This window comes from Eubalaena glacialis, chromosome 2 (genome assembly GCF_028564815.1).
Source record: "Eubalaena glacialis isolate mEubGla1 chromosome 2, mEubGla1.1.hap2.+ XY, whole genome shotgun sequence".
Classification (NCBI taxonomy): domain Eukaryota; kingdom Metazoa; phylum Chordata; class Mammalia; order Artiodactyla; family Balaenidae; genus Eubalaena; species Eubalaena glacialis.
Window position 1 is genome coordinate 22,309,463 of NC_083717.1, and position 72,089 is coordinate 22,381,551.

The window sequence follows — 72,089 nt, forward strand, 5'->3', positions numbered from 1 at the left end:
ATTCTCCACAACAAGAGAAGCCACTGCAGTGAGAAGCCTGCACACTGCAAGGAAGAGTAGCCCCAGCTCACCACAACCAGAGAAAGCCTGCGCACAGCAACGAAGACCCAACACAGCCAAAAATAAATAAATAAATAAATAAATTTTTTTTAAAAAATAGAAAAAAGAAAAATAATGGAGAAAATGAATGAAACCAAAAGCTGGTTCTCTGATAAATTCAATAAAAATAATCAACTTCTATGTGGGAAACACAGAGAGAATAGACAAATTATCAGTATCAGGAGTGAGAGTGGTGACATCACAGCAAAATCTATAACACAAAAAAGATAATGATGAAATATTATAAAAATTCCATGTAATAAGTTTGATAATATAGATGAAATGAAAAAATTCCTTGAAAGCCTTAAACTATAAAAGCTCAATCAAGAAGAAACAAACATCCACAGTAGCCCCATGTGTATTAAAGGAGTTAATTTGTAGTTTAAAACCATTCCAAAAAAAAAAAAAATGCAGACTCAGATAATTTCACTTGTGAGTTCTACTGAATTTTTAGGAAAAAATAATACCAGTTCTACATGACTACTCATTTAATGAAGCCAGCATTACTCTGATACCAAAACCAGATAAATACATGACAAGAAAAGAAATTACAGGCCAATATTTTTCATAAACCTAGATGCAAAAATTGTAAACAAAATCATAACATATCTAATCCAACACTATATAAAAATGATAATATATCATGACAAATTGGGAGCATATCCCAAAAATACAAGTTTGATATAACACTCAAAAATCTATCAATGTATTCACCATATTAGCAGATTATGAAACAAAACCCATTTTCTCAAGAAGTCAGAAAAAAAATTTGATAAAATCCAATGTCTATTGTTGATAAAAACTCTCAGCAAACTAGGAATAGTGGCAAATATCCTCAAACTAATATAGAGTGTCTAAGAAAATATATACACTTAACAATATACTTTACGGTAAAAGACTGAATGTACTTACACTAACATTAAGAACAAGTCACTCTCACCACTTCTAGTTCTATTCAGTGCAAACTAGAAAATAAATTAAAAATATCCAGTTTAAAAAAGAAAAATTGAAACTCTCTGTAGATGATATGGTCATCTATGTAGAAAAGTTCTGCAGAATCACAAAAAGTCATAAAAACAAATAAATGTGTTTATCACAATTGCAAGATACAAGGTAAATATGTAAAATTAATTGTATTTCTACATACTAGCAACAAACATTTGGGAATCAAAATAAAAAATACTACTTAAAAGAGTGTTAAAAAATATGACACTCTTTGGAATAAATTTCATGAGGACATATAAGCCCTGTGCACTAAAATCTAAAAACCATGCTGAAAAATAATAAACATGACTTCAGTAAATAGAGAGACAGACGACTGTATTCACAGATCAGAAATTTTAATATGTTAATATATCGATTTTCTCTAAATTGATCTAAGGTTTCAATACAATGATACTCATAATCTCAGTAAATTTTTGTAGAATATTCAACAAATAAATAATAAAATTCACATGGTAATGAAAATAGCCTAGAATAGCCAATACAAATGTGAAAAACAGTAACAATGTTGGAGGAAATATATTACCTGACTTCAGGCCTTATTATGAAGCTACAGTAATCAAGAGCGTGTGGGATTGGTAAAGAGTAATAAACAGATCAGTGGAAAAGAGTAGAGCCTCTAGAAACACATCCACACATATACAGTCAATTTGAAAAAGGTGCAAATACAGTTCAGTGGTGAAAGGATAATATTTTCAACAACTAAAAAGGATAAGTTGGACTTTATCAAAATTAGAATATCTGTGTTTTGAATGTCATTCTTAAAGAAATAGAAAGATTAATTATAGACTAGGAGAAAATACTTGCAAATCATAAGTGATAAAGATCTTGTAACAAGAATATATAGAAATCTCTCAAACCTCAATAATAAGACCACCAACAATTCAATTAAGAAATGTAAAAAGTCTTGTATAGACACTGCACCACCTAAGATGTTCAACTTGTAGGTCTTTGAGGAAATGCAAATTAAAACCACAATGAGATAACACTGCACACCTATTAGAAAGGCTAAAATTAAAACTGTGATTATACTAAATGTTAGTGAGGATTTGGAGGAACTAGGACTCTTATACATTACTGGTAGGAAGCAAAATGATACAATACTCTGGAAAATAGTCTGGCAGTGCCTTAAAATGTTAAACATACACCTACCATATGATTAGATCATTCTTCTCCTAGCCATTTACCCAAGAGAAATGAAAGCATATTCCATAAAAATGACTTTCACAGAATGTGCGTAGCAGCTTTATTTGAAATAGGCTAACACTGGAAATAATACAAGTGTCCATCAACAAGTCAATGGTGAAACAAACTGGTATAGCGATAAATGTCTTAAATGTCTACTTAGCTGTAGATATTAATTATTAGTATGCACATGAAGCAACATGGATAACACTCAAAATAATGCTGAGTGAAAGAACCCCTTCTCCCCAGAAGTACATGCTTTTTTATTTCATTATATACAATTTTAGAAAATGCAAACCTATCTATAGTTACAAAAAGCAGATCAATGGTTGGATGAGGACTGGGAGAAGTGGAGGAAAAGGATTACAAAGGGGCATGAAGAAACTGTGAGAGTGATGGATATGTTAATTAACTTCATTATATTGATGGTTTCAAAGATGTTTTCATATGTGTGATGTTATAATTTACAATAAGACATATATACTTGGTCTCTGTCCCTGTTTCTGGCACAGAGCTCCTAAAACCCTTGGAATTTCCTGAGTGTTGAGAGTGATAAAGTTGTCTTTTGTTATGTTAACAAGGTGACTTTTGGAAAGCACCTAAGGATGGAGAATGTGATTAGAGCCTAATTCATGCCTGCAAGGAGCCAATCAATCTAGGCAGATAGAACTAAAATGTACAAGACACTTAGAGAAAATTAAGGGCCAACTGTGTGACAAGAATGATTTGTAGAGACTTTCCAAAAGGGTAGAGAATCCAGACCATAGAAAAGGCAAACAGATAAAATAAGAGATGATTTATTAGTTGAAATATGAATTGAATTAGGTTTGAAATTTGAATAGTATCTATACAAATAGGGGTTGAGAGAAAATAGTGTAGAAAAGTTAGAAATGAGGAGGAGGAGGAGAAGGAGGAGGAGGACAGAGACAGAGAAAACTGAACAGACCCTTCTGGTTAAAATTAAGTTTGACTATTGGGGAATGACAGACAATATTCTGGATAGGGAGCTTGAGACATGTTTTAAGTCAAACAGTAGCAATTGGATTTTATCTGGTAGGTGAAGTCCTTCCAAATCCTTACAGAAGATGTCTAGCTGTAGTGAACAGAATATCCTAGAGAGATGAAAGGGTGGAGATCAGATTAGCTCAGTGGCTACAACAGGAATCTAGGAAGGAAAGCATTAATACAGTCCTGGTCTTTAGTGGAAGAACTGCAGATTCCCCCAAAAGACCATGGAAACTCTGGTGATAAAGCAAAGCTAAGTTTATTGCTGACTCTGATATGAGACCACTCCCTTGATAGGATTCTTAGTCACTTCTTAGAGGAGGGAAAGAAAAGGGAGGCTGTTAATGAGGTTTTGGTTGAGGAGGTCATCTGAAAAAGGGGTATTTATCAGTAGTTGGGGAGTTGCTGATAGGGCTTGAATACAGTTTATGACATAATTAGTGTGGGATTGACAGACAAAGCCCAGTGAGGGCTAAAGTAGCCTTTGATGATCTTAGTTGAAAAAATGTATTGGCCTGAGGGCTCCTCAAAGTCCTCTATTATTTGGATAAATGGATTTGGGGGAGATTTCTGAAACAAAGTTATTTGCACCTCTTCATCTACCTGGGTAAGAGTTTCCTGAAATAAGAAAGGCATATTAATACATGTGTTGGATAGTGTATTATGTTAATGTTCACAGTAAAATACATAATTACAAATGGTTTTGACTCTCAGTGGTGGCCAACGGTTAAATAAAGGAAAGGATTAAGAAACGATAAGATTTGGCAGCCAATTATATATAGGGTACAAAAAATGAAAGAACAATTTAGGATGATCTGAGGGTTGATATTTTGAAAACACTGATTGAATTGTGACGTTAAAATCATAATTTAGAGGTAAAAGTGTTCACAATAAGCATTGCGGACAGATGCTGTTGACAAATATTTAGTTTAGGTAATTATTAAACATTCATAATTCAATGTATGTTCACTAATATAATTATAATACATTATAGTCACCTCAAATCATTTTGGAAACGAAGCAGGTATCTACGATGAAATAAAAATAAATGATTGTGATGCATTAAAATTCAAGTTAATTATATTGGTTATATGTTCATTGTAAGTGCTTGTATCCATAATTACAAAGCAAAATCTCTCTTTTTTGAAAGCCTGGGTGACACTTTTTCTATACTAATTCATAAGACTTCTGTTTTGTATTAAATTAACTACATGCATGACTTACTCCTGTAGATTTTGTACTCCTTGTGGGTGCCAAAAAGAAACTGCAGTGGACAGAATTAAACAGGAAGAGCTTATTCAAGACTATGGCAATAAGGGATGGAGTCTGAATGCAAGTCCGCAGAAACAAAAGGCAGGAGGATTTTTAAGCACTGGTGAAAGCGTAAAGCATGTACTAGAGACTGGTGGGGGGAAGTTGCTCTATGTGATTAGGCCATTTGTGTTTGCTAGTTGTCACTTATCAATGTTAGGCTCCTACCCTCCCAAAGAGACTGGGAAATAGGGGTATGGTCTCCTTTGATGATGACATTTCCAAAAGATGGTTCCCATGTCCTTGAGAAGGGCATTTCTGGGTTATAAAAGTGAAAGAGGCTGGGAGAAGATTTACATCTCAAAAGGACAGAGAAGGAATTTACAACTATAAGTTTTCTAAAGGAAATGCTCTAAGAAAAAGGAGGTCAGGGGCCTATAGATAGGAAGAAATCTGTCTCAAGTTTAGTCAAGCTGGGGGAACATTAAGGACCTCTTGATCAAGGGCTGAAACATTTGTATCCACTTATCTCTCTTTACAAAGATAAATGCCTTGCACATACTTAGTGCACAGTAAGCATTTAATAGAACCACAAAATGTTAAAGATGGAAAAGAGCTTATGACACATCCAATCCAATCTCCTCATTATATACATTTTATATTATATATATTATATATATAGCATAATATACATATAATATATAAATATACTTACATGAATTAAAAATTACTATAAATAAATTATACATATACTACAAAAAAAAAAGATGTGATCATTTCTAAGCAATGCCGTTATGCTAAGAAAAGTCTGTTTCAGATATTTAAGAGTATTTTAAAAAATCAGAACATAGGCTTTGATCCTACTGGTTTTTCCTTAGATCCTGAAAGACTCAGTAGTTGCTAAAAGTATAAATCAGCTTGAAAGATAAACATCTTGAAGAGTCTGGCTCATCCCAGTGCTATCCCCAAGCTTACTGCACTTTATAACACAAAAATTCTTTCTTCTTTCTTAAATTCTGTCTTCTTTCAGAAAAGATATTTTCAGTCGGTTACGTCTAAGATAAATCAATCTTTCCCTTTTAAGAACGGGGACATTGCAACAAGTTCTTTGAAAAAAGGAATATATAATATCCCTGGTTCCTTTTTCCAAATGGTACAACTTCCCCCAATCCGTGAATTCTAACCATTAAAATGTCTTGCCCTATGAACCTAACAATTGTGTGTTAAAAATTATTTCCAAATCTATACAAACCCTTCCGACCTATTCCGTTTATCAAGTATTTTTTAATGTGAAAAGATAAGTCAACATTATTTAAAAGACCAAATTTATGGCAGCCTTAAAAAAATTCTCCACCCTTATGATTTACATAAAAAATGACTCATGCAAACTAACTCAAGTTTGCAATATTTGTAACACAAAGATTCTGTCAAAAAAACAGTTGGAAATAACATGCTTTTGCAATGTAATTGTTACTATTCACTAAAGCAGAAAAGGGAAATGTAGAGAGCTAAAAGGCTGACAGCCTAGTCATTTAAAACTACAGGTTGTCTCAGGAATGACAATGGTTTTGAAATTCAGCTCAACCCATGCCGAGAAGTTGCTAGCTCTAGATATTGGAGAATATTTAACACTTTAGTTGAATAAGTTTTTCCTCTTTCTTTTTCTCCTCAGAACATTTCAACTAACCAAGGAATTCTTAGCCTTTTTATTTTAAACTATACGAAATATTCAAATGGGCACTGGTCTTCTCTGCAGAGAGCTTCTGGAATCTGAATTTTTAATGAGGACATTTGTTTAAATGTGTATGATCAACAGAGCTGGAAAGATCACCAACGGTTTGGGTTTTTTTGCTAGGAAAAAAGGAAAAACAGAAAAACACAGGCTAGGTTTGCTGTGTGTGACTCTTAATAGATCCACATATTTGCTTAAATTTTTTTTTTAATTCTTAAAACAATTTCAGTCCCAAATTGGAAGCACCCTCATTGGTGTGTCTGACCTGAGTGATTCTTGTGCTCTGAGTGTTCTCTGTATGCACTGCTTGTTCCTGAAAAGTACTCTCTCCTAGACCAAGCTTTAATCAGGCTCCACTGAGCCGTTTCTCCAGGAGGCCTCGACCTTGGCCTGCAACCTGCTAGGCCAGAATAGCTCAGTTACAGCAGGAATTACATTAAGGCACTTTAGGGAGAATCTCCCACCCTTGATATCTGATCACTTTTGTTATGTCACCTACACATCGGCACTTGCCATCTACCTCTACAAGGATTAAATTATGAGCCATTGCAGCTGCTGACAAACACCCCCTGAAAACAGTTCAGGGGGGAGATCAGGAATAAGGCTTTCTGTGCTCTGGGAAAAACCGGCAGAACAAGTCTTCAGATACTTAGATATTTTCAGGAGAAGATTTTATTAGCCCAATTCTCGCATCTGCTCATATCTAGAAAAGCACTAAAATCCTTCATGGTGATGTCTGCTCCTCATGACTAGCAGTAACCTTCATGAGACTAGCAGAAACCTCTGCAAAAAATATGTGCTTGATTGTATGTACTCCCCCTTCACCAAAATCACATATATACTGACCTTCCCCCCTACCTCTTTGGAGCAGTTTTTCAGAGCTATCTGACATGCTGTCTCCTGGGCTATAGTCCTCATTTTGCCCCATCTAAAACTTAACTCACAACTCTCACGTTGTGCTTTTATTTTTTCTCAGTTGATAGTTATGTGAGCAAATGTACCCCAGGTGATGTCTGATCACCCTGATGAGCCTTCAGCAAGAAACCTATTAGATCAGTTCAGCAAGAATTCCCCTGCCCTTGATGTCTCCTCTTAGTAATTTCCCATCCACTGATCCCCTCGCTCTGCTTCTTTGCTATAAATCCCCACTTGTTCTTGTACTTGAAGTTGAGCCCAGTTCTATAGTGAAGTCTCTTTTCCCCTACTGCAGTACTTCCTGAATGAAACCTGGTTTTGCCACTCTAACCACAGTCTGTCTGGTTTTCTCTAACACCCCCACTGGCCCCATTACCTTGAGTGAAGCTGGCTCCTTTGATGCCCTGATTTATCTTGCAGCTGCCACACGGATCTTCACAAACCAGAAGGTCTTAGTGGTTGGCCGCCAGCCCTCAGCACCTCAATTTCTGACTTTGTGGTCTTCTGATTGCACACAAGGGGAAGATCAATGTAGGATAGTGCCCTCTTTGTTTAACCTCCTCTTTCTGTGGCTCTTTTTCTTTTCTAAATTTGAGCTCACAGCTACTCAATGACCAGAGAGATAATGCCTACCAACCACCACCCTCCCCAATAATTTATATTAGCCTGAATAATTTATATTAGCCTGAATTGTATTTTAGACATCATCCAATCCACCTATCCAATCTACCACCATTTTACAAATGAGGAAACTGAGGCTCAAGACTCTGTATTTCTACTTAATGGCAAACTTAGTATTAGAGACCAACTCCTTCTAACTTCAATTCATGGTGCTTTCTAGTAGAAGACACTGCCTCATAAAATTGACATTTTCTAATGATTTATACTCTTTTTTGTTGTTGTTGTTGATATTTTATCTATTGCCAGTGTACTGAACTGCCTTCAACAACATCACATTTCTCATGCCTGGTATTCCTTTCTCAGAGATGCTAAAATAGGAGTTATGTTATCAGACACTTGTGAGCTTAAGACCCGCTCTCCCACTTACATGTGACCTCTCACCCACTCCATTTGAAATATGTAAGAGAGAGATGGAAGATATTAATGGAATAGTATTTAATTATCATCACAAGTTATAAATGTGATATTGTAATATCCCTGCATGAGTTATAGAAATCTTTGAATTAATTGCTTTGTATTTTTAACTTCAGATCTCATCAAAAATACTTATAACACAGAATTTTTTAAAAACCCACCAATCTATATATTTTGGAGATGAGAGAGACCCTGAGCAGTACAATTGGCTCCTTTGCTGATTGCTCCTAGGAAAATCAACCTCGGGTGATTGGATTTGCTAGTGTTGGAATTTGAAGCTAAAAGAACAGGACACTGACAATTTCTGTAACACAAAAAAATGGCTCAGCATACTACTTATCAGATCAAAGACAATGCAAGTGGATTTTATCCTTGTTTTTTATACATACAATAGTTTTATACAGAACTGAATTTTGATCCATGACTAAGATGGGGTATTTTTGCATTTTGTAGTGACAGATTGTGTTATATGACGAAACTTTTGTTACCACTTTTTTTTTTCAGGAAAACCTGTCTTTAAATAACATTCAAAATGATTCGCATTGTTTTACAGATAACAAATGAGTAACTACTACCCTATGGAATTTATTTGAAAAGGAGATTTTTTCTCTTATTGCAAGGGCTCTTATTCCTTTTTATTCCCTTTTTATTTTTTATTTTTTTTTGTATACATCTTCTTGCCTTCAGCTAGGAATCCTCCTTTGAAATACCATGGAAACAAGCAAATATGCCTCATTAAACTTTCCTTGCAGGAGAAAAATTGAAAGAATTTTTAAATTGTAGAGTAGATAAAAATAAAACACATTTCCTTTAGGAATGATTAGACTGTGCTTTCAAATTCTTTAAGGAAAGGTATCAGAGTTGGCAGAAAAAAAATAAAAGGACCAGGTGCTTTTATATTTGTGACAATTTAAAGAAAAAACTGATAGCTTATTGTATTTCTTGAATGAATACTGAAAATAAATATTCTCAATTATATTTCATATTTAGTACTAAGTAACAGTTCAGATATATTGTGAAAGTACTATTTCTGATAATGCATACACATAATTACGAGTGACATTAGAGAACTTCTCAATTAACAAGCCATATTTGCAAAATGCCTTTGGTTAAGGAGCAGGAATTAAGAGAAATAAAGCCTTATTTAATTTTGTTCTACAGTAACCCATGAGTTAGACGATGGACATGTTTTTTCGACAGATGAGACCAGAACCAGGTAGGGTCTTAAGCTGTTTCATAATGTAAGTGAAGCTTCTAGTGAGTCAGGGGCTATTGAATTCTCTGGTCTTTTAATGGCCAAGTAATAAAGAAAATCGTTTTTTGTCTTAAAGACATTTTTAGCTTCCCCCTCAAAACTGAAGCTAAAATTGACAAATTTATTTCATATGAAGGGTTGATACTATCATCACATAGCTTGGACCTTGGGAGTTGATGAAAAAGTAAGCTTTCAGTAGTGTTCCCTTTATCCTTCCCTATCAGAATAAGTCTAATGAATGGATCTCAGAATGCACAAACATCACAGTAAGAATCTCCTCCTCTTTATTCTGCCAACTTTTATTGTGTATTCTTAACTAAGGCAGCAACTATTAGGAACATGTCCTGAATTAAACATCCCCTTTTTGAAAAAACTGAATGATGTTTTTAAAAGCACAATGGGAAGTGAAAGGAGTTATTGATTTTTGTTGAGTTAGTATTTTGTACACTGAAATCCACTTTAACAGCAGAAATCAATATATAACTCTTTCAAATCACTGTTTTGGAATTGTTACTTTTTTGTTGTTGTTGTTATTTTTGTCTTTTCTAAACCATGGATGTAATTCATTCAGTAACATGTTAACTTCCTATCCATCTGGATTGAAAGGTTTCTAGGTTAGTGATGTATTAATTGAGGTACCTAAAGGGTATCCTGAAACCTCCAACATATTAAGCAAACACAGTGCTTTGAGGTATAACATGACAGGCCCAAAATATGATTTGTGCACAGCAATGAATCTTCTAAATCTAGACAACATTGCTATGCTTCAGCAATTGGTGGTTATTTCCTGGCAACTGGGGATCTGAGTTTTATTCTATTTCTTCTAAAAAGAGCATGAGGGAGGGGGGAGCCATTATTCGACTTCACCGAATTTAGGTATCAGATGACAATGGTCCCAGTCCACATAGATTGCATCTGAGTCTCAATAACCTAAACTTCAACCTAGATTATTTCAAATAAGGTAATTGAAGGTGACTGATAATGCCTGGAATAAATAAGTCATTCCAATAATATTCAGATTTTTTCTTTCTCTTATCTAGTTTTCTTGTTTGCCTTGTCTACTCATAGACTCTATTCACGTGGGCTCTGAAATCCCTTTGCTTGGTTAGAGTGTTATAATGTTATAATAATGATATTAGATAGATTACATATATCATTAAATATGATGAATATTTTTTCTTCACTGATGATCAAATCCATGTTGCTTTTTTTTCTTTTTTGTTTAAAATTCAGCAACAGATTTCACTTCTTTTCAAGTCTTGATAACAGAAGAAAAAAATTTACTGACTCTGCTTGTTACTTATTTTAAACTTGTTGCACATTTTCATCCTCAATTTTGCAGTCTAATGTCCACGAGAGAACAACAGTATTTTTAAAATTATTGTGTTGACATTGCAAATCTATAAGTTTTACCTTATGCATTTACTTACTTTCTTTCTTTTTTTCTTTCTGACATCTGTAAATTTAACAAGAGGAAGAGACATTAGCAGTCTGCCAGGATTCCAAAAGAGGAAAAAACATCTTCACACCTATGTGTGTATATCAAGGAAATGTGACTTTATGTGGGGTTACTTGATCTAAAAGTAGGAAGGTGGGCAGTTAGGTGGTGAATAACATTGCTTCTATACTAATTTTGACATAACATTATTTGCATAATTATCATCAGTTTTACAGAATTGTTCAGTTTCTTTCATTGGTCTTTCACTTTCCATATTTGTTCACTGAAACACATGCACATGCTGCTTGGGGAGTTTAGTCCATTCCTATTATCAATATTTTACTGAGTTTATAAAAGAATCAATCTCTTTAATCCATTTTGATTCTGGATCTCAAGTAGTAGAATGACTTCCATAGGAAAAGAAGCATGAGGAACTAAGAAAGCTCAGAGAGAGCAAACAGGGGTCAGGAAAGGATTTACGAAGAAGGTGGTGCCCTAGCTAAGGGTAGAAGGAATTAGCCAAGCAAATAGGGAGAGACAGACTGCGGGGAGAATGAAGGAGTATATTAAGTAGAGGGAAACCGACTGGTACAAGGCAAAAAGGCATGAAAGATTACAACCTGGGAGAGGATAGAGGTTGGGGATTGATTATAGATGCAGTAGCAGGATTGACAGGGAAGATTGGAAAAGCAATTATAAGGAGTTTAGATTCACGGTACAGCCTCTTCCTAGAAGTCCTATTCACTGCTTATCTGTCTGTCATATATTCACTCATATTTTAGCAATGGACTACACGGTCATGTCTTCTGCAGTCGTCTGGAGTTAAAATCCATCCTCTGAGTTCCTGTATTTTTGGGTTCATACTTCCAGTTTAATATAATGGAAAAAAAATTTCACCCAGAATATATTGAGTCTAACCTGTTATTGATTAAATGACTTGCCCTTGAGATCTTTTCATGTCTGTATGTCTAGAACTACTTCACTCTTTAAAGCTCCTGCATAGCTTTCCATAATGTGGGTACATTTACACAAAACTTCATTTACTTTGCATTTTTGCAAATGTTTATTTGAGACTTAATACTTTTTATTTTCCTTGCATCTCCTTAGTAATTAGTTAGGTTTAAAATTATTTGGGGCATATTTATTACCTCGTCTGGTTTTTTACTTTTATATATATTTACCCTATTTTGTATTGTCAACATGTTTATTAATGTATATATCTTTTACATATAATTAACCAATATAAATTTATTAATTTATATATTTACAATATTTTACCTCTGTTTTATACGTTGTAAATATTTTCTCCCATCTTGTTCCGTGTATTTTAACTCTTTTATGGCATATTTTGTTTCAAAGTTGTTTATATTTTGATACTATCAAGAGCATGAGATTGATTAGGGATGACTAGGAATGAAAAAACTGTATTTTTTCTTATGGATTTCAAGTTGTGGATATCCTATATTTTATTCATGATGATTTCATAGTTCTATTTTTCTTCTTTAGTTTTACATTTACGTCTAACTGAAATTTATCTAAAATAAACCATGAAATTAGATCTTTATCTCCCATCCATGGTCAACTGTCTTAATACCCTTTATTGACTAGGCATTCTTCCTTAGTAATTTGTAATGCCATCATTTTCATATTCCAAATTGCCATATATGACTGTATCTACCTGTGGATTACTTATTTTGGTCCAGTTGTATACTTGTCCATTTCTGCACAAATATTACATACTTCTATTACTATTAGTTTCATGATACATTTTCATATCTGATAGAGCAAGCATCACTGTACAGTTTCTCTTCTGCAAAATCTTCTTGGTTAGTTTTCTTAATGTTACATATAAATTTTTGAGTCAGCTTTAACTCCATAAACTTTCTCTCTTCCCATGTATTCAGATATTTCATACCCTGTAGTCATATTATATAGGCATTTTTAATAAAGATCATGCACATTTCTTGATATGCTTATCCTTATGTATTTTATAATTTTGTTACTACTATTATATTTCTAATTGATTTTCTGGAACATAAAGAGCTATTGGTTATTTTATAGTGATCTGATATCCACTCACCTTATGGAATTCTCTTTGCAAATACTTTGATAGTGAATTTTCTATATGTATACAGTCACAGAAATGCCAGTTTTATGTCTAACATCACCATTTAAAATCTCATTTTCATGCTTTATAACACTTTGAATAACTGTATGTATTATAGACAGTAACTATGGTGAAAACAGGCATCCTTTTCTTGTACCTGACTAGAATGTGAAAGTTATAGTTTCTGTTAAGAATCCTGTTTCCATAGGTTTCTGGTAAGTACGTTTTGTTGTTGAATTTTTTGCTCCTCTCATTCTGCTGTATAGCTGAGGGAAAATATTTACACCCCTTAACCATTCTTCCTTAAATTAATGGGTACTTATTGGATGCTGGGGAAAAAGGCCAGTTCCAGAGACTGAGGCTGATTTCTTTTATGGCTACTGTAGAAAGTTCAGGATGGTTTATAGTATATTAAAAGATGGAAACTTCTGACTATTTTCAGCACCTGATGCCATTAATACCTCCCTCTTTATAATCTGAAGTCCATTTAAGAGAGATGAGTTAATGGTTCAAAAGATAGTGAACAGCCAGTATATTTTTAGACACTTTAACAGAAACTATGCTAAATGGGTTTTATTATATAGTGTAAAAAGGAAATAGGAAGGCCTCTATAATTGAAAAAAGAATCATTGAATTGTTTTTACTTCCAAATTCCAACTAGATACACATTTATATAGCTCACTAAATGTAACATGGCCATAAATTTGAATTTTTTTCCACCATTCAAGCTATCATTTGAATTCTAATCATTTTCTCCACAAACATGTTATCTGATGTTCTTGAGTTGGATTCATTTTTGACAAATAATAAGAAAAATAATTGTGTATTTTACATCTAGTGTTAGAAGGGAAGAGGGAATGCATGCGGATCATTCCACTGCATGGAGAAATTCAGCTCTGCAGAAACTCTTTCTTTGGTTCCTGCAATGGTAGGAAGAAAGCCCAGAAAAGACTAATGCTAAAAGAGGGACAAAACTAACAATAGCAAAGGAAGGGCTTATGTAAGAAAAAGAAAAAAAAATACTTTCAGAATTTCATTTAATGGCTTGAGTTGCTAGAGAATAAAATATCCAATTTTTGTGACACATGGCACAATGAAAACCCAGACTCCAGAGAAGCTGGAGCACACATTTTAGCTCATGGGCACCAGGAACTGGAGTAAGTGACCACCCCTGGTCAGGGGCCAGCACTCTGTTGAGAGAACATGCTCTGAGTCAAATTGCTTAAGAACTTATTTTTCGAAACCAACTTGTAAGTTAATAATATTTTAGATGAAGTTTGACTTTAGAATTCTCCCAGGAAAATGAAGTGCGTGACTGGAAACAAAAGAAACCTGGTTTCTTAACTCCAAGAAACTATAAGTATTGTGTTTTCTACTCCAAGCATAAGTCTGACTGCTAAGAAAATAATTCAAAAAAATGACTTTTTGTCGTTGTTGTCTTGGCCCAACATGACAAATTAACACGACAAAATACTCTAGCAGAAAGGGCATGGAGTTTTGATCTCATTTTCATGTAAGTCTGGCATAACAACTTGGATATTTTGTAATTACCTTTACTTCTGCCTTCAGTTTTTCTAAACTACAACATCCCTTAGGATGGCTACTATGAAAAGAAAAAAAACAGAAAATAACACCCCACTTACATCAATGGACAGATAATACAGACAAAATCAACAAACCAACAGTGGTCTTAAATGACACAATAGACCAGTTAGACTTAATAGACATCTACAGAACATTCCATCCAAAAACAGCGGAATACACATTATTTTCAAGTGCACATAGAACTTTCTCCAGGATAGATCACATGCTAGGCCACAAAACAAGTGCTAACAAAATAAAGAAAATAGAAATTATATCAAGCATTTTTTCCAACCACCATAGTATGAAACTAGAAATCAATTGCAGAAAGAAAAATGGGAAGAACAAAAACACGTGGAGACTAAACAATATGCTACTAAAACACCAATGGGTCAATGAAGAAATCAAAGAGGAAATCAGAAAATACCTTGAGACAAATGAAAATAGTAAAACATCTTTCCAAAGTCTATCGAATGCAGCAAAAGCAGTTCTAAGAGGGAAGTGTGTAGTGATACAGGCTACCTCAAGAAACAAGAAAAACCTCAAACAAACAACCTAACCTACCAACCAAAAGAATTAGAAAAAGAAGAACAAAAAAGCCCAAAGTCAGCAGAAAGAAGAAAATAATAAAGATCAGAGAGGAAATTTAAAAATTGAGGGAAAAAAATAGAAAAGGTCAATGAAAATAAGAGCTAGTTTTTTAAAAAGATAAACAAAATTGATAAACTTTTAGTCAGGCTCATCAAGAAGAAAAGTGAGAGGACCCAAATAAACAATATGGAGGTTCCTCAAAAAACTAAATATAGAACTACCGTATGATGCAGCAATTACACTCCTGGATATATATATATATATATATATATATATATATATATATATATATATATATATATATATATATATATATATGAAAATAGGAAAAAAACTAATTCGATACATGCATCCCAATGTTTATAGAAGCACTATTTATTACAGCCAAGATATGGAAGCAACCCAAGTGTCCATCAACAGATGAATGGATAAAGAAGATGCAGTATATAAATATATACACAGTGGAATATTACTCAACCATAAAAAATGAAATTCTGCCATTTCCAACAATGTGGATGAACTTACAGAGTATTATGATTAGTGAAATAAGTCAGACAGAGAAAGACAAATATTGTTTGTTATTACTTATATGTGAAATGTATAAGATAAAACAAATAAATGTATGAAACAAAATAGACTCACAGATGTAGAAAAACAAACTAGGTTCCAGTGTGGCAAGGGAAAGAGGGAGGGGCAAGTTAGAGGTATGGGATAAAGAGATACAAACTACTATATAAAATGGATAAGGAACAAGGATAGATTGTACAGTACAGGGAAATATAGCTATTATTTGTAATAACTTTAAATGGACTATAATCTATAAAAATATTGAATCACTATGCTGTACACCTGAAACTAATATAATACTGTAAATCAACTATAATTTAATAAATTAAATAAACAAACAAGTAAACAAGCAGAAAATAACAAGTGTTGGTGAGGATTTGGAAAAACTGGAATGTTTGCACACTGCTCACAGGACCATAAAATGATATAGCTGATATGTATAAAACAGGATGGCGGTTCCTCAAAAAATTAAACATAAAATTACCGTATGATCCAGCAATTCCGCTTATGAGTATATATTCAAAATAATTAAAAACAAGGTCTCAAAGAGATATTTGCACACTCATGTTCATAATGGCATTATTCACAATAGCTAAAATGTGGAAGCAACACAAGTATCTATTGATGGATGACTGGATAAACAAAACACATTATAAACATACAGTGGAATATTATGCAGCCTTTAAAGGAAAGGAAATTCTGCAGTATGCTACATGGATGAATCTTGAGGACATTATACTAGCTGAAATAAGCCAGTCATAAAAGGACAAATACTGTATGTTTTCATTTATATGAGGTACTTGCAGTAGTCAAATTCACAGAGACAGAAAGTAGAATCATGGTTGTCAAGGGTTGGGGGGAGGAGGAATGGGAAGTTATTGCTTAATAAGTATAGAGTTTCAGTTTTACAAGATGAAAATAGTTATGGAGATGGATGGTGATGATGGTTGCACAAAATTCAGAATGTATTTAATACCACTGAACTGTGCATGTAAAAATGGTAAATTTTGTTACATTTATTATACCACAATAAAAGAAATCTAAAAAATTTTTACACTGTAGTGTGATTGACACTAAGATCAAGTGATTGGTGTTTGGAGAGCATATAAGTAGGACATTTTAGTCAAAAAGGAGGGGTAGGATGGGGTTGATCATAGGCCTTGGAGAATTCCAGAGAGAGGAGCTGATGTCCTACACCCCACTGCAGGCTATGTCTGAGAAGGTGTCCCTTTTCTGTGTTTCTATGAAATACTATGTAACAACTGTTATTGTAGACTTCTGGAGGATGGTCAGTCAGAGAAGAATATTCTTCTAACCTTTATTTCATTGAGCAGAGATGTCTGCAACTTCAGAGAATAATGAGGTCACATCACATGTGACTTGCTTCATAGCCTTCATTGGGGGGGGGGGTTCCTTCGAGAAAAGGAATAGCTGGAAGAAATCTTAGTGATCATTTAGTCTAACTCCCTCACTTTCCAGAGGAAGGAATGAGCTCAGGAAAGTTAAATAACTTAACTAAGGTCACATGAACTATCTGAGTTCTGGATGTGTAAGGCCAATCCTGTAGGCCTAGCCCTATACAGATTACATAGATATGACATATACAGCCCACTGACAGGCAGCAGGATGTTGCTTTTCATCACAAGCTCTTCTTGCAGATTATATCTGAGAGCAAATCTCGATGATATATGCGACTCTGCCATTGATATATCTGGGAATTATCAAATTAATGGTCAAGTCGAAAGTAAAATGTTGGTCTTGGCGGGGTAATGTTAAATAAGTGTAAGAGTTAAGTTAGTGTGGTGAAAAATAAGGGTTCTCTCTGAATGTGACTTAGGACATTGATAGTGCACACGAAAACAAATTCTTCTACTCACTAGGCCATAGGTAGCCTCCTAATCTATCACTGATTGATACGTTCTGCTCTGTGATTTCATAGAAGTAGATTTCATCTACTTCTCAAATGTTACTGACATCAAAGTAAGCCCCTACATTTCACAAGGGACCTCTACAAAAACTATCCTGTTTCACTCACATATGAGCAAATATTCTATTCTTCTGGAAGAGTCAAGTCATTTAAAACTCTTAAATAGATTCTTCCATAAAAATCAGAATTGCAGCTTTGGGATACACGAGTCTTTGATGTTATTACTCATGTAGGGAATGCATTTTTCATAAAATATCATAGAATGGAGTTGGTTTTCATCTATCCCTGGAATAACAGACAGCATATGAGTTATAGCTGTTATAACAACAACACATGTATTAATATGAGTGTATGGTATACTACAATATGCTTGGTCAAAATTTAACCACCTATTCTTTAAAAGCCTGATCCAAGCAAATGTGAAGTAGGAATAAGGTAGAAAATAGAATAAGAGAGAAAATAAATCTACCAAGAACATTGTTTCTGGATGGTTCTATCGGTTATTAAATATAGGAAAAAAAATAGTATTTCCCTTTATCATATCATGTTTCATCTTTTCCTTAATCCTCCATGTAATTTCTATAGCTTGTACATCCTGTTACTGCTGTATTCAGAGAGAGAGCATACTTGAATAAACTAGGCTTGAGGATTAAAGAAAGACATTGGTAAAAGCCCAGGGAAAAATTTGGACAGAGCATACAAATAGGATGAATGGAAGGGGTTTGGTAGGGGGAGTGGGGAGAACAAGGAGGGAATAAGAAGAGGTGGGAACAGAGAAGAGAGAGAGAGAGAAAAGTGAATATGCAGTTGGTGATATTTATCTTCTGCCACGCAATCCCCAGTGTAGGTCTTAGAAGTGGGGAGAATCTTAATTACCAGAAACCAAGATGTATGGAGAAGGCTGAATGAATAAGCCAGGATTTCTGGCAACAGTGGAGTGGTTCCTTCCCCACTATAAACACACAGAAATGATGGATAAATTATGACCACGCTGATTTTAAATACAAAGCCAAGATACAAGGAAAGGCAAAGACAAGAGCAAAGAGGGAACTCAGATGTAATGTAATGAGCCTGAATTGAAGCTTTGAAAGTCTGGTGGTATATAAGGTTTAGATACAGGTTGAAGGAGCTGGTGACTGGGGTGTTGGCACAAAGTCCTTAAGGACTCTTCAGTAGATAAAGAGTTGTATCTAAGCATTTCATAAAGCTGAATTGTCAAAGGTTCGACTTGGCCATGAAAAGCAAGTTAGAAAATATCTCCCATTTGCCTAGAGAAGCAGTAACAAAAGCTTCATATCTGTTGTTGGATTTGCAAAAATAAAAATGAACAAATAATCATACAAAATGATTTCACATGAATTGAAACCCCCACCTATGGGGGATGCAATTATAATATCTTTGTGATATTTACATTGGCATGAGAATCCCAAATCAACAGTTAATATACCATCAAGTCTGAAAAAATGTCATATGGAAAGCCCTATCAGAAGTAATAAGGGTTCAGTAAGCTTGCTAGGTAAAGATCAGCCTACACAAGTCAATAGTGTTCTAATATAGCAGAACAACCAATTTAAACATGGAATTTAAGAAACCCCCTTACCAATCACAACAAAAAACCCTAAAGCATGAATCTAACCTAAATGTTCCAGATGTTTATGGAAAAAGCCCAAAACGTTATGTTCAAGGATGGAAAGATTCTACATCAAAAATATGATGATTCTTCCCAAATTCATAAGTATGATGCAATATCAATGAATATTGAATAGTTTTACTTTTTTAGAACTGGACAAATTGGTTAAAATGTTTGTGAAAAACTGGCCCATAAAAAAGTAAGGATAATTATGAGTTACCAGACATACAATTTATTGTAAAGCTATGCTATTTAAAACAGCTCCATGTTACTCCGGGGACAGACATATAGACTAGTGGGACAAAACAGTGAGCTCAGAAACAGATCCAACCATTTAAGCTACCTTCAGTGTTTACTGCATTAGACATAAATCTTACTTGCATTCTCAGAATCCCTTGACGTTTCTCTTCTTTCTCTCCTGATTAGCCAGTTGGCACCTTCTTCCCATCAGTTTTCCTTTTTTGAACTGGGATAAGACACTCTCCTGTGGAGTATGAAATATATCTTCCTGAAAAGTGGCTGAGGGGTTGGAGATGTAACCCAGATATACAGGGGAGTTAGCGTCCTGTGCTTGTGAGCATTGGCCAATGGACCAATAAGAGAAGCGAAGCAGACAGGCAGATATATCTCCTCACCATCCTCTCTCCTATAGACAATTCTAAGGTAATCCATGGTCAGCTTTGCCAGAGGAGCCTGGAGGTAGCTGTGTGTCTTAGAAGTTCATTTGGAGCACCATTTTTAACTGGAATGGCAATGCATTATATGGCCTTGCTTCTCATCTTTTCTTACCTCACTTTCATTTTTTCCTCACCCTCATCACCTAGGCTTGCATTTTGCAAATAAAGAGTTAGCCCCTAATCCTGGCCGAGTTTGCTTTCTAGAGAACCTTGGCTAAGAAGTTATTACAATAGTATTACAATACAGCATTTCAAGAATAGACAATTCAATAAATGTGTTTTTGAGGGAAAGTAGATCCTTATTTGACATCAAACAGAAAAATGTTCTAAATGGTTTAGAGACATAATTATGAAAAGCAAGCGTTTAAAGTATGAAGAATAAAATACAGGAAAATATCTTTTATTAAATCAGATTAAGGAATATATCTCAAATAAGCCACAAAAGGCAAAGCTTAAAGGAAAATACAGACACATTTGAATCTATTAAAATTATATATGTAAATATAGATAGGTAGAGAGATGGATAGCTAAAAATCTTTGATAAAAGATATTAGACAAAGGATTGCTATTACATGAGATAGAGAAATTCTCTAAATCAAACAAAAAATAAGTGCCCATCTAGCATGTTAGCATTGGAAACAGTGAGAAGAGGCCAGATTCTGATGTGTCCTTAAGGGTGGTTTGTGGCGTAAAACAAAGAGAAAAGTCAAAGATGACTGTGAGATTTTTGGCTTGAATCACTAAAAAGATGTAGTTAATGGCAATTGATTCAGAAGGCTCTCCGTGAAGCAAATGTGTGGGAGATCAAGATGGCAGGTTTGGACATGTCAAGGCACAGAATGCTTATTAAACATCTAAGAGGAGATGTCACATATCCTTTTGGATATATGAGTTGCAACTATGTGAAGAGTGTGAGCTGTATCTATCCATCTGACAGCTGTTAAATGACTGATATTTAGAAGCATGGGAGGGATGAGCTCATCAAACGTTTGAGTGTTTACAGAGTGGAAAAGAGGGACAAGGAAAAGGACTGACCATTATGATACTCCAACACCAAGAGGCTGGGAATAAGAGGAAAAAAGAGCTAAAGAGACTGAGGAGAAATGGACAGTTTGGTAGGCGGAACAAAGAGAATGGTGTCCTGGAAGCTAAATTACAAAGCTGTATACAGGAGGAAGTGATCGGCTATGTCAAATGCTGCTGATTTTTATTAAGGAAAAGGAAGAGTGAGAAACAATTCCTGGGCCCAGTAGTGTGGAAATCATTGATGATCTTGACAAGGACATTTTCAGTGTAGTGATTGGCATGAAATCCTGACTAGAGTGGATTTAAGAGTCAGAGAAGGAAAACTGCAGATATAACGAATAGACAACTCTTTCAGGAATTCTGCATCAAATGGGTAGCAAGAAATTGGAGGAAGTAGATGAAGATAAACATGGAGTCAAGAGAAAAAAAATTTTAATATGAGGAAATAATAGTATGGTTGCAAGTATTAGAATTCGAAAGAGAGTTTTTTTAATGTGGTTTACTTTTTATGTGATGAGACATACAGATGAACAATTTTTCTTTTTTTTAAATATGCATATCCAATTTTTCCAGGACTCTTTGTTGAAAAGACTCTCCTTACTCCACTAAATTGCTGTATCCCTTTGCCAAAAATAAATTGAATCCATCTGTAGGTATATTTCTGGATTCGATTCTGTTTCCTTGATCTATTTATCAATCTTTATGTCTAGAGCAGAGAATAACTCTTAATGTTAGATAGTGTCCTCTTTTCCAAAGTTGCTTCAGCTACTTTACGTTCTTTGCATTTGCATTTGAATATTAGAATAAGATTGTCAATTTGCATTTTTATTGGGATTGCATTGAATTTGTAGATCAATTTGGGGGGAATTGATATCTAAATAGTATTGAACCTTTGAATCAATGACATCTTATATTGCTCAATTTACTTATATCTTCTTTAATTTCCTGCAGCAATGTTTTGTAATTTTCAGTGTATTGGTATTGCTTATCTTTTGCCAAATTTTTATCAAAATACTTCATATTCTTAATGCTAACAAAGTGGTTTTTGATGCAATATGAATTTTATTTTTAAAACGAATTCCTACCACTTGAAAAAAAACGCATAGATTTGTTTTTTAATGCAAAGGGAGGCCTACATCCTTTTCAAATAGATTTTAAGAAGTGCATTAGTCATTTAAAAATTTTTTTGTGATAAGAATACTTAACATGAGATCTACTCTTACAAGTGATAATATTTTTCAATTCAATTTCCAATTGTTCATTACTAGTATATAGTAATACAATTAGGTTTTGTATATTGGTCTTGAATCCTGCATATGTTCTAAACCCACTAATTAGTTCTAGTACTATTTTTCTAAGAGATTACATAGGATATTCTACACAATCATGTCTTTGAAAAAAACCTTTCCAATCTTAATACCTTTAATTTCTTCTTCTTGCCTTACTGCACATGCTAGAAACTTACTACAATGTTGAAAGAAGTGGTGAATGTAGGAATCTTTACCTTGATCCTCATGCTACGAGTAAGGCATTCAGTCTTCGGCCATTAAGTATGTTCTTGGCTATAGATTTCTTTAAAGTATCTTTTATTGGGTTAAGTAATTCCTGTCTATTCCCAGTTTGCTGATATTTCATTAGGCATTAATGTTGGATTTTATCAAATGCAGTAAACTGCCCCCTTTGAGAGGCTCATATGCTTTTTTATCTTTTTTAGTCTCTTAATTATATTGATTATTTTAATGTTAAATAAACCTTGTACTTCTGGGATAAACTACACTTATTCATAATGTATTATTTTTTACATATTCTTGGATTCTATTTGCTAAAATTATGATAAGAATTTTTCTATTTTCCCTAGGGATAAGGGCCTGAAGTTTTCTTTTCTTATAATGTCTTTGTCTCATTTTGGTCTCAGAGTAATATGGAACTCATCAAGTGAGTGGGGAAGGATTCTCTCCTCAATTTTCTGGAAGAATTTGTGTAGAACAGACATTATTTCTTCCTTATACGTTTATTAGAATTTACCACTGATGCCCTCTGGGCTTGGAGATTTTGCTGTGGGAAGGCTTTAAAAAACAAATTCAATTCCTTATACAATAAGAGAAGGGCTAATCAGGTTAGCTACTTTTTCCTTCAGTGAATAGTTCACATCTTTCAAAGAATTTGTTTATTTTATCTAATTTTTGGAGTTTATTGGCAAAAGCTGTTCATAATATTCCTCATTATTCTCTTAATCTCTGTAGAAACTTTTGACATCTCACCTAATTCCTAATATTAATAATCTGTATTTTCACCTTTATTGTCTTGATTCGTCTGGCAAGAGGTTCATCATTTCTACTTTTTCAGAGAATCAACTTTTTGTTTCATTTATCTTTTCTATTGTTTTCTAATTTCCATTTCATTGACTTCTCCTCTGATCTTCATTATTTCTGTTCTGGTCTTTTGGGGGTTCATTCGCCATATTGTTTTTTCTTCTAATTTTAAGGTGGAAATTGAGGTCATTAATTTGAGACCTTTCCTTTTTTTCTAATACAGGATTTTTAAGGTGATACGTTTCCCTCTAAGCACTTCTGTAGCTGCATTCCACAAATTTTATGTTTTGCTTTCATTTTCCCTTAGTTTAAAATAATTTCTAATTTGCTTTTGAATTTTTTCTTTGATCTAGGAGTTACTTAGAAATGTGTTATTTAGTTATTTGTTATTTGGGGATTTTCCAAATATTTTCTCTAAGTTATTTCTAATTTATTTGTACTGTAGTCATAGAACATACATTTTATGACTTGAGTCTTCTTAAGTTTGAGATTTGTGTTATGGTCCAGAAAATGGTTGATCAGTATAAATTTTCCTTGTGCCCTTGAAAAAAGTGTGTATTGTGATGTTGTAAGTTGAAGTCTTCTATGCATGTCAGTTAGGTTGAGTTGATTGACAGTGTTATTCAAGTCTTCTATATCCTTACTGATTTATTGTTGGCTCGTTCTATAAATTACTGAAAGAAGAGTTCAAATTTATCTATTTCCCCTTGGTGCTCTATAATTTTTTTTTCTTCATGGGATTTTAAGCTTTATTATCAAGTTCATGCAAGTTTAGGATTATTATTTCTCCTTGGTGAATTAAAACTTCTATCACTATCAAATGATCCTCTTTTTTTCCTTTTTTAATATTCTTTGCTCTGAAGTCTAATACTATAGTCACTTCTACTTTCTTTGGAACAGGGTGAGCTTAGTATATCTTTTTCTATCCTGCCCTTTTAACCTATTCCTGTCTTTAATTTTAAAATGAATTTCTTATAGACAGAATCTATTTGGGTCTGGCCTTTAAAAAAATTAATCTAATCTCTCAATATCTGGCTTTAATTGGGATATTCAGACTATTTACATTTAATGTGATTGTTCATATAGTTGGGTTAAATGTTCCATCTTGCTCTTTGACTTCTATTTTTGCCATCTGTCCTTTGTTCCTTTTTTTCTTTTTTTTGGTTTCTTTTCTATCATTCGAGTATTTTTAGTAAATTTTAAAATCTCCTTTGTTATCTTATTAGCTACAACTCTTCCTTTTGTGTTATATTAGTAGTTGCTATAGGGTACATAGTAAGCATCTTTAACTTATGAAAGTCCACTCACAGTGATAGTGTATTACTTCACATATAGTAAAGAACACTTCAGACACATTTTTCTCTGTACTTAACCTCTGTTCTATTCTTATCCTATATTTTACTTGTACACATTTTTAAACTCCACAGCACATTGTTATTGTTTCTGTTTTAAACAATTTTTTCTTTAAAACATTTACTTAATAAGAAAAAGAACATTATTCATATTTACCTTTGAATTTACCATTCTGGTTCTTTACATTCCTTTATGTGGATTATGTTTCCCTCTGGTATAATTTTCCTCCTGCCTAAAGGAATTCCTTTACTATTTCTTGTAATGCAAGAGCTGGTAATTAATTTTTTCAACTTTTCTATGTATGAGAAAGTTTATATTTCATTTTCATTTCCAAAAAAAATTCCTGCTGGATATAGAATTCTAGACTATTTCTTTTAGTACTTTAAAGATGTTGTTCTACTGTTTTCCTATTTGCATTATTTCCAAGGAGAAGTCTGCTGTCATCTTTTTCTTTGTTTTTTGTACATAGTGTGTACATTTTCTCTTGCTGCTTTTAGGTTTTTCTTTTTACCACTGGCTATAAGTTATTTGATCATGTTGTGTCCTGTGGTCTTCTTTAAGTTTCAAGAGATTGAGGTTTGTTGAGCTTTTGGATCCATGATCTTCTATTTTTCTTTCTTTTCTTTTTGTCCATTTTACTTTTCATTTTAAGTAAACTTATTATTTCAAATACATAGTAAGAATTAAATACAGTAAATCTATTTCAATATTTTCTTCCTTCAGGTACTCAATCCCTCTAACAGTCTGCTGTATGTTTGGCTTCTTTTATACAAAATGATTCCCCTGAATAATAATTAATCCTTCAGCCCTACCCTTTTTATCTCTCCTCGTACAAAAGCTTATAATATTCTCAACAAATATTTCCCAGAACAGAGAAAGTGACTCTTACGACTAATGTCATTTCATGCCAACTTTTGTTGTTAGGTGAAGATAGTTTTATATTTTAGGCCTGTTAGCAACATTTGTAAATGAGCATGGGACTCCTAAACACAAAATGACAACCATGATGCATAGGAAAATCCTAAGAATAGGATCATCCGGCAGAAAACATAGCTGATAGATGATATATCCATGGACAGAAAAGCTTCCATAACTTATGTGAATACCTAGGTCGACATGTAAGACTGGCCCTATATAACATAACCGAATTACTCAAAAGTCTTCATTTATCAGGACATATTTCTAAAAGCAAGGAAGTGAAAACTCTTTGGATATTACCTGTTTAAGTCTTTGTGGGCTTTGTGTGTCTGTGTGTGTGTGTGACTGGATGTTGGAATAGAATAGGGTATAAGAATGCCCAGCTGAGAGACCTTCAAGATTGCGGAGGACTAAGACGAGATCACATTCCTCCCCACAAACACATCAAAAATACTTCTATAAGTGGACCAACTCCTGCAGAACACCTACCGAACGCTGGCAGAAGACCTCAGACTTCCCAAAAGGCAAGAAACTCCCCACATACCTGGACATGTGGCTGACACGACCTTGGTGCTCCAGCTGGGTGTCAGGCCTGTGCCTCTAGGGTAGGAGAGCAGAGTTCAGGACACTGGACCACCAGAGACCTCGCAGCTCCACATAATATCAAATGGCGAAAGCTCTCCCAGAGATCTCCATCTCAACACTAAAACCCAGATCCACTCAACAACCAGCAAGCTACAATGCTGAATACCCTACACCTACCAACTAGCAAAGCAGGAACACAACCCCACCCATTAGCAGAGGGGCTGCCTAAAATTATAATAAGGTCACACACACCCCAAAACACACCACCAGATGCGGTCCTGCACACCAGAAAAACAAGATGCAGCCTCATCCACCAGAACACAGGCACAAGTCCCCTCCACCAGGAAGCCTACACAAACCACTGAACCAAACTCACCCACTGGGGGCAGACACCAAAAACAACGGGAACTACGAATTTGCAGCCTGCGAAAAGAAGACCCCAAACACAGTAAGCTAAGCAAGATTAGAAGACAGAGAAACACACAGGAGATGAAGGAGCAAGGTAAAAACCCACCAGACCAAACAAATGAAGAGGAAATAGGCAGTCTACCTGAAAAAGAATTCAGAGTAATGATAGTAAAGATGATCCAAAATCTTGGAAAAACCATGGAGAAAATAAAAGAAACGTTTAACAAGGACCTAGAGAACTAAAGAGCAAACAAACAGTGATGAACAACACAATAAATGAAATTAAAAATTCTCTAGAAGGAATCAATAGCAGAATAACTGAGGCAGAAGAATGGATAAGAGACCAGGGAAATAAAATCATGGAAATAACTACTGCAGAGCAGGATAAAGAAAAAAGAATGAAAAGAATTGAGGACAGTCTTAGAGACCTCTGGGACAACATTAAACGCACCACCATTCGAATTACAGGGGTCCTAGAAGAAGAAGAGAAAAAGAAGGGAACTGAGAGAATACTTGAAGAGATTATAGTTGAAAACTTCCCTAATATGGGAAAGGAAATAGTCAATCAAGTCCAGGAAGCGCAGAGAGTCCCATACAGGACAAATCCAAGGAGAAACACGCCAAGACACATATTAATCAAACTATCAAAAATTAAATACAGAGAAAAAGTATTAAAAGCAGCAAGGGAAAAACAACAAATAACATACAAGGGAACCCCCATACGGTTAACAGCAGATCTTTCAGCAGAAACTCTGCAAGCCAGAAGGGACTGGCAGGACATATTTAAAGTGATGAAAGGGAAAAACCTACAACCAAGATTACTCTACCCATCAAGGATCTCATTCAGATTCAACGGAGAAATTAAAACCTTTACAGACAAGCAAAAGCTAAGAGAATTTAGCACCACCAAACCAGCTCTACAACAAACGCCAAAGGAACTTCACTAGGCAAGAAACACAAGAGAAGGAAAAGACCTACAATAACAAGCTCAAAACAATTAGGAAAATGGTAATAGGAACGAACGTACCTATCGATAATTACCTTACATGTAAATGGATTAAATGCTCCCACCAAAAGACACAGACTGGTTGAATGCATACAAAAACAAGACCTATATATATGCCGTCTAAAAGAGACCCACTACAGACCTAGGGACACATACAGAATGAAAGTGAGGGGATAGAAAAAGATATTCCATGCAAATGGAAGTCAAAACAAAGCTGGCATAGCAATTCTCATATCAGACAAAATAGACTTTAAAATAAAGACCATTACAAGAGGCAAAGAAGGACACTATATAATGATCAAGGGATCGATCCAAGAAGAAGGTATAACAATTGTAAATATTTATGCACCCAACATAGGAGCACCTCAATACACAAGGCAAATGCTAACAGCCATAAAAGGGGAAATTGACAGTAATGCAATCATAGTAGGGGACTTTAACACCCCAGTTTCACCAATGGGCAGATCATCCAAAATGAAAATAAATAAGGAAACACAAGCTTTACATGATACATTAAAAAAGATGGACTTAATTGATATTTATAGGACATTCCATCCAAAAACAATAGAATACACTTTCTTCTCAAGTGCTCATAGAACATTCTCCAGGATAGATCATATCTTGGGTCACAAATCAAGCCTTGGTAAATTTAAGAAAATTGAAGGCGTATCAAGCATCTTTTCTGATAACAATGCTATGAGACTAGATATCAATTACAAGAAAGAATCTGTAAAAAATACAAACACATGGAGGCTAAACAATACACTACTAAATAACCAAGAGATCACTTAAGAAATCAAAGAGGAAATTAAAAATACCTAGAAACAAATGACAATGAAACACGATGACCCAAAACCTATGGGATGCAGGAAAAGTAGTTCTAAGAGGGAAGTTTATAGCAACAGAATCCTACCTCAAGAAACAAGAAACATCTCAAATAAACAAACTAACCATACACCTAAAGCAATTAGAGAAAGAAGAACAAAAAACCCCAAAGTTAGTAGAAGGAAAGAAATCATAAAGATCAGATCAGATATAAATGAGAAAGAAATGAAGGAAACGATAGCAAAGATCAATAAAACTAAAAGCTGGTTCTTTGACAAGGTAAAAAAAATTGATAAACCATTAGCCAGACTCATCAGGAAAAAAAGGGAGAAGACTCAAATCAATAAAATTAGAAATGAAAAAGGAGAAGTAACAACTGACACTGCAGAAATACAAAGGATCATGAGAGATTACTACAAGCAATTATATGTCAATAAAATGGACAACCTGGAAGAAATGGACAAATTCTTAGAAAAGCACAACCTTCCAAGACTGAACCAGGAAGAAATAGAAAATATAAACGGACCAATCACAAGCATTGAAATTGAATCTGTGATTAAATATCTTCCAAGAAATAAAAGCCCAGGACCAGATAGCTTCACAGGTGAATTCTATCAAACATTTAGACAAGAGCTAACACCTATCCTTCTCAAACTCTTCCAAAATTTGGCAGAGGGAGGAACACTCCCAAACTCATTCTACGAGGCCACCATCACCCTGATACCAAAACCAGACAAAGATGTCACAAAGAAAGAAAATTACAGGCGAATATCACTGATGAACATAGATGCAAAAATTCTCAACAAAATACTAGCAAACAGAATCCAAGAGCACATTAAAAGGATCATACACCATGATCAAGTGGGGTTTATCCCACGAATGCAAGGATTCTTCAATATATGCAAATCAAACAAGGTAATAAACCATATTAACAAACTGAAGGATAAAATCCATATGATCATCTCAATAGATTCAGAAAAAGCCTTTGACAAAATTTAACACCCATTTATGATAAAAACTCTCCAGAAAGTAGGCATAGAGGGAACTTACCTCAATATAATAAAGGCCATATATGACAAACCCACAGCCAGCATCGTTCTCAATGGTGAAAAACTGAAACCATTTCCTCTAAGTTCAGGAACAAGACAAGATTGTCCACCCTCACCACTATTATTCAACATAGTTTTGGAATTTTTAGCCACAGCAATCAGAGAAGAAAAAGAAATTAAAGGAACCCAAATCAGAAAAGAAGAAGTAAAATTGTTACTATTTGCAGATGACATGATACTGTACATAGAGTATCCTAAAGATGCTACCAGAAAACTCCTAGAGCTAATCAATGAATTTGGTAAAGTAGCAGGATACAAAATTAATGCACAGAAGTCTCGTGCATTCCTATACACTAATGATGAAAAATCTGAAAGAGAAATTAAGGAAACACTCCAATTTACCACTGAAACAAAAAGAATAAAATATCTAGGAATAAACCTACCTAAGGAGATGAAAGACCTGTATGCAGAAAACTATAAGACACTGATGAAAGAAACTAAAGATGATACAAACAGATGGAGAGATATACCATGTTCTTGGATTGGAAGAATCAACACTGCGAAAATGACTATACTACCCAAAGCAAACTACAGATTCATTACAGTCCCTATCAAACTACCAATGGCATTTTTCACAGAAGTAGAACAAAAAATTTCACAATTTGTATGGCAACACAAAGACCCTGAATAGCCAAAGCAATCTTGAGAAAGAAAAACGGAGCTGAAGGAATCAGGCTCCCTGACTTCAGACTATACTACAAAGCTACAGTAATCAAGACAGTATGTAACTGACACAAAAACAGAAATATAGATCAATGGAACAGGATAGAAAGCCCAGGGATAAACCCACGCACATATGTTCACCTTATTTTTATAAAAGAGGCACGAATATACAATGGAGAAAAGACAGCTTTTCCAATAAGTGGTGCTGGGGAAACTGGACAGCTACATGTAAAAGAATGAAATTAGAACACTCCCTAACACCATACACAAAAATAAACTCAAAATGGATTAAAGACCTTAATGTAAGAACAGACACTATAAAACTCTTAGAGGGAAACATAGGCAAAACACTCTATGACATTAATCACAGCAAGATCCTTTTTGACCCACCTCCTAGAGAAATGGAAATAAAAACAAAAATAAACAAATGGGACCTAATGAAACTTAAAAGCTTTTGCACAGCAACGGAAACCATAAATAAGATGAAAAGACAACCCTCAGAATGGGAGAAAATATTTGCAAATGAAGCAACTGAGAAAGGATTAATCTCCAAAATTTACAAGCAGCTCATGCAGCTCAATATCAAAAAAACAAACAACCCAATCCAAAAATGGGCAGAACACCTTAATAGACATTTCTCCAAAGAAGATATATAGATTGCCAATGAACACATGAAGGGATGCTCAAATCACTAATCATTAGAGAAATGCAAATCAAAAGTACAATGAGGTATTACCTCACACCAGTCAGAATGGCCATCATCAAAAAATCTACAAACAATAAATCCTGGAGAGGGTGTGGAGAGAAGGGAACCCTCTTGCATTGTTGGTGGAAATGTAAATTGATACAGCCACTATGGAGAACAGTATGGAGGTTCCTTAAAAAACTAAAAATAGAATTACCATATGATCTAGCAATCCCACTACTGGGCAGATACCCTGAGAAAACCATAATTCAAGAAGAGTCATGTACCACAGTGTTCACTGCAGCTCTATTTACAATAGCCAGGACATGGAAGCAACCTAAGTGTCCATCCTTAGGTTGAAACTGAGTTATTTGTAGTGAGGTGGATGGACCTAGAGACTGTCATACAGAGTGAAGTAAGTCAGAAAGAGAAAAATAAATTCCATGTGCTAACACATATATATGGAATCTAAAAAAAAAAAAAAAAAAAGGTTTTGAAGAACCTAGGGGCAGGACAGGAATAAAGATGCAGACATAGAGAATGGACTTGAGGACACGGGGAAGGGGAAGGGTAAGCTGGGACGAAGTGAGAGAGTGGCATGGACTTATATATATTACCAAATGTAAAATAGAAAGCTAGTGGGAAGCAGCCGCATAGCACATCAGTGCTTTGTGTCCACCTAGAGGGGTGGGATAGGGAGGGTGGGAGGGAGACGCAAGAGGGAGGAGACATGTGGATATATGTATATGTATAGCTGATTCACTTTGTTATAAAGCAGAGACTAACACACTGTTGTAAAGCAATTATACTCCAATAAAGATATTAAAAAAAAAAAAAAAAAAAAGAATGCCTAGCAATGGTCTGAAGAAACGGGTTCCATGAACCTATCTTTACCTTTAATGAAATTGCCTTGAGGGGCTCAGTAATAGTCATTTAAGTTCCCAGTCCCTGAAAAAAGTGCTCATTTCATTCTCTTCCTTTTTTTTTTCTTCTTCTCATTTATGACCTCATCAACAATGAGACTTAATTGAACACACCTTCTCTTAAAATGATAAGCATTCCCAAGTCTATTATTACTTTATCTCTAGGATTGATGGCCCAAAAGGATTCAGTGGAATGTACTGTTCACTTTAGTGAACAAAAACTAAAGTTCAGTGATGTTTTCTTCTATTGAAAATGAATATGCTATCATTGCTCACTCATATTTTTACAATACCAATGAAAATTCTCAGATGACAATTCTACGCTTTTTTCCCCTCAAGCTTATAATAATGCGTCTATAAAATGTAGCCTTTTGGCTCACATATGTACTTAGAGGTTAAATTATATCATCATCACACTAAAATAAAGTCTTATAAGCAGCTCTCACGGGATGTTAGACTGAACTCTTAGGTCAGAGCTCTAAAGGTGTTGAATAATTGTCTCATGTATTTAGATGGTAGAATCAGTATTCGAGCGTCACATCCATAGGAAATAACATTTAACCGTGCCCTTTCTATGTCTTTGTATTGTGGAATTCTTTGGTAAGTTTTTTATTAACTCAATTATTTTTCCCTCAAAATGACCGATGATCTCTGCTATATGATGGCCCTGAATATAATTCGAGGTGATAGAGAATTTAGATACGTCTTCTATTTCTTGGCTGCTCAGTCCTTCTTACAATTGCCCACTTTTGGCTTCACTTAAATATACAATTAATCTCAAAAGAGTGGATTCCACCAGATTCAGCGAAGTGAGCCTGCCATATAGTAGTGTTCTGGCTGGACTATCTGAGAATGATTCTGATTCTAGTTATTATTTTATTGTTATTATTACCATTTACTCAGCAATAACTATCTATCTGATAAGGTGATATGCACTTCATAGTACTACCTCATTTAATTCTCAAACGAACATCAGATACTATTAAGCCACACAAGAAATACAAGAGAATTGAAGTGTTTAAAACTTTAGTATGTCTCCAGGCCTTAGATTTAAATCATGATCCTCAAAAATATACCATATTGCTTATGGTCAAATCTACTTGCATAAAATCTACTTTATAATAATATATAATACATAATCTATGAGGTAGAAACTTCTATATATTTTGGTAGTTTCTATCAACTTGTGGAGTCATACATTCAGAGGGATATGCTGTCTTCTAAATCTGGGGTAACTCTTCAGATAATATATAGAGTGAAATTGTGTAAATTTTTTCTCTTTTAAGACTCATAAGCAGTGCTGAGCCTACATATCTACACAATTATAATGACTCATTATATAATGAGGGGAAAAACCTTAGAGGATTTTTTTTTTTTTTTTTTGGTAATTGATTAGGACATGATTCATTTTGAGCTAACTTGGCTCCCAAACATGTGAAAACTTATCTGGAAGTTTGCAAAGGGACTTAATGTCAAAGGATAAACTAAACAGGTATGGGGGAGATAAAGAGAAAAGGAAAATTAATAATAAAATGCTGAGCATGAGTAAAATGAACATATTAGCCACAGTCTTCCTTATAGTGTTGGAAGACAAATGAAAATGTATTGGGATAGACTTTACAATAGTGACTTTATGCAGAATTCATAATACACAGCAAAGTCTTTGTCACTGTATCCACCTGCTTGTGTCATAAGATTGATCTCTCTCTCTCTCTCTCACACATACACACACACACACACACACACACACCACAGAACCATTCCCAGGCAAAAGAAAATCTCACCTTATGGTTATAAAAATAATAGAGATTTCTTTTGCATATGTGCAATTAGAATTAAATCTTTTGAGAAAAGGTGGGGGGAAAACAAAAAGAAAAAATGTTAGCTGATGAGGAAGAGAGTGGAAAGACATTTAAATTCAACTATAATCATTGCCAAAAAAATAATATTAATAAAGCTGTCATCCAGAACACTATGCATAAATCTTCCAACAAGTTGTACAGAACGAAGAATAGTTGCTTCAGGATCAATGCACAGTCATTTAATGGGCCTATCAAGCTGACAGTGAGAATACCAGACCTGATACACATGAATGCTCAAGAAGACTGTCTCTGGATGTCAGCCCTGTGTATGTCAATGAAACAAGAGTAGGAGAGTATCAAAGCACACTAACAAACCACTAGTAGGCTTGTTTCTGCTACAAATACAAAACCAAAGGCTAACTGTGATCTACTCTTTGAAACTTGTGCTGTAGTATTAGTGGCCCTTAAGGCACTGACCCACACATACTGGATATGGTAGAAAAAATAATAGCGGCTGAGACGTGAACAGGAGTTTGCATTGCATCTGAAAAATTGTAAAACTCATTTGAATGGTCACAGTTATCTAAATTTTGCTTACTTTTTGTGTTTCTGCTCTCTATAAGCTCTAATGAATTGGTTGTGATGGCCATTCTGCACTTAAATAACCCAAGTTTCAGAGCATTTTGTGACATTTAATCATCTTTAGGGTGAAGTGCCTCAAAAGATTGCACTGTCCATAGTGCTGATTTTCATAGGTATGAGCTAAATGCTTTAGGTTCACTAATTTACACTGGAATTAAACTTGGAAGAGTTATTTTATGAAATCCTTCAGTTCACACAGAGAAAACAATCCCTTTGTGTCTTAGTTAAAAAAAAATTATTAACTGATAAAAACCAGTGCTGCTGGGAAAGTAGTTTGTACTTTGTGACTACAAAATGAATGGGGTTTTCATCTTAATATCCTTCTTAGACACTCTATAACTAAAATATTATGCTTTACATGACAGACCAAACATAGTATTATATTATCCCATAGAATTTAAATATATCTATTCATTCTAAGATCAAAATGCTTCCTCTGAACCATAACAATTGCCTATATAAAAAAGTCTGCTGTAACACGGTCCACCTGCAAGATAGCATTATCCCTTTCCCAAATGCTAGTATTGAGAAAGGTTAATTGTTCTCTAGAAAGGATTGTAATTACCAATAATTTATACACCTGGACTTCTGAACAACAAATATTCAAACAATTTGTCAATGGCCTTGGTAGTATTAGGAATATACTGTTAGTGCCCACCCCCCAACCCCTGCCAAAAAAAAACCAAACCCTGATATAAATCCTTAGGCTTTAGAGGGTCAGGGAAATTTATATGGCTCTCTTTCTGTTAAAGCCACATTTGTTCCTGAATAGTGGTTGAACTATTTGAATTGAATTACATCATATGCACCAGTGATTTGAGTGGAAATACCGCCCTCATTAGTAAATGCATAGTCTTTACTTTCCCCCCACTATATAAACCATTTGACTGTTATTTGCCTCTTTGACAAATATATAAAATATTATAAGATACATAAAAATAATCGTATCTTTATGCTGATTATCCCACTTCTGAGAATTTTAAGAACATAAATCAGCCTAAGCAAAGCCCCATTTGTATAAAGGTACTTATATACATTTATAGTGAAGATTGTGTGTGTTCTAATAATGTTTAATAATAGGGGAATTTATGTAATCAGTTAAGACGTATAAACCAGGTAAACTATAAACTATTAAGCATCCATTAAAATTATTCTTATGAAGACTATAGAAATCTGAAGAATGCTTATGCCATTTTAATAAAAGACGGCAGAATGTCAAATGTTATGTGTAATACCTAGGCAAATACATATGCCCAAATATTTTTCTTTAAAACTATTGTGCTCTGAATTCAGCCTTCTTATATGTGACTCTTGGGTTGTAAATTTATTCCCTAAGGGATCTTGGACAAATTACCTATCTTCCCTGTGCTCGAGTTTCTTCAGATGTAAAAAGGAAACTAGTACTGAATAGTACAATATATTATTATCAGGGTTGAATAAGATGATACCTGTAAAGCACTTTGTAGATAACTATCATAACGCCAACATTTAATAAATATTTACTTACTACCTTTTCAGTAATGAGGAACATGTATAGAAATTGCTCTTCCATACCTCATTGAGATACCATGAGAGGAAATAAAAAGGAAAGAGTGACAGAGTTTGAATTCTGTACAGAGAAGGTGTCAAATGCATGACGGTTATCATCCTCATGGTCAAACTCATTGCTTTTACTCAGGAACTGTCTTTCATAGGGCTGTGCTACTTGAAGGCAACAGGAATGGATAACTGAATGAGCTATGAAGTCAGAGCAAAAGAAAAAAACTAATTTGCATCATTACAGTGAGAATATGACCCACATATACTCCCTTTAATTGTATAATGCTAGCATCCAGCAACAGAATTTATGTAGAAGGCACTATTAGTATTAACTCAAACATAAAAAGTTTAAAGGTAATAAACTAGCAATTGTCTATCCTGACTTTTGCTAAATGTCCACTGTAAACACATGTGAATGCCATCTCTCACCTTGAAGAAGTACATGGTTTCAAAGGTTAGTTAAGCAGGACAGAGAAAATATCAAAGTTTGGGATGCTTCCAAGAGATGCCAATAAATTTCCACATCTGCTCTTTTATCTCAATTGCACCAAGAAACATTCTCCCAATTAGTTAATTAACTTTAAGAACAAACCAAATTAGTTTAAAATGCAACTTAAACTCAAGCTTATAAATTGTAATTAAAACTGCAGGCTCTTGGTATAAATTTTTCAAAATATTTAAGGAGGGTGAATTTCAAACAGACATACGTTTTATGGAAGACTGATACATAGAGGAAAATTTATTCAAATGATGGATTTTAAAAGTAATATTTTAATTAGCCCTTTAGTCACAGTGATTTAGAATTATAGATAAGAAAACACTATTTACTCATTGTAGATGATTAATATGAGATTTTTTTTTGTATATCTCAATGGCCAGTTATTTTTTGTAATAAAAAAACTGATTCATTGATTAATAAAAATAAAATCCCAAATTGATTAAGAATGAAAGACTCTTACAACTTGCTAACAACGCTAGATTATAAACTCCTATGAGGCTATTGTTAATGTGTTATGCTAACATCATTATCAATACCAATATTTTGTATTCATAAATAGCAGTTAATGTTAAAATTTCTCCAGCTTGAACTTATCATATGTATAGAACAGAAGTTTTTTAAAATGTATTTATTAATTATAAATCAAGTTAATGGCTTTATTCTCTCTAGTCATCTGTCATTATCAAGTAAATGCCTCTTAATCAAATAAAACCTGAAAAAGTAGGCTTTTTTTTTCTTAAGATGAGGGTAATTCCAAAAGATGAGAGTATTTTTTAAAAATGTCTAGAGTGGAATGTTTATACTTTAAGGCAAAGCATGAACCAAATTGGATTCTTTCAACAATATGGTACTCTAGGTAGATCAAACTTTTTGACTGATCTCATCATTCTTTAGAGCTAGAAGGGACATTCAAGAGATTTACGGTACTGGTAGGATTGGATATTTAAAAATTATTTCTTTTATCAAACTGTTCTTTCTCATGTCTTTACTGAATCTCTTCTTTTTGTCACATAAATCTGTTTTTTTTTTCCTTTCTCGTCCTATTATCAACATCATTAGAGAACAGATGAAGATCAGCATACTCAATTTAGACTTAAAGGAATTTATTAAGTCATTCCTCAGATTTTCTTTCTTCAGATAAAATTTCTCTGCTTTTAAAAGATAAGTGAAAAGATTTCTAAGAGGCTGAATGTGATAAAATTCAGAAATCACTGAAACCTCTGGTTAATTCCCTCTTTTCAACTTTGTTCATTTGCTTTGTCATTACAAGGAATATAGTTCTCTTTAATCTGGTAGTTTTCATTAGAATTACTAGTATTAGTTTGCTCCTAGATAATTAATATTAAGTTTTATGTATAATACAAGTCACATGTTCCATTTAAAGAACATTAAAGAACTAACGGAAAGGGAGTTTCTTACAAGTAAAAAAGAAAAAAAGAGCAAAATGGTAAACATTTGAACATGATATGATAAGGCAAGAAGGTAAAGTTTTGCTTGGGATCTATTGGGTTCTTACTATTTAAGTATAAAACTGTTAAATACTGTATGTTGAATAAAGGGTTCTGGGGAAGAAATAAAAATGAAGCAAAGAAAGTAATGACCGTATTATAGAAAAACCAATAATTATTCAAAAGAACAACTATTTCTTTTAAAAGATAGTTCCCACATGGTAAAGAAGTATCCCACTGTAATTCCTCGCCTCAAGAAGCTAGAGCAAAGAGCATGCACTATCAGTCAGCAAGAAGAAGGGTTATTAAATCCTCATAGCCTTTTTTTTTTTTTTTTTGACTGACTATTTTCAGGGCTGTTTTAGTTTCACAGAAGAATTGAGAGCTAAGTACAGAGTTTTCATATACCCCCCTCCCCAACACATGCATACCCTCCCTCATTATCAACATCCCCTACCAGATGGTACATTTGTTACAACCGATGAACTGACACTGACACATCATCATCACCCAGAGTCATCGTTTACATTAGGATTCACTTTTGGTGTTGCGTACTCTATGTATAATGTATAATGCCACGCATTCACTGTTATATTATCACACAGAATAGTTTCACTGCCCTAAAAATTCTCTGTGTTCCATCTATCCATCCCTGAACCTCCCTAATCATAGTCTTTTTCTAATTCCTGATTAATTGAGCTGAATTAGGTGTGAGACTAAAAGAAACCCTCCCCCTCCCCACCAGGCACTGACTGGGGTGAGTACCCTTCACCATTCCTGTCCTGCGCTATGACAAGCAGAGGAAGTGTTGCTTCCCCTCACCCCCCACCCCAGAGTCACTGCCTAGCAGTCCTAGCTTTATGGGGCCCCTGCTTGTAGAGACATCTGATTAGATACCACAGACTCCTTTAGAAAGTTACAGAGAATCTCCCTTTAATAGGTACCCCCTAAACTTCTCTTATAATTACTGAGTCTCTCCCCACCTCTGTCACTCTGACTAAATCTCTATTGGGTATTTTCTGCTGTAGGAATGTTTGTGTTTGGAATTATTTTGAAGGTTTTTCCAACTCATAATATTCGAGGTTCCTTCCTATTTGCTGCAATAGACACACACCTAGTTAGTTTAGGGATTAACATTTCTTTTTAAGAACATGCTAGAATGGGAGCTGTAGTTAGCTACTTTCTGCCTGATGTACAGACTGGATCTAATGAGAAGATATTCCTTTTCAGAAAAAAAAAAAAGTCTAAACAAGTACACTATTTCAGTAAACAATCAAGACATATCTAAAAAATATAAACTGGGAACACAGGCATTACACTTTATATAAAGGATGGAACAGAGTGCTGAATAAAACCATGGCATGGACTTTTCATGCATCTCATTTTGACCGAAGTGTGAGTTATGAAGTGGGGAGGTGGGCAAATGGTAGACCCAGAAAGGCTACCTATGGCCAAATTGCTCTCTAAAAGATTGTCACTTATACAAGCTGCATATAAGGTGAGCCAATCCCGTTTGTTCTTTGTTCAGAACATCTCCCCTACTTATCTATATACCTAACTAACAGGTGTTTCTCAAAACCCAAAAGTTTTATGTCTTCAAGAAAATCACCCCTTGGTAACTCATCCCAAATCACTCATAATGTTTCCTGCACTGTTTATTTTTAAACTTATCAATATTGCTTGGTTTTGCTTGGACTTGTTATTTATTCTGATATAGAACCTATTATATACATACATTAATACATTTTTTAAAACACTGCCTGCAACACTTCAGTACACTGGTTTTGCCTGTCCAGAGTAGATTTTCCTTCCTCTGATAACAGCATCTATGTCTTTCCTTGGGAAATTATCCAAAAGTCTGTTTGTATTTATTTAAAAAACAATCCTTTATGGAAGGATATTATGCATACAAAAAGTTCACAAGTAATGAGTAGATAACGATACAGTTTCATGAATTAAACCCAAATATGGAACCAGAACCCAAGATAGGAAATAAAACATTGCAAGCACTTTACAGGCACTACCTTTCCCTCAGTTGTAAACACCATTCTGATTTCTGGACCATGGAGTAGTTTTGCCTATTTTTTTGAACCTTACGTGAACAGAATCAAATGCAGAGTGTGTACATTTTTGTGTGGGGGGCTTCTTTCACTCTACCTTATACTTATGAAATTCGTCCATATTATTGCTCCTAGCAATACAATACAGTATTCCAATTCATGAACACACCTCAAGGTAAGCAGAACAATGACCTCCCAAAGACTTTTGTCTTAATCCTCCGGAAGCTGTGAATAGGTTAAGTTTGCATGGCAAATGGGGATTAATGTTGCAGACGAAGTAAAAGTTGCTAATCAATGGATTTTGTAATAGAGAGAGGGTCCTGGATTATCCAGGTGGGCCCCAATATAATCACAAGTGTCCTTAAATGCAGAGAAGGAAGGCAGAAGAATCAGTGTTAAAGGGATGGGATGTGAGATATACTTGACTGGTCATTGTTGATTTTGAAGATGGAACAGGGCTAATAGCCAAGGAATGGGGGAAGCTTCTAGAAGCTGGAAAAGGCAAAACAACAGATTGTCCCTTGAAGTCTTCAGAAAGGAATGCAGCCCTGCCAAACATTCATTTTAACCCAGTGAGACCCATTTCAGACTTCTAATCTCCAGGACTGTAAGATAATAAATTTGGGTTGTTTTAAGCCACTGAGTTTGTGATAATTTGTTACAGCAGGAATAGGAAACTAAAACAATTTATATTTTTTGGTAATGTACACTTTGGGTTATGTTTAGTTTTGACTACTATGAAAAATGCTTTTAATCAACATGTTTGAACTCTTTTTCTGTTAAAAAGGGGTACATATCTCTGTTAAGTATATGCAACATTTATAAGAGGAAAATGCTTAATAATATGACATGTATGTTTTCCTTTTTAGGAGACAGTGTCAAATAGGTTTCCAAATTGGTTTGACACATTTACACCTGCTCCAGTAACTCATGAAAGTTTGAATTGTTCCAAACACTTGTTATTTTGGTTAATTTTAATTACTCTGCGGATCTGTAGTGATACCTCATTGTGATTTTAACTTGTATTTCTATGATGCCTAATAAAACTAAACACCTTCTCATACTATATAGTTCATTTGATCTGGATAGCCTTATTTTTGTGAAGTAACTGTTCAAGTCTTTTGCTCATTAAAAATTATTTTCATATTCTTATTGATTTTATGAGGTTTTTGCATACAACCTTATAAAATCAATAAGAATCTGGATACAAATCCTTTAAAAATATATGTATAAAAATCTATTCCCATTTTGTGGTTTCTATTTTCTCTGCTAACGGTGTTGTTTCATGAACAGAAGTTCTGACCTTGAAATTAGTACATTTTTTTCCTTCAGTTAGTGATTTCTTCTGTAATACTTCCTACTTCCTCTAAGTGCTTTATTGCTTTATTTTTTACATTTAGAAGTCTGATATATCTGGAATTGACTATTTCATGTGCAGTGAGGTAGAGGTGAAAATTATTTACTATATAGATATCTAATTTACCCAGTATCATTTCTTGATAAGACCATTCTTACCCTCACTGTGTTGCAGTGGCATCTTTTTAATGTACTTGACTACTGCTTGCAACAAGACCACACCTCCCACTGGCTTCTTCCAGTCAATAACTGAGTGACACACACAGATACTAAGGCACACATAGGGCTCTTCTGACAGCTGCCTTTGGCTTGAAGATTCCTCTGTATCTTTGCCCATCTCTCTTTCCTGAGACCAACTGCAAACTAGGACCCTTTCACCCACACTTTTCTCCCTCTCTCTTTCACTCTGGGTCAGAATTTCATCCTGGTCTGACAACTTTTCCATATTTCTCTGGCTCCCTCCCAGTTTCCCACACACAAGCATTTTTCCTAATAAAATACTCACATGTTTAATTTCATCTCAGAGTCCGCTTCTCAGAGGATCTGGGCTAACATAAGTGGTGCCAAGAGTGGTCTGAGAAAACAGACAGTAAGATGGGTATTTGGAATTGACTCAAAGGTGGGATGGGGCATGGATATAGGTAGAATAAACTTGACTGTGAAAGATTTCACCAGTGGTGACCTGGGAAATTATCCCAGTGGAGCAGGGATGCTGTTGCAGGTGCAGTGATATAGGCATTTGAAATATATGAAGCAAAGTCTGCAAATGCAGTGGAGTTGGCTAGTTCTTGCCAAGTTGTATTCACTCCCTGTAGAAGGATAATGAGAAACCAGGGGCTGTTAACAAGCAGCTGTTAATGGCTAAGTGTGAGAGCCAGAGAGCCTCAGTGGTACATATAAAGTGTTCTTATCACCTGTACTGGAAGGGCAGACACAGATGAACAGGAGGTTGAAGACTTAATTGTGAGAGCAGAGCTCCAGAAATTCTTGAATTCTCAGCTAAGGCAGGTCTGTTATGTGAAGGTCAGGGTGTGGTAGAGGAAACCTGGGATCCTGAAAACTAGGATTAGGCCACCTGGATGACTGTCCCTGAGGGCATTGACTCTACCATCCCCCTGGACTTTTGGGGTATGCAGAGGTGGCCCACCCTCCTCTAGTAATGGTTAGCACTTAACACTGTGCTAGGAGACACTGCAGAAGTCTCTTTTCCCCAAAGCAACATATGTCCCTTCAGGGGCTATCCCACGTTCTATCCTAGAGGCTAGGCTGATACCAGGGGTTAAATCCTAGTATAAACTGCCCCTTCCCTCCACGCTGAGCCTGTAAAGAGAAGATATAAATAGAGAAATATAAGAATTATGTGGCATGTACCAACAGAAGCTATGGGGTTATTCCTGGGGTTGTATTTTAGGGTGCATCATCAAGAAGGCTGGAATTTAAGGCTGAATAAGCAAGAAGTGACTTAGGGGTGCTTCTTTAGGACACAAAATTTAACACCCTACAAAAACACTAGGGAATGTGGCAAATTTGCTGCTAGGGTGGCTCTTAGATACCTGGAAGAAACAATGGCCAACTCTCAGCAAAGTAAAAATTCCTGAATTACCCCAGAAGATGTAAATGAAGGAATAAAGAGCTTAAGGTAAGTGAATGTGATGGTTAACTTTATGTGTCAACTTGACTGTCAACTTGACAGCATGCCCAGATATTTGGTTGAACGTTATTTCTTGGTATGTTTGTGAGGGTGTTTCTGGGTGATTTTAATATTTAAGTCAATAGGCTGAATGAACCAGATGGCCCTTCCTAATATAGGTGGCCTTATCCAAACCTTTGAAGGCCTGAATAGAATAAAAGGCTGAGTAAGAATTTTCCCTCTCTCTCTCTCTGACTCAGAGAGACATTAGTCTCTGAAGGCTTGGACTCAGATTGGAACTATAACCATCAACTCTCTTTTCAGATAAAAGAAAAATGAAACAAACAAACAAAAAGTATTAATCAATTTTTTTTCCCCCAGGAGTATTTCTTTGCACTGATGTTTTTTAGGGCCACGCTACTACTGAAAGGCTGTAGTGCTGAATCTGTCCACTTTTGAAAAGGGCCAGCACATTGTTCAGAGCTATCTGTAAGTCAGACTGAATTTTTCTTCCCCAGTCAACTGCCACGGGAATCAGAGCCACTCGCTCATGCTACCTACTTGCGCCTTTAGGATGTGCTCAAACAAAAACTTCTACAGAGTTTCATGTGATGATGGAGGGCTACTGCCCATGCCCAAAATTATGGTTCAGGCAACTCAGTTCATGGTGGTCAATTTGTGTCACATGGCACATTGAAAGCTTGTTGGGAAGACATTCAGCCTTCACTAAGGCCCAGGAGCAAGCCAGCAGTTGGTTTTCAAATAAATATCTGAAAAAGACAGAATAGCTTTTTCCCTGAAATCCCAGGGCTTTTCTGTGATTCATTTACACAATCCTACAGGCTCCATAACATATCACTGTCTTCCACAGACACTTCAAGTAACATTTGATATGCTTAGTCTCATGGTCTATTTGACAAGGTAGCTTTTGTGGCAGCAACTATTTCAGAGCCTTTTTTTTTTTTTTCCCCAGAGGTCCACTAAAAACTGGCAACTGTATATGGATTACAATACCTCACAAAAGTATACAATCCATCAAAAATTCAGAGTCTTATTAGGCACTGTGCTTCTTCTATAGTGATAAGATATGCTAAATAAAATAATTTGTCCTTTACCTTGGAGAGGGTATCTTGACGTAGCCTGGGCCACTGGACCTCTAGAAATTTCACCAAAGTGACAGGACCCTGAATTTTTGTTGTTTTATTTTATTCCTTGGAACCAATATTTCTTTACAAAGCATCTAGAATATTTCCTAGTTTTTGATCAACAGATATCATCATATCAACAATCATCATGATATCATCAATGTTGTGGACCAGGCTGATTTCCTGTAGAATGTTTGGAAATCAAGTTTTCTGCAGATTAAATTATGATAGAGTATGGAATATCGGTGAGTTAAGACTGTGATGGTATATCGCTGTCCTTTTCAGGTGAAACCAAATTGCTTCTAAAATATATATAGGAAAAAAAATTGACAGATAAATACCTGCATACCGGGTACTTATATGATGTTTTGCTCCCCCAAAGAAACTGTATTTGCAATAGTAGCTGCATCTCTGCAACATTTCCAAGAATGTGGTATTGCTTTTGATTTACTATTTTGGTAGACGGAGGCATTCTAGGTTTTAAACTTGGTATTTCCTACCATAATGATCCTTATTTCATGAGAGGGAACCAATATAGAGACTTTACCAGTTGCTGAGTATGTCTATTTCAACCGTATTTCAGAAATGCATAAATGATCATGGGGTTTGTTCTGGTATCCATCAGGCCTGCTGTGAGATAGACCAAAGTAAAAACTCAATTAATTACCTAAGGCCACAAGTTCCCACTGTTAACAGTAGACCACAATTGTTTTTTGGTTCATGAGGATTTAGCATATTAGTTCAGAGTCAGTGTTCAGTAATCCCCCCCAAAACCTTAGTATTTTCCTTTCTCTAATACTATAGCTGTAGGTCCCTTTGAGGCAAGTCTACAGGGAAGATTTACAGTATACAGATTAAGCATTGTTGTAGGGTTCTTCCTCAATAGGATTTCAGTCTTCATTAAGAATTCCTTTCATTCAAGGGATTCTGGGATTGTGAACTTACTAAAGTTTGGGAACCAGGAAGAGAGCCATGATTCTAAATAATGATTTATGTCAGACATCCATGGCATCTAACCAGTTCACTTGTATACGTACAATTACATGTATATATCTTTTGTCTCCACAAGATCATGAGGATATAAGGCAGAAAATATTTATTTCTTTTTCTATAACACATTTCTGAAGCTCGAATATTATTTTTACTAAATATGTAATGAATCAAATTGAATTTTATACTTTATATTTCAGATTAAAATAGCCAATATTAATAAAATATTATGTCATCAAAAGTAAGCCTAAGCTGAAATTCAAATAAAACTATAATGTAAACCATGAAAACAAAACAACAAATCAAAAACACTGACTTACTGTGCTCACTTATGGACATGATTATGATACATTCTAAAACATTGCCTTTCTGATACTAGTTGTCAAATCTAATTGTAATATGAAGCATATACTAGTCAGTGTGTATTCAAAATTATATTTTTACAAAAAAGAATGAATAAAGCAGGGAAAATAGAATGACCATTTTTACTTTAAGAATTAGTAGTAACTTGGAATTTAAAATTTGTTTCTAATGCTGTGTGTATTTCATGAACAAAGAACTAGAATAGACTGCTGAAATAAAAGTAGAGACTTATATAAACATAATAGGCTGTATTAAGCCAGCCATTATGTTGGATACGATTTCCATTTAATGTCAGAAATTGGCTTCTAAAGATGGCACTCTAAAAATCAAAGCTTTCAATTTTTGCAGCTCCTAAATTGATTAAAGTTGAAAAAGAAGTAAGTGTTAAAGAAACATTTTGAGAATATAGTTATTCAAATCTCATTTTTAGAGGGGTGGGGGGCAGGTAGTGCTTTGTTTTTATTACATCAGGAAAGGAAAAGAGATGATTGAGACCAGCAATAAAAAGATAACTATTTCAGGGAAGGAAAAGTATTCACATCAGAGCTCTCTAGCCCTTCACTATTAGAATATAAATGCTACATCTTGAAATAAACTAGAAAATGAAGGAATGTATCTTTCTCTTTAAAGTGCCAGATCAGAAGAGGTGAGCTTTTCTCTGAGAATCGGGAAAGCTGCCTTCTAAGGTTTCTGTGATCAAAAATGGGGAAAGCAATGATGTGGAAAGACTGATATTTGAATCTCACAAAACTGGTTCTCAGCACCAGTAGTGTTAATAGAAAGAATAGCAGAGGCTCCAATACTGTCTCACCCATTCACACAATGAATTTTTGCATGGGAAACTGGGGAAATCTAATTCCAAACTTACATAGGAAAACTATTCAGTAGTATTTTGGTACATGAATACACTTTATTCATATAATTTTTTTGTTTTATTAAAGCAATAAGGGAGCATTGTTATTTGCAGCAAGTTGGAGGTGGGAAAAAAGGAACACTTTGTGCCCCTGAATAAGCTCAGCTTATTTGTGGGGAGTTTTTTTTTTTCTACTGGCATTATCATTATCTCTTTTTTTGTTTGTTTTTGCTTTTATTTTTGTTATTTTTTAAACAGCACACACCATTATCTCTTAAAGACAACATCTCAGTGGTAGGAACTCAGCTTTATTCCAACTAAGGCACTGAAAAAAAGAAACTAAGAACATAGATCTTGGGCAAAAAAATTAGCAAAGCCCTTTCCTCCAAATTCTGGTCCAGGTCTGACACATCTTTGGTGCTTTTTCATAAATGATTTCATCTGAACTGTGGTTGCCCCGATTACTTACAGAATTTTATTGAAACTGCTTTAGTCTCTGTAACATATATACTTTTCATTTAAGAAATCCTTAGCATAAATTTCATGCTCAATAAATATTTATTAAATTAAGTAACCATTCTAGTCCACATCTGCTGGAATTCCAATAAACTGGCATAAATTAGGACTAGTTCCACAATTCCACAGATCAATTAGGAACATCATTTACCAGGTATATGACCTGTACATTGAACAATTTACTTAACTTCCCTTAATTTCCGTTTTATCTTCTATAAAACCGTATGTGATTGTCCTGCAAATTATAATGTCACATCTATAAAGGGCCTTCCATAGAGCTTAACACATCAATTAGGCTGTTATTATTTTTAATGTTATTATCAACATTTGCAAATGACAAATGAGCCTTCATCTTTGAGATTTGTGACACTGCTTCTTCTTTTCATTCAATATCTTAAAAATGATCATACACAGGAAGCCACATTTCAAAGTCCCAAATCATCGTGGGTGAATTACAAACGGCACTTTGTTTCTTTGGTTATTTTTTTTTCCAGGACACACATACGGCAGTTTTACAGAGTTTCCCGTAATTCCTGTTACAGATGCTACTCTTTCTCCTGTTATCTGTCTATCATAAAACTCTGAGGACAGGGACCTGATTTTCAAACTGCTTTCTTATTCACCAGGGCTCCTATTCACCCTCCTTAAACAGGGAACTCAAGTGCTCAAGAAAAGGCTCTGAATGTCATAATGGTGGTGGTTGCTGTTTTACTTCTTCCAGGAATTGTCAAGAGGGGCTATTTGAGAGAACATTTATTTATTTTTATTTATACCATTTTGCGGCAGCCACTAAATAACAAAGAACAGGCGATTGAGACTCAATGAACTGATAAAGGGCAAGGCATCCCTATGAGTATGAACATCAGGACAGGGCTGTACTCAGTTTTGGATGATAATGTATTTGTTCAATGGAAAATATTATGGCTGGAAGATGCTCCTGCTGCAGTGAGAAAGGCACTGCACACATTCAGCCTATAAATGGAACAATGTTGGTTTCATCTATGAAGCAGAGTCAACAGGTAATTGCTCTAAACCACAAATGTACAAATGAGTGGAAATGACTTACTGGTCACAAAGTGAGGACAGCACGGCTCATGCATAGAAAAATAGCCAGAATGGGGTACTATTTGTCTTCAAATAATAGCTGTCACTAGCCTCTTCAACCTTTACCATTATGATCACTTATTGAAATGAAGTTATAGAAGATTCATGTTAAATTGGGAACACCACGAAGTCTCACCTCTCTCTCACTCTCCACTTTTAACCATCTGCCCCATCCTGTGATCTCTACTTACCAGAGTCCTCACCTCTGTCTACATTGACAGTGCATCAGGACTGGCCTCCAACCTGCCTTTGCTTCTGATTTTGTTCCATGCCACCCACTCTCCTAACTGCTGAGTGAATGTTCTAAACTAAAAGGCCTTTTTTTTCATCTTCCTGTTAAAATCCCTCAACCTTCCCCTATTTCCTTTGGGAAGATAGTCAAGTTTCTTTTACCACAGCCTCTCACAATTCCCCAATGTAATTTTTTTTTTTTTTTCTCTTTCAGAGAACAAATGAAATCAATAAATTGTAACTTTCACTTTGAAAGCAAGATAAGCCAAAGGGTTTGTATACATCAGTACTGAGGAGAAAGAGTTTTCAGGGTCTAAAGGCCTGAACATCCTCCACTAAAAGCTTCTTAACTAATAATGTGTCTGAAAGGTTCTTTGCCAATACCTCTCTTCATTTATAAGTTACGCCTGCTTTATTGTCTAATGAGATACATGTATTTATTGGATGTGTGTGTATGTGTATTTCATTCACATTTCAGGTTTCACTCACAATAGGCTTTGGTGTCCTCTTGTTGAACAGAAACAATTTCAGGGAGCAACATCAGACCAGGCTATCACCTTAACAAAATCAAGATCCCTTCATATTTGTGTCTAATCACAGATATTAACAAGCTCCCTGTGCATCTCACAAAACACTGAACACTCCCCAGCTCTTGGCTAATATGACTGAACACTCCCCAGCTCTTGGCTAATATGACTGCTGCTTCTTTAACAATGATGGCTTCAACCTCACTCTAGTTTGCCTTTTTTCTAGATAAGATTTATCAACATACCAATCATAGAATTATCGCATTTCCTGATGTCACCCAATGCAGAGAAAGTCCTTACTTCCTTGAATCTTCATCAGAATCACCAAACTAAAGCCCAGATTCTTTAAGAAGCCCTTTCTTACATCCTCTTACTGAGATGCCCCACAGTTTCTCACTTTGCATGTTCTCCCCAACTGCAACAAGAATGAAACCCAATTTATTCACCACTGTGGGTGTGCTCCTACGAATCTTTGACTAGTAGCCCATATACACTCACAGATTGGTTGAAAGCATCCACCTTCAGGCTGAGGAACCATAAACTCCTTTGCTCTTATTTTTCCTTATTTACCTGTTCAAGCACAAATGCAACCTGTTAAGTATTTCCTGCATATGTTTATTTTTGTGCTTTTTCCCACTTCCCCCAAAAAGACAAAACTCCATTAGGGGAAGTGCCTGTAAAGCCTTTTCTATTTTTGATGCCCATTGCTTTACATACAGCAGATGTTCAATAAACTTCTGTTGAATGACTGAACTAAAAAGTATATCAGCAATAATTATTTAGGGGCTTCCCTGGTGGCGCAGTGGTTGGGAGTCTGCCTGCCAATGCAGGGGACACGGGTTCGAGCCCTGGTCCAGGAAGATCCCACATGCCGCGGAGCAACTAAGCCTGTGCGCCACAACTACTGAGCCTGCACTCTAGAGCCCGCGAGCCACAACTACTGAAGCCCGTGCGCCTAGAGCCTGTGCTCTGCAACAAGAGAAGCCACTGCAGTGAGAAGCCTGTGCACCGCAACGAAGCGTGGCCTCTGCTCTCTGCAACTAGAGAAAAGCCGACGCATAGCAACAAAGACCCAATGCAGCCAAAAATAAATAAATAAATAAAAAACAAATAAATTTTAAAAAAAAGTGAATAAGAAACCCACCCTTCCTTGATTCCATTTAAAAAGAATGATAATAATTATTTAGAAAAAATTCTATTACAAATGATGACAAAATATATTCAGGAATAAACCAGCAAGATAATATCCAAAACCTAAAAGAAGAAAATGATCAAAAAAACCGAGGAACATAAAAACAAAATTAAATTAAATAATGAAGAGTTTAAACATTTCTAGAACTAGGAGACAAAACTATAAATATGTAAATTCTCCTTAAAAATGTATTAATTTGTGTTTAGAATCTTGAAAAATTAGATCAATAACTCAGTGCACAGTAAAATAAATTTCAAAGGATCCAAAATTTTAATGCCAAGGAAATGTCTCAATTCCATATCTTGAATAAATTCTACTGGATTGTAGGTACAACGATTTTTACACAATGCTGGATTACTTTGCTAATATTTTGTTGAGGATTTTTACAAGTATGTTCATGAGAGATACTGGTCTATAGTTTTCCATTTTTGTAATGTCTTTGTCTGGATTTAGTAGTGCTGGCCTCAGGGAGCAAGTTAAGAAATGCTCCCTGTGTTTATGTTTTCTGGAAAAGACTAGAGAGAGTTGATATAATTTATTCTCTAAACATTTTGTAGAATTCACCTGTGAAACTATCTGTGCCTTGTACTTTCTTTCTGGAAGATTATTAATTATTCATTCAATTTTTTAATAGATATATGGCTCTTCAGTTTTTATCTTTGTGTGAGTTTTGGAAACTGTGTCTTTCAAAGAATTGGTCCATTTTATGTTTTAAAATTTGTGACAATCATAGACCCCACTAAAGTTTAGAAGTGGCAGAAATGACACTGAAGAATCCTCTCAGATTCAACATTGCAAGGACAAAGCCAAAGTCAAATAACAGAATTTACCGAATATCACCTAAAACCAAATTTTGGTCCATCACTAGTCCTATCTTATTTTCTATTATATCTTCAGTGCTTAGAACATTATGGATATATGGATAATACATAAATAAACTCATGAATAGTGGGGGAATAAATTGTTATCATCTTTCTCAAGAGCTAATTGGCAATATATTTCATGATCCTTTGATTTTTCAACTTCATTGACTCTAATTTTCAGAATCTTATCTATGGGTTTCTTAATACTGTGTTCAAAGATAAATATATAAGATGTTAACTATAAAATTATTTATAAGCATGAAACAATATAGACTAAATATGATAGAATAGGGAAATGGATGTACATACCATTTCAGGTATATACTAAGTGATGAAATATTACACACCTTTCAAAATCATGATTTCAAAGAATAATTAAATGGATGAATTTGTCTTCAAAATAAAGATTTCAGGGTACAATCTATAGAGGAAATAAGTCAATCTTTAGAAAATAGGACTAAAGGGAAATGCCAATTGTGTTTTCCTGAATTGTGTGATTACAGGTGATTTCATAAGAAAAAAGTGCCCAGTTTGTGTTGGCTATTATTTTTTATTAATATTTTTAGCTTTCCCTTAATTAATTTCCTTTAATTTCTAAATGTCCTAAATTAAGCATGCTTTATTTTCATAATAAGAAAGATGTTCAGTAATATAAAGAAAGCATTTAATAATGTTCCTTTCTTACAAATTAATTTCTTTAGAAAACAAGAGAAAAAGAGTAATCGTTGAGTTTTTAAGGTACTTTAAATGCTCATGATTAGAAATGAAGAGTTACGAACTATATTTATCCCACATGGAAAAAAAGCTTAGCCATATAGAAAAAATTGGCAAGGATTAAGAATTTTTCCATTTCATGTAAAATCTAACTGACCTATTCAGCACTGTCAAAAAGGAATCATTAATAATGAAATAAATTAGGCTTTATTGTAATAAACCCTCGAGCAGGCTTCCTACAGTTATCTATATTAAAAAATAGCTTAATGATAAAGCACTCTAGCTTTATCTATACTATGGCACCCACAAATTAGAGTGTCCATCCTTCTGACTTTTGATTTGCAGCTCTTATTTGAAGTTACTATTTACATTTTTGTCCCTGGTGTTTCTGTTGCTGACATTTAATAATGTCAAGGGCCACTCACTGCACCTCAATTTCAGCTGCTCAAGAGGGAAATGCCTGTATCTTTGAGAACTAATGAGAGCCCTACGAGAAAAATTTTAAGTATATCATAGAGTCTGTAATTTATGGAAGAATATTCCAAATACAACTTCTCGGTATGGTGAAAAAATTACCACCATTTTAATATGTTATGGTAACAATCAAATACACAGAAGCTTCATTTTATTTATGAAAATATTATTTGTATGTTGGAAGTGAAATGGCACTTTGAGTGTTTGAAGAATCTCACTCTAAAATTCTAAGGACTTCATGGAAACAAACTATTATGATGTAAGAAATATAGATTGCAATTGAAAAATAGCCTTCATCTATCTAAAGTCCTGTGGGACATTATTTGTATTTCTTCTTTGATAATGCGATTACGAGGTTTGACCTTCCACTTAGAAATGAGAAAATCTAATCATGAGTTTATATCCCTTCATATTTCTAGTAGTCAGAGTACTGCCTGAAAAGGGGCACTATGTAAGCATGTTCAAAATGATAAAAAAATGACATGTTTTTAATTGCAGTGGTTGAAGGTTGAGGCTGTACCTGCCTACTCAATACTCAAAGTGCTGCTTTTGGGATAAATAGATGAGGCTGTTTCATGTCCATATCCATTAGTCAGGAATGGTTGAGTTTTCTTGTAATAATAAAGAATTCTAAAATCTCTAGACCTTAAAACAATGGTAGTTAATTATTGATACAGCCAAAGTTTGCTGTGGGCTGAGGTCAATCACCAGGATGCATGTCCTCCACATGACGGCTCAACCTTACATCTCCATGTCACCAGAGGTGTTTACAATAGCCATGACAAGGGAAAAGGAGAGGCTGAGAGTTGTGTACCAGCAATGAAATGCCTCTGCTCAAAATAACATGCATCATTTCCACTCACACTTTTTGAACAAAGCTCATCCCATAGCTATGCCTCATGTCAAGGTCAGGATATGAGAGGGAATGTAGAAGTACAAACCTACAGTTTACTGGAAAGAAGTAAAGCAGAGATGAATGGTTGTAATATTTGTCATGCTATGCAACTGTGATTTGCCAAAGCCCAGAAGTATGCATCACTGGTAAATGAAAATAGGCTACCTGGATTCGATGTTTGCATTCCATAGAAGTGAGGCATCTAGGTTCCATAGGTGTGCTTTTATGTGTTCACATATCTAACTGAGATGGAGACAAATAGAATCAACATACAAGCAAGCTAGATGATCCTCCACATGAAAATATCACTTAGACTTTTTCCCCATGAAAAACACAGACATAGAAAGACTTTGAAAAAGTGACTATTCCCTTCAACGACTTAGTATTGGGTGGGCCAAAACATTCATTCGTTTTTTTCCGTAAGATGGCTCTAGTAGCACTTAGTTGTCTTTAACTTCATTCGAAACAATTTTGTTAGATTGTATGTGACAATTGTCATATCAGCATGCATTTAAAAAAAGACCTACCAAAATTGGTGAATTTTGGGGTAGCCATTTTAATTTTGAAGCTGGAAGAAAAAAGCAACATTTTCAGCATCTTATGCTTTATTATTTTAAGAAAGGTAAAAATGCAACTGAAACGCACAGAAAAGATTTGTGCAGTGTATGGAGAATGTGCTGTGACTGATCGAACGTGTCAAAAGTGGTTTGTGAAGTTTCGTGCTGGAGTTTTCTCGCTGGACGATGCTCCACAGTCGGGTAGACCACTTGAAGTTGATAGCTATCAAATCGAAACAATAATTGAGGACAATCAACGTTATACCACGCGGGAGATGGCCGACATACTCAAAATATCTGAATCAAGCACTGAAAATTATTTGCACCAGCTTGGTTATGTGAATCGCTTTGATGTTTGGGTTCCACGTAAGTTAAGCGTAAAAAACCTCCTTGACCATATTTCCGCATGATATTCTCTACTGAAACGTAATGAAAATGTTCTGTTTTTAAAACAAATTGTGATGGGCGATGAAAAGTGGATACTGTACAGCAATGTGGAACGGAAGAGATTGTGGGGCAGTGAAATGAATCACCACCAACCACACCAAAGGCCAGTCTTCATCCAAAGAAGGTGATGTTGTATATGTAGTGGGATTGGAAGGGAGTCCTCTGTTATGAGCTCCTTCTGGAAAACCGAACGATTAATTCCAACAAGTACTGCTCCCAATTAGACCAACTGAAAGTGGCACTCGACGAAAAGTGTCCAGAATTAGTCAAGAGAAAACGCATAATCTTCCATCAGTGTAACGCAACACTGCATGTTTCTTTGATGACCAGGCAAAAACTGTTACAGCATGGCTGGGAAGTTCTGATTCATCTGCTGTATTCACCAGACATTGCACCTTCGGATTTCCATTTATTTTGGTCTTTACAAAATTCTCTTCATGGAAAAAATTTCAGTTCCCTGGAAGACTGTAAAAGGTACCTGGAACAGTTCTTTGCTCAAAAAGATAAAAAGTTTTGGGAAGATGGAATTATGGAGTTGCCTGAAAAATGGCAGAAGGTAGTGGAACAAAAGGGTGAATACGTTGTACAATAAAGTTCTTGGTGAAAATGAAAAATGTGTCTTTTATTTTTACTTAAAACACCAAAGGCACTTTTTGGCCCACCCAATATAAGTGAAAGAGCACTGATTCTGAAGAGAAACAATCCTGAGTTTTAATTCTAGCCTTTTGGAGCGACAGGTAGTTTTCTTATGGAAAATATTGAAAATGTCCCATTTTATTGATGGAGAAATTGAAGTGCCAAAGAGAGGATGTACAATGAGAAAGAAAATGGCAGAAATTAGAGCCCATATTAGCCTGACTGTTTATCCATCTTTAATGGAGGCTTATCATTGTTTTTTAAACAGTTTGCTTTAAATTAATATCTCATCCTGTGAAATGAAATAATCCATGTAAAAATAATATATATTAATAATATTTTCTATAAAATACACTGTAAAAGTAGGAAACATGGACAATTCCATATTTTTTAGAAAATAAAATATTTTATGCAATAAAAGTATGTATCACAAAAGTATTAGAATAAAGCATATCTCTCAGATAACACCAAGTTATAATTATGTACTGGCAGCAACTTCTATCATGAAAGTAAAGGGACAACTCTTGTCACAGCATATAAATTACACACCAAAATTATGAGGTATATTGGGCACAACTGAATATAGGTTTCCATCACCTAATAAATCATTAAAGTCCTTGCTTTCACAGACAATGCATTATCCACCTCTGTGATTCTGAACAAAACAGTTTTTCCACTGCCAACTTTTCTTCACAAGCGGTTAAATATTTTGTTTTGCAAAGTGATGATATAGGGTCAAAAGCTGCTCTCCCACCCAAAGAGTCACAGATTAGAAAAAGAGCAGGTTTCACTTGTGTTAATGGTTTTAGACCTGGCATTTTTCTGAGCCTACCTTGAACTGCATTTACAAATTACATGTATTTACCTCTCTTTTATTTCACATGAAATTGTCTTACCTATTAAGATTTTTAACTCTGGGTCATGGCATACTCTGCAGAGGCACAAATTTGTTCTCATATTCCCTGAGGCTAAAATTATTTTGGTGAATGAACTACCAATAGATTTAAAAGACTGCCTCAGTAACATGGTCAAATGGTTTACAATATAGATGAAAAATTTTTAATTTTATTTTCATGCTAGAGTTATTGATACTTTTTTAAAATAATAATTTAAAAAACGTTTAGAAGTTCTAAGGATCACTCACCTTTGGGTGCATTTAAGCCAGAATGAAAGAGATGAGGAAAAGGGAGTTCATATTTATTGAGCCTTTAGTTTTTATTCAGTTTCAAATATTTCTTGGTGTTTTGTAAGCATTTCTCAGCACATTTCTAACAAATGCTCGAATGTGCATACAGGTAGAATTAAAATTCAGGATTGTTTCTCTTCAAAATCCATGTTCTTTCCAATGCCTTCAGCAGTGAAAGGGACCAGCATACTTGTAATACCACGATTAATACAACCATGGCTACCACCATTTCAACCACAACAACTATGTGAACATTATAATTAAATCTATTTCTTAACACTATATTAAAGACAATAATCTTTAACATGGATTATTTCTTTTAATCCTCATGAGTCTATGAGCTGGGTATCGCCACCATTTTACTCATTTTACAGATGAGAAAACAGTGATTTCGAGGGTTTTCAGTTACTTGCCCAAAGTTACACAGCAAGTAACTAAGTTAATGGTGGATCAGCAATCAAACCCTGAGTCCATTGGACATCACAGTTAAAATTCTAAACCACTTCTTATCAAAACTCAGAATTATAACTGACAAGTAGTCTTCATTTCTTCACTTTGATAGTCACATGTGATTGAAAAAATATTTGTCCAATTGAACTGACACAGCTATTATGTGGGCATCTGTGATCAGAAAGAAGGTGCAACCCTAAATATTGACAATCCTAACGAGAAGGAGAAATTCCCAATCACTTAAAGTGATCGTCATTTAAAGGGAAAAGGAGTGTCAGACTCATTTGCAGGATGTTTCAGGTTCTTTTATGGCTCATTAGCTTTTCCCATCCTTTTCATTTGTTTGACTTCTCTGTGAACATTTGTTCACGATTGATCAAGCTGTCCATCCAGTGGCAAGGACAGGGAGCACGCCTGGGTCGACATACACCCACCAGCTCTACTGTTAAACATTATCTAATGCTCTCGTCCCATGGTGAAGCAGGTTTGGAGAATCTCTGCTATACAAAAAGGCTGGCACTGTGCATTTCGGAATTCTGCACAGGGTTCTCTCTGCTGGAGCCTGACACTGCGGCAGAGACAAAGAACTCATTACCTGTCCTCAGCCAGAGGACAGGAGGCCCAATTCCATCCTCTCAGTTCCACACTCTCCTGCACTTTTCTTTTCTTTCTTTCTTTTTTTTTTAATCGAAGTATAATTGACTTACATTTCAGGTGTACAGCAAAGCGATTCATTTTTTATATTTTTTTCAGATTCTTTTCCATTTATAGATTATTACAAGATATTGAGTATAGTTCCCTGTGCTATAACAGTAGGTCCTTGTTGTTTGTCTATTTTATATACAGTAGTGCGTATCTGTTAACCATATCTGGTTGCTCACTGTGTTAATAACAAGCACCATCTACTGCACACTCTAGCAGATGTTGGCTGTGCCTCACCCTCCCCATATTCCTCAGGTCCTACCAAGTCAGTGTCTTCTGGCTGATGTCAGACTAGAGTGTCTGCAAACTTGTGCCTGAGAAACTTCTTTCCATTAGTACAAATCCTTTTGCCCTCACATGCACTGCAGGCCAGAGGTGCCAGGGAACTGGGAATAGCCAGTTCCCACATAACCTGGGAACAGCCCTCAATTAACCACTAATGGGAATTGCTATATAAACTCCCAGCTCACACACCTCTGAGTATATATCCAAAGAAAATGAAAACAATTAGAAATGACATATATATATCCCTTGCTCAATGCAGCACTATTTACAATAGCTAAGATATGGAAAAAACTAAATGTCCATTGATGGATGAGAGGAAAAGGATCAAGAAGATGTGATCATATTTATACAGAGACATACATATACATAAAGAATGAAATAGGTTAAATTAAGTTAAAAAATAGTAAATAAAATTAATAATAATACTCATAAAGCATTTGGTAAAAAATAACTAAATCCAAATGACGCAGAACAAAAGAAATAATAAAAATTAGAGCTAAAGTCGTTGAAACTGAAAATCAATCAATAAAATTTTTAAAAACTTAAAGCTGATTTTTTGAAAAGATCAATAAAATGGATAAGCCTGTAGTCATGCTGACTAAGAAAAACAGAGAGAAGACACAAAATACTAATACCAGAAATGAAAGAGGGACATCACTACAGATGCCAGGGACATGAAAAGAATAAGGAAATATTATGAAAAACCTTTTGCCCAGAAATTTGATCACCTAGGAGAAATGGACCAATTCCTTGAAGGACACAATTTCCCTAAACTCGCAAAAGAAAAAATAATCTAAAGAGACATTTATCCATTAAAGAAATTGAATCAATAATTCAATCAATAATAACCTTCCAAGATAGAAAGCAGCAGGCCTAGATGCATTCATCAGAGAATTGTACCAAACTTTTATGGAAGAAACTCTATTGATTCTCTAAAATCTCTTTCATAAAATAGAATTAGAGGAAATCTCACCTAACTCATTCTATGAGGCCAGGATTACCCTAATAACAAAACCAGACATAGACATTAGAAGAAAACTACAGACTAATATCCTTCATGAACATATATACAAAAATCCACAGAAGAAATGAGCAACTTGAATCCAAAAAGATATACAAAGAATCATACTCAACAATCAAGTGAGATTTATCACAGGTACGCAAGGCTGGTTCAACACCGTAAAACCAATTAATGCAATCCATCACATCAACAGATTAAAAAGGAAAAATTGCATGATCATAAGTGGTATATTTATTGACTGAGAAGGAAGAAATAAATTATTTTTGTTCACATTTACAAATCCATGAATAAAACCTTAAAGAGCTGACAAAAAGAAATGCCTGGAACTAATAAGCAATTATAACAAGGTTGCAGGATATAAGGTTAATAATAAAAAAGTCAATCATTTTACTATATAGCAGCAATGAACAAGTGGAATTTGAGATTAAAAACACAACACCGTTTACTTTGGCATCTCCAAAATTAAATGACTAGCTATAAATCTAACAAAATGTGTACAAGAGCTTTTTGAGAAGAACTACAAAACTCTGATGAAAGGTATCAAAATAGAACCAAATAAATGGAGAAATATTCCAAGTTTATGGATAAGGAGACTCAGGATTGTCAAGATATCAGTTCTTCCCAACTCAGTCTATAGATTCAGTGCAATTCCAGTTTGAATTCCAGCAAGTTATTTTGTGGCTATTGACAATTCTAAAGTTTGTAAGGAGAGATGAAAAACCCAGAATAGCCAACCCAATATTGAAGGAGAAGAACAAAATCAGAGGACTGACACTACCTGACTTTAAGACGGACTATAAAGCTTCAGTAATAAGACAGCGTGGTATTGGGAAAAGAATAGATAAGTCCACCTATGGAACAAAGTACAGAACTCAGAAGTAACCCACATAAATATAGTCAACTCATCCTTGACAAAGGAACAAAAGCAATTCAATGGAGAAATGAAGACTGTATTTTCAATAAATGGCGCTTATACAACTAGACATCAACATGCAAAAAAAGAAAGACTGTAGACACAGACCTTATACCCTTTACAAAACTTAACTCAAATTAAATCATAGATGTAAAATGCAGAACTATAAAGCTCCTAGTAGATAACATAAGAGAAAATCTAGATGACATTGGGTATGGTGATGATTTTTTAGATACAACACCAAAGACAAAGTTCAAGAAAGACACAGTTGATAAGCTGGACTTATTAAAATAAAGAATTCTCCTCTGTGAACAACAACATTAAGAGAATGAGATAAAGACAAACTATAGGTTGGGAGGAAATATTTGCAAAAGACACATCTAATAAAGGACTGTTATCCACAATATACAAAGAACTCTTAAAACTCAACAATAAGGGGGGCCTTCAAGATGGCGGAGGAGTAAGACGTGGAGATCACCTTCCTCCCCACAAATACATCAAAATTACATCTACAAGTGGAACAACTCCTACAGAACATCTACTGAACGCTGGCAGAAAACCTCAGACTTCCCAAAAGGCAAGAAAATCCCCACGTAACTGGGTAGGGCAAAAGAAAAAGACAAAACAGAGACAAAAGAGTAGGGATGGGACCTGCTCCTCGGGGAGGTAGCTGTGAAGGAGGAAAAGTTTCCACAAACTAGGAAGCCGCTTCACTGGTGGAGACAGAGGTGGTGGGGGGGAGCTTTGGAGCCACAGAGAAGAGTGCAGCAACAGGGGTGCAGAGGGCAAAGTGGAGAGATTCCCATACAGAGGATCCATGCAGACCAGGATTCAGCAGTCCCAGAGGCTTCCCTGCTCACCTACTGGCCGGGATGGGTGGGGGATGGGACCTGAGGCTCCGGCTTCATCGGAGGTCACATCCCACAGAGACGACTGGGGTTGGCTGCGTGAATACAGCCTAAAGGGGGGTAATGCACCACAGCTAGCCAGGAGGGAGTCCAGGAAAAAGTCTGGACCTGCCTAAGAGGCAAGAGACCTTTGTTTCGGAGCGCACGAGGAGAGGATTCAGAGCACCACCTAAAGGAGCTCCAGAGACAGGTGTGAGCCATGGGTATCAGCCTGGACACCAGAGATGGGCATGAAATGCTAAGGCTGCTGCTGCAGCCACCAAGAAGCTTGTGTACAAGCACAGGTCACTATCCACACCTCCCCTCCCGGGAGCCTGTGCAGCCCGCCACTGCCAGGGTCCCGTGATCCAGGCACAACTTCCCCAGGAGAACACACAGTGCGCCTCAGGCTGTTGCAACGTCACATTGGCCTCTGCCGCCTCAGGCTCACCCCGCATCCGTACCCCTCCCTGCCCCCAGCCTGAGTGATCCAGGGCCCCCTAATAAGCTGCTCCTTCAACCCCGTCCTATCTGAGTGAAGAACAGACACCCTCAGGTGACCTACACGCAGAGGCAGGGCCAAATCCAAAGCTGAACCCCAGGAGCTGTGCGAACAAAGAAGAAAAAGGGAAGTCTCTCCAACCAGCCTCAGGAGAAGCTGATTAAATCTCCCCAATCAACTTGATGTACCCTGCATCTGTGGAATACCTCAATAGACAACGCATCATCCCAAAATTGAGGCAGTGGACTTTGGGAGCAACAATATATAGGTTTTTTTCCTTTTTCTCTTTTTGTGAGTGTGTATGCGTATGCTTCCTTGTGTGATTTTTGTCTCTATAGCTTTGCTTTTACCATTTGTACTAAGTTTCTGTCTGTCCTTTTTGTTTTTTTTTTTTAACTATAGTTTTTAGTGCTTGGTATCATTGGTGGATTTGCTTTTTGGTTTGGTTGCTCTCTTCTTTCACTTTTTAATTTTTTTTATTTTTAATAATAATTTTTTGTTTTTATTTTAATAACTCTCTTCCTTCCTTCCTCCCTCCCTCCTTCCCTCCCTCCCTCTCTCTCTCTTTCTTTCTTTCTTTCTCCCTTATCTTCTGAGCCATGTGGCTGACAGGGTCTTGGTGCTCCGGTCGGATGTCAGGCCTGTGCCTCTGAGGTGGGAGAGCCGAATTCAGGACACTGATCAACCAGAGACCTCCCAGCTCCACATTAAACAGCAAAAGCTCTCCCAGAGGTCTCCGTCTCAACGCTAAGATGCAGCTCTACTCCACGATGAGCAAGTTACAGTTCTGGATACCCTATGCCAAACAACTAGCAAGACAGGAACACAACACGACCCATTAGCAGAGAGGCTGCGTAAAATCATAATAAGGTCACAGACAGCCCAAAACACACCAACGGACACGGTCCTGTCCATCAGAAAGAAAAGATCCAGCCTCATCCACAAGAACACAGGCACTAGCCCCCTCCACCAGGAACCCTACACAACCCACTGAACCAAACTTAGGCACTAGGGGCAGACACGAAAAACAATGGGAACTACGAACCTGCAACCTGCGAAAAGTAGACCACAAAAACAGTAAATTAATAAATGGGAACTACGAACCTGCAGCCTGCGAAAAGTAGACCACAAAAACAGTAAATTAATAAATTAGTAAATGTATGTACAGGAGATGAAGGAGCAAGGTAAAAATTCACCAGACCAAACAAATGAAGAGGAAATAGGCAGTCTACCTGAAAAAGGATTCAGAGTAATGATAGTAAAGATGATCCAAAATCTTGGAAACAGAATGGAGAAAATATAAGAAACGTTTAACAAGAACCTAGAAGAAATAAAGAAAAAACAAACAATGATGAACAACACCATAAATGCAATTTAAAATTCTCTAGAAGGAATCAATAGCAGAATAACTGAGGCAGAAGAACGGATAAGCGACCTGGAAGATATAATAGTGGAAATAACTGCTGCAGAGCAGAAAAAAGAAAAGAATGAAAAGAATTGAAGACAGTCTCAGAGACCTCTGAGACAACATTAAATACACCAACATTCGTATTATAGAGGTCCCAGAAGAAGAACAGAAAAAGAAAGGGACTGAGAAAATATTTGAAGAGATTATAGTTGAAAACTTCCCTAATATGGGAAAGGAAAGAGTTTAGCAAGTCCAAGAAGCGCAAGAGTCCCATACAGGATAAACCCAAGGAGAAATATGCCAAGACACATGTTAATTAAACTATCAGAAATTAAATACAAAGAAAAAATATTAAAAGCAGAAAGGGAAAAACAACAAATAACATACAAGGAAACCCCCATAATGTTAACAGCGGGTCTTTCAGCAGAAGCTCTACAAGCCAGAAGGGAGTGGCAGGACATATATAAAGTGATGAAAGGGAAAAACCTACAACCAAGATTACTCTGCCCATCAAGGATCTCATTCAGATTCAACAGAGAAATTAAAACCTTTACAGACAAGCAAAAGCTAAGAGAATTTAGAACCACCAAACCAGCTCTACAACAAATGCCAAAGGAACTTCTCTAGGCAAGAAACACAAGAGAAGGAAAAGACCTACAATAACAAGCTCAAAACAATTAGGAAAATGGTAATAGGAACATACATATCGATAATTACCTTACATGTAAATGGATTAAATGCTCCCACCAAAAGACACAGACTGGTTGAATGGATACAAAAACAAGACCTGTATATATGCTGTCTACAAGAGACCCACTTCAGACCTAGGGACACATACAGAATGAAAGTGAGGGGATAGAAAAAGATACTCCATGCAAATGGAAGTCAAAACAAAGCTGGCATAGCAATTCTCATATCAGACAAAATAGACTTTAAAATAAAGACCATTACAAGAGGCAAAGAAGGACACTACATAATGATCAAGGGATCAATCCAAGAAGAGGATATAACAACTGTAAATATTTATGCACCCAACATAGGAGCACCTCAATAGATAAGGCAAATGCTAACAGCCATAAAAGGGGAAATTGACAGTAATGCAATTATAGTAGGGGACTTTAACACCCCAGTTTCACCAATGGGCAGATCATCCAAAATGAAACTAAATAAGGAAACACAAGCTTTACATGATACATTAAAAAAGATGGACTTAATTGGTATTTACAGGACATTCCATCCAAAAACAACAGAATACACTTTCTTCTCAAGTGCTCATGGAACATTCTCCAGGATAGATCATATCTTGGGTCACAAATCAAGCCTTGGCAAATTTAAGAAAATTGAAGGTGTATCAAGCATCTTATCAATTACAAGAAAGAATCTGTAAAAAATACAAACACATGAAGGCTAAACAATATACTACTAAATAACCAAGAGATCACTGAAGAAATCAAAGAGGAAATTAAAAATACCTAGAAACAAATGACAATGAAAACATGATGACCCAAAACCTATGGGATGCAGGAAAAGTAGTTCTAAGAGGGAAGTTTATAGCAACAGAATCCTACCTCAAGAAACAAGAAACATCTCAAATAAACAAACTAACCATACACCTAAAGCAATTAGAGAAAGAAGAACAAAAAACGCCAAAGTTAGTAGAAGGAAAGAAATCATAAAGATCAGATCAGATATAAATGAAAAAGAAATGAAGGAAACGATAGCAAAGATCAATAAAACTAAAAGCTGGTTCTTTGAGAAGATAAAAAAAAACTGATAAACCATTAGCCAGACTCATCAAGAAAAAAAGGGAGAAGATGCAAATCAACAGAATTAGAAATGAAAAAGGAGAAGTAACAACTGACACTGCAGAAATGCAAAGGAACATGAGACATTACTACAAGCAATTATATGCCAATAAAATGGACAACCTGGAAGAAATGGACAAATTCTTAGAAAAGCACAACCTTCCAAGACTGAACCAGGAAGAAATAGAAAATATGAACAGACCAATCACAAGCATTGAAATTGAAACTGTGATTAAATATCTTCCAAGAAACAAAAGCCCAGGACCAGAAGGCTTCACAGGTGAATTCTATCAAACATTTAGACAAGAGCTAACACCTATCCTTCTCAAACTCTTCCAAAATTTGGCAGAGGGAGGAACACTCCCAAACTCATTCTACGAGGCCACCATCACCCTGATACCAAAACCAGACAAGGATGTCACAAAGAAAGAAAATTACAGGCGAATATCACTGATGAACATAGATGCAAAAATTCTCAACAAAATACCAGCAAACAGAATCCAAGGGCACATTAAAAGGATCATACACCATGATCAAGTGGGGTTTATCCCACGAATGCAAGGATTCTTCAATATATGCAAATCAAACAAGGTAATAAACCATATTAACAAATTGAAGGATAAAATCCATATGATCATCTCAATAGATTCAGAAAAAAGCCTTTGACAAAATTTAACACCCATTTACGATAAAAACTCTCCAGAAAGTAGGCATAGAGGGAACTTACCCCAATATAATAAAGGCCATATATGACAAACCCACAGCCAGCATCGTTCTCAATGGTGAAAAACTGAAACCATTTCCTCTAAGTTCAGGAACAAGACAAGATTGTCCACCCTCACCACTATTATTCAACATAGTTTTGGAAGTTTTAGCCACAGCAATCAGAGAAGAAAAAGAAATTAAAGGAACCCAAATCGGAAAAGAAGAAGTAAAATTGTTACTATTTGCAGATGACATGATACTGTACATAGAGTATCCTAAAGATGCTACCAGAAAACTCCTAGAGCTAATCAATGAATTTGGTAAAGTAGCAGGATATAAAATTAATGCACAGAAGTCTCGTGCATTCCTATACACTAATGATGAAAAATCTGAAAGAGAAATTAAGGAAACACTCCAATTTACCACTGAAACAAAAAGAATAAAATATCTAGGAATAAACCTACCTAAGGAGACAAAAGACCTGTATGCAGAAAACTATAAGACACTGATGAAAGAAATTAAAGATGATACAAACAGATGGAGAGATATACCATGTTCTTGGATTGGAAGAATCAACACTGTGAAAATGACTATACTACCCAAAGCAATCTACAGATTCATTGCAGTCCCTATCAAACTACCAATGGCATTTTTCACAGAAGTAGAACAAAAAATTTCACAATTTGTATGGCAACACAAAGACCCTGAATAGCCAAAGCAATCTTGAGAAAGAAAAACGGAGCTGAAGGAATCTGGCTCCCTGACTTCAGACTATACTACAAAGCTACAGTAATCAAGACAGTATGTAACTGACACAAAAACAGAAACAGAGATCAATGGAACAGGATAGAAAGTCCAGAGATAAACCCACTCACATTTGGTTATCTTTTCTTTGATAAAGGAAGCAAGAATATACAATGGAGAAAAGACAGTCTCTTCAATAAATGGTGCTGGGAAAACTGGACAGCTACATGTAAAAGAATGAAATTAGAACACTACCCAACACCGTATACAAAAATAAACCCCAAATGGATTAAAAACCTAAATGTAAGTTCAGACACTATAAAACTCTTCAAGGAAAACATAGGAAGAACACTCTATGAAATAAATCACAGCAAGATCCTTTTTGACCACCTCCTAGAGAAATGGAGATAAAAACAAAAATAAACAAATGGGACCTAATGAAACTTTAAAGCTTTTGCACAGCAAAGGAAACCATAAACAAGACGAAAAGGCAACCCTCAGAATGGGTGAAAATATTTGCAAACGAAGCAACTGACAAAGGATTAATCTCCAAAATATACAAGCAGCTCATGCAGCTCAATATCAAAAAAACAAACAACCCAATCCATGGGCAGAAGATCTAAATAGACATTTCTCCAAAGAAGATATACAGACTGCCAACAAACACATGAAAAGATGTTCAACATCACTCTTCATTAGAGAAATGCATATCAAAACTAAAATGAGGTATCACCTCACACTGGTCAGAATGGCCATCACCAAAATATCTACAAACAATAAATGCTGGAGAGGGTGTGGAGAAAAGGGAACCCTCTTGCACTGTTGGTGGGAATGTACATTGATACAGCCACTATGGAGAACAGGATGGAGGTTCCTTAAAAAACTAAAAATAGAATTAGCATATTACCCAGCAGCCCACTACTGGGCATATACTCTGAGAAAACCATAATTCAAAAATACTCATGTACCACAATGTTCACTGCAGCACTATTTACAATAGCCAGGACATGGAAGCAACCTATTGTCCATCGACAGATAAATGGATAAAGGAGATGTGGCACATATATACAATGGAATATTACTCAGCCATAAAAAGAAACGAAATTGAGTTATTTGTAGTGAGGTGGATGGACCTAGAGTCTGTCATACAGAGTGAAGTAAGTCAGAAAAAGAAAAAGAAATACCGTATGCTAACACATATATATGGAATCTAAAAAAAAAAAAAAAAAAAAAATGGTTCTGAAGAACCTAGGGGCAGGACAGGAATAAAGATGCAGATGTAGAGAACAGACTTGAGGACACGGGAAAGGGGAACGTCAAGCTGGGACGAAGCGAGAGAGTAGCACTGACGTATATACACTACCAAATGTAAAACAGATTGCTAGTGGGAAGCAGCTGCATCACACAGGGAGATCAGCTCAGTGCTTTATGACCACTTAGAGGTGTGGGGGGATAGGGAGCGTGGGAGGGAGAAGCAAGAGAGAGGGGATATGGAGATATATGTATACATATAGCTGATTCACTTTGTTATAAAGCAGAAACTAACACAACATTGTAAAGCAATTGTACTCCAATAAAGATGTTAAAATAAAAAACGTATCCGTAAGAATACAAACAACCTAAAAAATGGACAAAAGAGCTGAAAAGACACCTCACCACAGAAGATACAGAGATGGCAAGTAAGCATATAAAGATACGTTCAACACCATAGGTCATTAGGAAACTGCAAATCAAAACAATAATGAGATACCACTATATATGTATTAGAATTGCCCAAATCCAAAACACTAACACCACCAAATGCTGTTGAGGAATTAGAACAACAGGAACTCTCATTTACTGCTGGTGGGAATGTAAAATGGTACAGCTACTTTGGATGATAGTTCGGTGGTTTCTTATAAAACTAAGCATACTCTTACTATATGATCTAGCAACCATCCTCCTTTGTATTTACTCAAATGAGTTGAAAACATAAAACCTGAACACAGATGTTTATAGCAGCTTTATTTATCTTTGCTAAACTTGGAAGCAATCAAGAGGTCCCTCGGTAGGTGAATGGATAAATAAACTGTGGTATGTCCATACAAGAGAATATTATTTAGCGCTAAAAAGAAATGAACTTTCAAGCCATAAAAATACATGGAAGACATTTAAACAAATACAGTAATTGAAAGAAGCTAATTTGAAAAGCTAAATACTGTACGATTCAACTATTTAACATTCTGGAAAAGGCAAAACTATGGGGACATTACAAAGGTTAGAAGTTGCCAATATTTAGGAGGGAAAGAAGGATAAGTAGACAGAGCACAGAGGATTTTTCAGGCAATGAAACTATTTTATACAACAATGGTGAAAGTGTGTCATTATACATTTGTCAAAACCTGTAGAATACACAACACTAAGAGAGAACCCTAATACAAACTATGGACTTTGGGTGATTATGATGTATCAGTGTAGGTTCATTGATTATAAAAATGTACTACTCTGGTGTGGGATGTTGATAATGAGGGAAGTTGTGCATGTGTGGTGGACAGGGCATATTATGGAAACTCTGTACCTCCCAATCAATTTTACCACGACCTTCCTTAAAACTGCTCTATTAAGTTTATTAATTTAAAAAACCATTCTTACATGCAAAATCATTGCCATTAGTGATGAAACTAATTCCTTTGGTTTAAGTCTTTGTACCTTCAAAATCTCTTAATAAAATGAAAACATGTTTTCTGAGATAAAAGTCACATCATAAAACAAATAACCTTCAACCTACAAACATATTTTTTTTTATTATAGCATATGATTTAACTCCTAGATTTAAAATATTAGGGATAATAACCAATAACGAAATGGACTCTAGTTTCTCCAACTGACAGAAGGAAGAACAGATAACAATTATAAGATTGCAATACAAGGCTGTCCAAACTTAAATTAGTACTATTAACTAAAATTTTAAAAGTTATTTAGAAAGTTTATGAAAATCCATAAATTCTTCATGTTTAGAATTCTATGTATCTCTTAGAGAGTGGGTGCTTTTAGTCTGATTATACACTGTTAAGTGACACGTCATTGTTTTAATGTTACATATTTTAGCACAAGTCATTGAATAAAGGTGTTCGGAATCCACACTTCATATTTTCAAGTGTTAAAATGAGTTATTGTCTTAGTTGTTCCAGCAGTTCTATTAGGCTACTTTTACATCAAAGGAGTGGAATTAGTTAAAATCATCAAAAATGGTTTCTAAGAAAAAGTCGTTCTTCTACAGCTTAATTGGGATTGGACAATGGAATGATTCAAAGCAAATTTTTAAAATAAATGCTTTCATTTAAAATTTTCATTTCAGTGTGTGGTAGATTCACAGCTTCTTTAAAGTATGTATTTTCAGATGACTCTGCTTATAGGTATATACCTAATATGTATATCAGTTATAATTCTTTATGTGTACACTAAAATAGTATGATTTTTAAAATGTGTTCAAATATTCAGTAAAGAGATAAGTCTGTGCTGCTTTTATTATGTATAATTTTTTCATTATTCAAAGAATGCTGAACATAATTCACAGTTGTGGGTTTAAAGGACTGAAAAGTATGCCAGTAAAGAAATATAACTTTCAGAGTAGTATTTAAAAGGTTACCACCTTAGAAATCACATGATATTTACATGGTCTAATATTGAAAATAAAGAATCCATTTCATTTCTCATCCAGCGAAAATTTAAGCTATACTATTGACCAAAAGGGCAGAATTTTTTCAAGATAATTCGACACATCAAAATATCCTCTTTACTGATAACATGTTAGTGACTGAAAAAGTGAAGCTGTTTACTTAATTAGTGGGAGAAGCAGAGGTGTTAGACGTAAGTCCAAAAAGTGTTGAAAGCCTGAGAAAACACATCCTTTTGAGGGAAAAATCAAACTAGGAGAAATCTGGTATGCAAAGGAGTCGAAAATAAAGTGGAAGAATACTAGAACTTGATAAAAATAGTAAAGAAAGCAAAAAAAAAAAAAAAGTCTAAGATGCTACGAAGAACCTGACCCCAATTTCCTCTCAAATTACTGAATTGGGACTTCCCTGGTGGCGCAGTGGTTAAGAATCCGCTTGCCAGTGCAGGGGACACGGGTTTGATCCCTGGTTCGGGAAGATCCTACATGCCGCAGAGCAACCAAGCCCGTGCGCCACAGCTGCCAAGCCTGCACTCTAGAGCCCGTGAGCCACAACTACTGAGCCCGCGTGCCACAACTACTGAAGCCCGTGCTCCACAACAGAAGCCACCGCAATGAGAAGCCTGCCCAACACAACGAAGAGTAGCCCCCGCTCTCCGCAACTAGAGAAAGCCCGCGTGCAGCAGTGAAGACCCCATGCAGCCAAAAATAAATAAATAAAATATAAATTTATTTTTAAAAAATTAAAAAATAAAACAAATTTAAGAAAATTACTGAATTGTATCATTTCTGTAGCTCTGGATGACATACTCCTGGGTGTTAAGGGATTAACTAATGAAGTTACTGGAACACCAGCAATTGTTTTTGAAAAGTCTTCCAGAATTGGGAAGGTGATATGTTGAAGGACTACACAAAAAACAGAAGCGATTTTATTTCTGGTATTCAGAAAGCAAAAGAGCAATAATCCATAAACTCATTGGCTAGTTAGTCCAACCTCAATCTTATATATAAAAAAGAAACAAAGAAAAATCTTCCACCATGTATATTATTCTGCAACTTAAAAAAGAAAAAAAATTTCTGAGAGTCAGCAATCTGCGTTCATGCAAGGAATTTTGTTTCCAAGTAAAAAGATAAGAACTTAATGATGTCAGGGTAGGGTCATGGGGAGGGATACTGAGCAGATGATATTTTATTATTATAATTTAAGGAGGGTCTGGTGTCTTGACAGTATTGAAGTATTTAGAGTTCACATTTGTTTAGGTATGAGCCTTGCTTCATGAGTCTAGAATTGGCAAGGCGTTTAGGATAAAGAAACATTATAAATGACATGACATCATTTCAAGTGGGGAGGGACCAGAGGGACTGTAAAGATCGGTGTGAGGTCTACTTGAATGTGATGTCTTCTCAAATGATCCAACAGTGTGTAGAAGCCAAATATCAATAACATCTGCAGATGATATATGAGAGGAAGGTGTTCTAAACCCCAGTCAGGACTAAGGCAAAATCATAATTCTTTTAAGGACCACAGAGAACTGGAAAATAGGCAGGATATAACTAATGAGGTCCAACTTGGAAAATATGCGCTGATATATCAGGGGAAAAATATTCTGAAGCAGACACCTGCAGGAAGAAGTTAGAGTCAGAGCTATAGAAAGGTATTTCCTCTAAAGAACATTTTAAAAAGCTACATGCCTTCAAAGATGGCTTCTAGTTAGCCCAGTGGGAAAATCCCACTTTGTGTGCAGCCCATCTTATTCAAAACTTAACATTTTAACAGTTATTTCCAAAAGGGTTAAGAGGAAAGAGGTTAATCTTCATATTAAAGGTGAAGGTATTGTGCACAAATAATTGAACTGGTTGTTTTAGGGTTTGACCCCTCCCTTTCTCTGTTACCTGAAAGATGCCCTATGCTGTTAAGATCAATACATAACTAAAGAGTGGATGAGGTAACCCATCCAACACACAGCTAACCGAGTACATGTTATGTGACATGCACCATTCTAGTTGCTGATGACAGTAGATTACAACACAGTCCCTAACCACGACAGCTAAATAATCTACTAGTATGTAGTGGGAATGAGGATGGAAGTAGAGGGCAGATATCAGAGACATTCATCAACCTATAGCATCTCTTTGCCAATTGGTGGCTGACTCTTCAAACTTAGATTCATGAATATGAAAGATCCTTACTGTATAGATGCATGAGTCAATTTATGCAATCTGTGAGCATGGAGTTAACCAAATACACAGTCCAAATTTAAACCAAAGCAGATAGCTCCATGTGACAATAAAACAGGTTAGGGTGAATATGTGCAGATCAGTCAAGGTAAAAAAAAAAAGGGCTTTATTCCCAACTCCAAGTACCTTTAAAGTTTCTACAAATAGTTTCTACATATGATCACGAGTACCTTGGAAACAATCATTATATATTCAATTTTCTTAATACGGATTAAATGAAGAGGAAGTATTCAAAGCTCTACTCCTTGATAAGCTGTTGAGTAGTGAAAAGACAGACACACACCGTAAGAGTCTTGTGTTTGAAGTTAAGAGGTTCCCTCTGCGAAAGGGAGTCACTTGTGTTCATTTTTCCAGGCTCATGATTCTTCCTCTGCAAATAAGCCTTGGGAATTTCCTGGAGGCAAAATCGCAAACTCTGGAAATCTGGCATTATCCAAACTATAGCAGTCAAAAAGGGTATCCCTTATTTTGTCAGCAAACTCCCCTTCCTTCTCAGGTCTGTTGAAACATATATTTAGGTGGTGAATTTCTCCTTTTATTAAATTAACTCCTGACCATTTGGAAGTCAGGGTCAGATGACTCCATGGGGCAACCAGGCATTTTCCAGTGGTCAGCTGGCAACATTTCATGTGCTCAATCAAGCACAGAATGGATTTTGTATGTGTAAATGTTCCTTGATTTCTGTACTATTAACAGAAGACATTGTGGGGAAACAGGTGTGAAGGAAATTAGGCCATGGAGATGTGTAGAGCCAGTATACTATGCTGTGTATGAAGTCAGAATGGTTAAGTACTGAACTTATGTCCCAACACTAGCAATGGTATGTTCAGTTTTCATGGATGTTACCAATTTGACTATTTTGACAAATGGTCAATTGACAATTTGACCATGTGCATTGTGGGACCACTTTATTATGCTGACATATATCTTTGAGGGTATCATTGTGAAAGCAGCTCTGTGTTAGGTTGGAGAGGAAAAAATCGAAGACAAATAGAAACAGTCTATTTCTTAAGCTCTTCATGCAGTGGGTAAGGTAGGCATTACAAATAACAACAAGAGTAATAATAATAATAGTAATAACCATATTTCTCTTAAGATGCATGACAGATATTAGCCAAGTGTTACAGGTATACAGAGGAAGCAGGAATGCATCCAGCTGTGGATGCTGGAAGTGGAAGCATCTTAGCTGGACCCTTTCAGTAGTCAGGGTCCAAACAGGAGACAGAAACTGCTTA